This window comes from Toxorhynchites rutilus, chromosome 3 (genome assembly GCF_029784135.1).
Source record: "Toxorhynchites rutilus septentrionalis strain SRP chromosome 3, ASM2978413v1, whole genome shotgun sequence".
Taxonomy (NCBI): domain Eukaryota; kingdom Metazoa; phylum Arthropoda; class Insecta; order Diptera; family Culicidae; genus Toxorhynchites; species Toxorhynchites rutilus.
Window position 1 is genome coordinate 55687604 of NC_073746.1, and position 72089 is coordinate 55759692.

Sequence of the window (72089 nt, forward strand, 5' to 3'; positions counted from 1 at the left end):
TGCCAATTCCGGAAGCACCCTGTCGTCGTATGTTATTAGGAATCTTGGTCAGAGCAAGAAAGTGGAGACTGAGAAAAATCTTTTTTGTATTGCTCCTGCCTACTCGAGCAAAGTCCATAGAAGCTGGAAGCTGTGAGGGAACGGCTATACGAGCTACTATCCCAATGCGTTCCATCGGATGTTATATTCCGTCGATTAGTACATAATCTGAGCAAAAATTTTAAATTTTAAATCGAAATCTATATCATTTCAACTTGATTTTACCTATTCTTCCAATGTATTTCGATGCGCAATAAATGATTTGCTGCGGAAACTATAACTTTCATAACCATTTGTTGTTTTTGTTTTTGTTTTAATTACACAATTGTCTGACTGCTACGATGAAAGTTCGATATTCGAAATTCACCGCCCTTTAGGATTTGAGGTGAACGGGCAGAATGCAAAATATTCGAACTCGATCGAATTGTGAAATCCAATCAATCCAATCGCCGATTGTGAACCGGAATGAGAGTGAATATAAGACACTTGAGAAAAACTAACCAAAAGCCACAAAGAAAAATGTTCCATTTGCTGTACTTTCAATTTAGATGTTCGGTTGAAGCTTTTTTGAGAAAAATATCGCACACGTATTGTTGTCGAACCCACCGTGCAACAGCTTGACGCTTGACGGGTGAGTTGGTGAGTCCCGGGAGCCCTGCCTGGCAGCTGTCATCCAGCGAGAGTGAGACGGGATAGTAATATGGCATAATAACAAACAAACAAAACAAACGAAAAAGTAAGGATTGTGAAGTGAATAATAGAGCCGAAAAGAATTGATAGTGGATAATAAGGATATTTGAAGGATTAGAAGGATATTGGAATAGACGTGAGGAAAGCGATAAACAGTATGTATAGTAGTATGAAGTATGAAATGGATTCTATTATTGAATAATCGCAGATAGAAATTCGAGGATTAGATTGGAGGTTGGAGAAAATATTTCTCCAGGAAAGCGCAAGCTAAAATGTGACGAAAAATGTACAATGTAAACGAAAGTCAAATTATAAAGCCATAATATATTTCAGCTTTGAAGCTGCCGAAACAGTAACGGCTCCTAAGACGTGTTTGAATTTCCTAACCGGTCTGATTCTCACCAACACGTACAATTTATTACTAAATAAAATATCTCCACAATTCAAAATGAAGTCACGATCAGGGCTAGTTATTTTCGAAGCTAATAAATGTGATTGAATTTTATTCATACAGCTCTCACTTCCACTACAGTCATTTTCGGTGGATAAATTTCAGTGTATCGGGGTGAAGTGGAAACGAAATATTCTCTACGCATACAGTAACATTGATTCTTTTGTTCCGTTCCTTTCCTTTTTCGTTCTCTTACAAGTATAAAAGCAAAAGCTTTCACTGACGATTAAAACTGCTTGAACGGGTTATATTCATTTTCATTTCGCATGTTAGAGGATGCTTGCTGCTTTCAAACGTAAGTTTTATTTTACCAAAATGAATCGTCGCGGACCGTGTTCAAAATTCTTCAATCACTTGTAAATAACATGTTTCTCTGTTATTTGGAATACATGTTTGTTACAGAAAATATAATAAAATGAAAGACGGCTCAGATCGGACTATTCCTTTCTCGAGTTTTAGGGGGCAAGGAATATTTCTATGATTTCTACCCTCTCTAAGGGTGAAAGGAATAGTCCGATTTGAGCTGTCTTTATTTTATTATATTTCCTATATCAAACATGTATTCCATGTTACGAAGAAGCATGTTATTTACAATGGATTCATTTTTATGCGTTTTTTGCTTGATATTTTTTACGCTATTCGCTCAAAAGTACGCTATTTTTTTATGCGATTTGCTTGAAATTACGCGATTTTTTTACACGATTTGCTCGAAATTACGCGATTTTCGACTAGGTCTGCGCTTTCAGCGTGCCCACGCAGAATTGCGAGCGCACGCACAAACGCATACACAACGCCGGAAGCACGCGCACGCACATACCAAATGCGTGCACAAACACGCACACACACGCGCAAACATGCACAAACATGTGCACAAAAAACGCGAGCGCACACAAACATACAAATGGACGCACAGGTGCGCACAAACGCGCACACACAAGCACATACACGCGCACAAACGTGCACACGCACAGACGCACGTACGGAAAGAAACAAGCACGCACGTGCACACACGCACACAAATACGTGCACACGTATGCACACACACCCACACATGCCCACGCACAAAAAACGCGCACACCTGCACGCAAGCAAGAAAAAAAACACGCGCAAACGCACGTACACACGCGCACACAAACACGCACAAATGCGCGCAAACACGCCTACACATGCCCGCGCATAAAAAAGCGCACACTGCATGCAAGCAAAAAAAACACGCGCAAACGCACGCGCACCCACGCACACAAACACCCAAAAAACGCGCGAACATACACAAACACCCACACAAATACACGTGCACGCACACAAACAAGCACAAACACAAACATCGGGCTGTCGAATACTCGGCTATCCGGACTCGAAGCTGACCGGTATCCAGTATCCGACCAAACCACTATCCGTTTCATCACTAATTTCACGCTGACAACTAGCACCGGTAAATAATTACTCCTGCACCGTTTTCATTAGTTTCAGTGAATAAGTTTCGAATGCAACAAGGAAACATTCATTTCTATACAAACTGCCAGAATACATGGATGCTTCAAAATAATTTCCAAGTGACGATTTCTAACGTCGCTTTTGTTTGCAGAATGAAAGGAATCAACGTGAAATGAAAGGAATATGTACGAAAGAGACGAGATATTTTTCTTATTGTGCGTGAAAAGAGAATAGACATATTTTTAGCCTGCATGGTTCTGGTTCTGTTCTGAGAAGCGATAGACACATTATTGAGTGACGATGTGCTAATTGAAGTGAAATTGTCAGGCCCTGGTCACGATAGCATATCTGGCATCCTTGTGCTGGGTTGTTTACAAATAGAATGGAGTGGAATGAACCATCAAAAAACACGTGATTTAAAGCGATCAGTATGTCATAACACGTATGTCATGTCATAAATCGCTCCGCATCGCATCGCACCGCATCGCGTTTACTATGTCCTCGGCCTTAATGTAAAACACAGGCGAATGCGTACTTGAACAACCCTAATACTAGAAAAAACACACTTTTTTACTTTTAATTTTTCTATCACTGATTTTCAATCAGTGTTCCTAAAGCATCGTTTCTGAAGGGGTCATAGTTCTCCTGTTGTCAATTGAATTTCTGTAATTTTATTTGTAATTCGGATCGCTTGCAGTTTTTCTGCTGTAATCTCGCAAGATCATAATTTCCGAAAGCGAGCATTAAAGAAATCAGCGAGACAAACTATGGCCCTGCCATTTAACACTAAAGTTGTAACCAATCGGTTATTTCTGAACAAATGGTATGTAACCCATAGTGCATCTATATCATTGTAGTTTAACCTTGAAAAACAACTCATTGCGTTGCAGTTACAACTTTTGGCGACCTTACGTCAGCGGCCCGGTCGAGGGTGGTCGTGCCAGCAATCCGGACGGCTCCACGGTAAACGTCCCTTCGAAGGAAATAGTGACACCGCTACCTCCCCTGTCCGAACCCATTGCTGACCAACAGCCGGTGCAGTATGCGCGTTCGGGGGATCAAAACAATGTTACCACAGTGACCCGATTGTCGAACGGTTTGAGGGTTGCTTCGGAGAACAGATTTGGCCAGTTCTGTACGGTGGGAGTGGTGATCGATTCGGGCCCCCGCTATGAGCTGGCCTATCCAAGTGGCGTTTCGCACTTTCTGGAGAAACTAGCATTCCAATCGACCGAAGCGTTTAGCGAAAAAGATGTCATCTTCAAGGAGCTCGAGAAACACGGGGGAATATGCGACTGCCAGAGTTCGCGGGATACGTTTGTATACGCGGCAAGCGCGGACAGCCGTGGGCTCGAGTCCGTTACAAGAATTCTGGCTGATGTTGTTCTCCGGCCTAAGTAAGATTGTGAGATTTCGCTTTTAATGATCTTTCATTTGAACTGTTCCTATTATCGTTTAAGATTAGCCCTGGATGAGGTCGAGGCGGCACGCCAGGCAATCAAGTTTGAGTTAGAAACGTTGCAAATGCGACCAGAGCAGGAGCCCATCGTAATGGACATGATTCATGCTGCTGCGTTCCGAGACAACACCTTGGGACTTCCGAAGCTTTGTCCCGCGGAAAACACGGATAAGATTGACAGGAATATGTTGTTGACTTACTTGAAAAATCATCATACACCGGATCGGATGGTGCTAGCGGGTGTTGGAGTTCCGCACGATAAACTTGTCCAGCTGGCGGAGAAATTCTTCGTGGAAGGATCAGCGACTTGGGAGAGCGAGAAAATTGTGGCTAAGGAACCAAAAGGAGTGGACACATCGATTGCACAATATACCGGTGGACAACAGCTCGAGGAGTGTATTATTCCGGTGTATGCTGCCGTGGGACTTCCAGAGCTAGCTCATGTTGTAGTCGGAATAAGAGGGTGCTCCCATCAAGACAAAGATTTCATAGCGGCTTGTGTGTTAAATATTATGATGGGCGGTGGAGGTTCGTTCTCTGCCGGTGGTCCGGGGAAGGGAATGTACACTCGTCTATACACAAATGTCCTGAACCGTTACCACTGGATGTACAGCGCCACTGCTTATAACCATGCTTACGGAGACTCTGGTCTGTTTTGTATCCACGCCACGGCTCCACCAACACACGTGAAGAATCTGGTGGAGGTCATCACGAGGGAACTGTACACGATGCAAACCCGACCGGGAGATCAGGAATTGCGCAGAGCGAAAACACAACTGCAGTCAATGCTGTTGATGAATCTGGAGGCCCGTCCGGTCGTTTTTGAGGACATTGGAAGGCAGGTGTTGGCTACCGGTGAACGGAGGCGACCGGAGCATTTCATTCAGGAAATAGGTAATTAGCGATTCAGATGGTAATGTACTTGATATTAATTTCCGTTTTTGTTCGTGCAGAAAAAATTACCGCGGAGGACATCCAAAACGTGGCAAGGAAATTTCTATCGTCACCGCCAGCCCTGGCCGCTCGTGGTGAAATCAAGGGCATTTACGACGTTAAGGACATTCAAACAGCGCTGTCCAATGAAGGTCGGATGCCCGGTAATCGAAGGTTGTCGCTTTTTAGATAAGGTTGGTACTCTTCATAAAAAAAAACAATTCACGTATCTAGAAGACAATGCAAAGCACTGTACTATCCAAGTCAAACTTTTAACGCTAATTGTGAAAAATATCAACTTGATTGATTCAAAAAAAAAATATCGGCGTCAGTTTAGTTCCGAAATAAATAAGATATATTAGGATTAATAAAAACTAAAATGCGTTTAATTACCGATAATATATCACCATTTCTAGATAAAAGCTTATTCTAGATAAGAAGCTTATTCACGAGATTATAGAATTTGTTTGCAAATATCGATAGTTTAAAACGCTAATCACATTTTATATCATGAAAATTAAGGCATAATCGCATTAAAATTCAAAAAGAGTACCAAAATTTGGGCCTTCAAAGACCACTCTCATTGACAAATCCTCACCCAACAGTCGCATTACAATTTGCAGTTTATTCAGGTTGGTTCATTTGCTGCTCTCTTTACTCACTCAATGATGAAAATATTTTTAAAATTTGAACGAATATTTTCACATCATGTTATTTATTTACTTGAAACACGTATTTCTGACTTTTATTTAACCATTTGTCTATGCATTTCTACTATTGTTACTGAATCTTTTTATTATAGGTAATATAAAATTGTCTTCAAAAACAACGTGATCTTTATGTGATTTTTTCACCACCTTCATAAAAAAGAGTGGTAAGAGTTAATTTTCATTCATAATTTTAATTTTAAAAACATTCCGCCTAAAGATCAATTATTCTTTGACGCTCCCCTAAACTATTAAACGAATCTCAATCCCGTTTTGTAATCAGCATAGGAAATCAGAAGCACATAAATCATAATCTAATATCAAAAATGAAGTGCATCGAGCGATCCTGCTGCAGTATTTAAACTGCCAATCGCAAAATAAAACTTCCGGATGGATATCCAAACATCTAAGAACTACCTAGCGGAATCATTGGCTACAGGCCATAGCAAATGCTGAACACATTTGCATCAATATTAACTTCAGACAAACAACAATGCGTGAGCCCTAGCTTTATGCTGCCTGAGCAGAAGATGAATGAGATTGAGAGAAGAGCATAGTGTTTAGGCGAGCGAGACAATTTCCATGTCACTAAATCACTACTAAATGGATTTGCTTTTTCTTCTTCTTCTTCTTCTTGAATTATAGAGGCTTTAAAGTCTAAAAGTTCATTTGCCTCTAATGATTTTCCGAGCGGGAACCGGTTTATATACAGATTAGTGTGTTCAATCAGGGTGTCGACTAAAAACCCGAAAAAAATCCCTGATATTTCCTGATTTCCAGTAATTTTTAAGAAAAATTCCAGATGTAATCAAATTCCACTAGTACTTCAGCTGTAGTTCCTAAAGCATTTTAGCTTGAACATTGCAATTTAAGAACGTCTGTCGATATCTTCCAATAAATGAATGGTTTGTTTCGCGGACAGATACGGCTGCAAAATAAGCAAACTTAAAATCATATTTAAATAAGACCCAAAAAAAAATAAATTGTAAATAAAGTTAGTCTTAAATCTCGAACTCACGCGAAAGCATTGGATTTCTTTTTTTTACGGATATAAATTTTCAGTTTGTGATTTTCAATTGTGTTGAATGACGAATGATACAAGAACAGTTCAAAGTTAGCTTGAAGGACCTTTAAACACTAGTGCAGAATGAATCATTTTCATTTTATTTTAACTTACTCACTTACTTTTAACTATTAACTTACTCATTAATTAACTCATTTAACGTAAAAGCTTCTTTCTTCAAACTTCCCTTGTCTTCTAGAAAAAGAGAATGAGAATTTCGAACTCGTTGAATTAACTAGCTCAACATTTCTATTGATACTATCCTTCCAAAGTGAAGCAAACCATCATAAACTTGTCGCATAGTACAACCCTTTTTTTTACAAACGTTTTCTAAAAACATTCGATATCAATGGAAAAGCCATCTCAACGTTGGGGTTTCCACACGAGCGACAGAAGACCATTTTCGATTACGACAAAACCAAGGATATATCAAGGCTTGTAAAAAATGCAATGTGTAAAATATGCAATCTGAAGCTACCCAAATTCAAGAGTTTTTCTTCTACATTTTGAATGCCAGTTGATGCTCGCGTAATATGACCAATCCACGTTGGTACCGTCCATCGACACAAGAAGAACTTAGTTCAAATATATAATTCCAAGACCTTCTTCAAAAGCTCTCTGATGTTTGAGAACGTTCCAAGAACATTGACGTCATGTAACGATTTATCATCCTTATCTCTTCTCCATCCCAAAATCTTATATCCAGATCCATCTGCAGCCTCTTTGAAATCTTGTTCAAAGTTGTTGTCGTTTGTTGAAAACGAATAGTGCGTTCGGTAGCTTGAAGTGTCTGTTATAAACGTACGAAAACACGTTTTTGTCACTATAGTAGCTTGCGAGCAGCAGTGTTTGGTTTGGCTGGAACGTGGTTTGTAGCGCGCCGGAAATCATGTGTGACGAAAAACACGAACAACAACGCACCTGCCCATAACGCGCTGTCGGTGAAGCAATTTTTAGCCGATAAGGGCATTCGTACTCGCCAGATCTAGCCCCATGCGTCTTTTGACGTAGAACTACGTCTTTCATTAAGGGTGCCAAATCCGAAAACAGGTCGCGTTTTTATGAAATAAAGTTAACGTTAATAACTATTTTTACCGCGAACTGATTTTGGCGATTTACATATCAAACGAATCGGAAATTCCCCAAGATTTGTTTAATATGCTATACATTAGAATCTCCTGGTTTGTAAATGGTTAAAATACATGAAAACTTTAAGCGTTTTCATTTTCCCATACATTTGTTCTGTCCATTTGTGTGCTTTCCCGAACAGAACTGTCAATAACGAGCAACTTATCGACGAGCAGCGAAGGGGAAATCGTAGGATTTAAAGTCTCCGTGAACAAAGGAAAAGAAGAACAATGAAGAGGAATACTTGCCTATAGTATAAACAGTGGATCTCGCTGAGGCAAACTTTCATTCGGTATCGGACTGTTGAGCAATCCAGTTGCTTTGCTTTCGCTGCGCTTCGATCTAAGATTGGACCCCACCAGTGGTAATCCAACTTGGATATCGTCGTGTGGTTTTTTCAGTTCATTTTTGGCGTTATTCGTATCGTGTGTTTTTCTTTCCGCGTCATAAATTGGACGCTTCGCGTAGTATGTGATGAGCAAGAAGAAGAGGAAGGCTGGCTCGAGCACTGCAAAAAGCGAACGCATTGCCAGGGGCAATCAAATTTCGAGGCAAGCGTCATCTAGTGAGGAACGCGATGTTGGTGCAGTGAAAAGTGCTCGCACTGAACCGAGCCTTCGCGAGTGTGACACCGCATCGAACAATAGCGAAGTCGGCGACTTCGGCGCGTCGGACGAAAATATAAACGCCTTTACACAGGCAGCAACCAAAATCAACCCCGCTGGTGGTGAAGGCGGTCGCTCTTGACAAACTCATCAGCGAATTCGCATCGACGGGGTGTTACACCGGAGTACAAGCTGTGTGGCATAATTCAGTCTTTTTCCAAGAAGTTAACATTGTTTGTTTTTCATCATCATAAGGACTTCATTGGTGCCTTTGACATTGCATGAATGCATTAAACTGACGTTATGGCGAAGCAGGCATTAAGGTTGTGCACCAAAAATCATTTGGGGAATACCAAGCATCTTGAATGTCGTACTGGAATGTTATAAGTTATTTGGGTTTGCGTGCCAGGCCCAAAACTGCCTTCAACTAGGATTGCGTTAAACTTGATCATAATAAAGCAATACTACTGTTTCCGAGGTTGTTGATATTAACAAAAAGAGTTTATTTCACTTGTTTAGACACCAAGAAAGTAAATGTCGTTCGGGAATGTTATATGTGATTAGGTTTCGCTTGCCAGTAGAAAAACTTCCTTCACTAAGGGTGGCAGCTGCGCTTATCTCGAGCATGAGAAAGTAATGCAACTTTTTTCGAGGCCAGTAATATAAACAGAATCGTTTCTTTTGAGAATAACGCAAAATAATCAGAAGTGTTTATATTCCTAGTAGTTTCAAGCCACCAATATATGGCTCGGTATGCGTGCTATGGCGAACGCTTGTTTGGCGCTTGGTTTACGTTGTACGAACGATGCCTAGAGGTGCAATTCCACTGAAGCAATACTAAATAACATGTAGCATGATATTGATACTTGCATGTGTTGTCATTGTTGTTGTTTCCTCGCGGTGCCAACGATATTTTGATGTAGTTATGAGATGTGGAATAATGGTGCTGATGCAACATGTATATAATCGACTGTAGCCGAGTCTATGTCAATTGCGAAAAAGGCCACCGGAATAGCGTTCGATGTAAATTTTCAATGCATTGACATGAAATTAATTACGACATATGATCAGCTAGTGTATTGTTCTGCGAGGCCAAGAATGACATCAATCAATTTTCGTCAACTGATTCTACCGCCATATGAGCCTTGATAAAAATATATATTTTGGAAAAAAAAACTGATTCTACAATGAAATAACATTTCAGAGATTATTCTACTAAGCTACTAAGCAAAATTTCACAGCACTATAGAATAATATCCGAAGATATAAACAAGCGAGTAGTTCTACGTCAACAATGCGGTCGTATCTTGGACACAACCTCCCATATTTTTTTGACGTAGAACTACGTCTTTCAGGAAGGGTGCCAAATCAGAAAACAGGTCACGTTTTTATGAAATAAAGTTAACGTTGATAACTATTTTCACTGTGAACGAATTCACATGATTTGCATACCAATCGAATCGGACATTCTCTAAGAATTGTTTGCTATGCTATACATTACAATTCGCTAATCTCTGAACGGTTAAAATTCATGAAAACTGGAAGAACTTCCTTTTTCCCATACATATGTTCGACCGATTTGTGTGCTAACCCTACCCGTATGTCGAATGCTTATAACTCGAACATTTCTTAACAGATTGGAAAGATGTTTGCATCAAGTGATAGGAAATATTTCTGCGCGTCTATCACAAATAATAAAATATTATTTTTCATGAGATGAACAATTGAATAACTGTAAAATGTAACTGCCAAGTTTTGATTAGCCCGATTTACGGTTTCCCCAACACAGACTTCTAAATCGATATACCTGTGGAAATCCGCTTTGCAAATATACATGCAAGTTGGAGGTATGTTTGTTCCCACCGAGCTGTGTTTCCCTAACACGGACTTCAAAATCAATGTGCCTGGGGGAATCCGCTTCGTCAAAACATGCAAGTCGGGGGTATTTTTTCCCACTGAGCTATGTTTCCCTAACACGGACCTCAAAATTAATTTTCCTGGGGGAATCCGCTTTGCAAAAATATGCAAGTAGTGATGTCTAAATTTTGTCACATATTCGATTATCGATTAATCGTTGGGGCATTTTCCAATATTCGATTCATTCGAATAATTGTCTTTCAATATTCGATTAATAGAACGAATATTTACTTCTTGAAATAATCACGTATCACGTTGTCATTCTAGTTGCGTGGTCTATCGACGTCGATGTTAGATGGTTGGATAAAAAAATATATAGCCTAATTATTAGCCTAAAAATGCATTAACCTTGAGTAAGATTCCACCTTTAACTAATCGCGATTACAGTGACAATTATTCAATGTATTCATATTTTGATTTCAAATTATTCGATACAAGATTAATCAATTATAATTTCAGATATTCGATTATTTGAATTAATCGAACGATTAACCGACGTCTCTACATGCAAGTCGGGGGCAATTTTTGGTGTCGAGTACTTTTGTACTCGCTTTGTACTGAGAAGCCTGGGAAAATCGTCATTTCAGATACTAGAGGTGAATGAACTTTCGCGGTTCGAGAGCTACGTAAACATGAGATGTGCAATAATTTCAGAGGGAAATGTAAAATACAGTGATCGTTTGACAATTTTTCCGTCCAAATATTTTGGTAGTCCTAGGCATCATATCAAATGTAAAAGAACGTTCATCAAATTTATTTGTAACGAAGAACATAATATATTACGAAGTGGTAAATTCCACAATATAATTTCGTAGTTCTATGTCGAAAATATGCGGTCGTGTCCTAGATACAACCCCTTACAATTTTTCTATCCCCCAAGATCAAATCCGTGTTGAAAGGTACCCGATTTCAGTCCGTAGAAGAGGCGAATGAAAAGGCGATGCGGCTTTTGAACGCCATCACAAAAAAAGAGTTTCAGCACTGCTTCGAACAATGGAAAAACGTATGGAAAGGTGTGTAAGGAGCCAAGGGGAGTATATTGAAGAGGAGCATATCGTTGTACTGTAATTTTTAAAATATAACCCTTTTTCGTAACCAGTCTCGTTATTTAATAGCCATACCTCGTAAGTTCAAAGTTTTGAAAACGACAGAGTAAGGTTTTCAACTTTAATATCTCTTTAGCAACTGAATGGAGTGGTATAATAGTCACTTTATTTGAAAGATAAAATGTCAAAGAGCTATATGATTGTATCTTATTGGTCCAAAAAATCGTTTCAATAGCTTAAAAGTTGCTTTGAAAACAGGCTATTGAAATCATTACAATCTAGCTCATTGATGATGATTGCTTTTGTGGTCATCGGAATGTGTTCCCGAAGACGGACGCAAAATCAAGGCACCTGGTAAAACCGTCATCGCGAATACAGCCTGCATGGCTGTGATATCTTTTACTCGCTTACAAATGCGCTCGAGCAAAGGAAGATTCGCGCATTCGGTTCCTGTGATGCAATCGCTTCTATTCTGCTTCCACGTAAAGTGGTCATGAAAACTCGTGCTTTATTCTCACGAGAACAAAATAGAATCATGTATCAAACTTCATCTGTTGCTTTTGCAAAACCACGCATACGCAACGGTTCTTTTCTGGACCACCAACAAGTTCGAAACAGTTGAATTTCATGTTAATAACAATTTTATACTCATACTCATCCACTCACATACTAACAAGGGACACTTTCAGCAATCTTCAGAAATAATTATTCATTCATTCATTGAGAATTCATTCAAATGCATTTTCAAACAAATGATTACAGAGCCAGCGGTAGTCCTACGTCTACCTTGCGGTTATATCACAGATATAACCCACTTTTGGGTTTTTGGGCGTTTTTTTTTATTCGTTAGTTTTTAGGCGTTAATGGTAATTATTTGAAGAAAAATACACAATTGAATGAAAAAACTCCAGAAAATATTTTTTCCTCGACTTCATTCCGTTTTAATAGTCATTTAATTCAGCCTCCTCAAAACAGAATTATTTATTTTTTGGTCTGTGAGTCCGATGCGCGATATAGGAGGGTTAAGTGATTCTCAAATGTTTCCCAAAAGAAAATATCAGCGACGCAGTAAGTTACCTTTAAATCGACATCGAGGCACCAATATTTTTTCTAATTATTTGTGACGCTTCCCTGGTTTGTCCAATTATCTACATGTCGAATTAAAGGTGACTTACTGTAATTCGATTTTTATCATAGGTCCCAACCAGGGATGCCAGGTGATTTTTTAAAATGTCTTCACATGGTACGGAAAAATGCCTTCAAATGTCTTCACATTCATATCGGATGAAATTAAAATTTATAACTTACAAAGCAAAGTTTCATAGCTAATTCAATGTTTATTTAAATTGGTATTGTTATACAGCGCATTTCATTAAACTTACTTTCAGGTTTTGAAGTTTATTTCAATAAATGTGAACATAGAATATATTGCGCAACTGCGAACTAAATTTTATGAGTTTAGAAATGATAATTGGCTTGTTAAATCATTGATTGAGGTAATATAGACCCAGTTCTTCCACAAAAATGGAGCTGTGATAACTCAATTTGTTTATTTTAGCTTTGAAGTTTTTGTTGTAACTCAAACCATATCTATAAACTAATTATTGAAACGGTATTTAACCGGAAAACCTTCGATTTGTGAAGTGGTCGTTTGAAAGAAGGTTAATCTATTGTATAGTATAGGCCCAAAATAATGAAAAAAATACAATGTCCCAATCATTGGAATACTCGAGCGCAAATGAATTTGAAGTAAAAGTCGCTTTGTTGTTTAATTCATTCTATATGCATGTGGTTTTTCTGCTTGAAAAGGTTTGAAAAAAGCAAGTTAATAACCCCGAGACAAAAGTTTCCGTTGATTACTAAGAACAAAAGTGAACAAGTGACAATGATAAAAAAGCAAACAAAAGACAAAAGCCCTACTTCTTTTGACAATATTTTCGGCCAATAGTTTGAATTTCATGGAAATAATATCACTCAATAACCCACATACGCTATCATACTGAAATGTCTTCACATATTTCATATTGTCTTCAAAATGTCTTCACAAATCAAATGAGGTGCTCAGAATGCAAGGGGTGTAAGTGAGTTGATCGATTTCTCTTCATCAACTTTTTATTTAGTTAAAAACTCAACTGCAAAAACGTTCCAATTCAAGTTTGCTATAGAATACGATAGATGAGGCTCTGGCCTATCTTCCACATTGTCAAATACAGCTGGGAATGTATTTGCAGCTAAGTTATGACCAAAAGAGAGAGTTGATGAAGAGAAATCGATTAAATCACTTACACCCCTTTCATTCTAAGCCCCTCAAATGTCTTCGCTTTCACTTGACGATTGAAAGTGCCCTATTCATTATCATTTGAACGGGCTTTATGTTGCTTTCAGTTTCACTACTTTCACTGTCTTTCAATAAAAATGCAATTGAAAGAGGCTTATGTGGGCATGTTAGTTTTAGAACCAGCGCCGACAACTGATAACGCCAGCTACTGCACATTCTTTCACATCGTCATTTTCATTAGCTTCAGTGAATACGGTTCGAGCTCCAACGAAATTTTCATTCGAAATAAGACACTTTCATTCGATATTAAAACTTTTCATTTTTTTTGACGATTTGATAATTTCGCTTCGGTGTAAAGAATGGAAGCAATGGACGTGATGCGAACGAAACTGTATGAAGGTGAAGTGATATTCTCTTTATTGAGCATGCAGAGAGAGTTGCACTATTTTCAGTCTGCACAAGTTTGCAGTAAATTGAAAGGCGATAGGCTCATTATTGAGTGACGATGTGTCAATTGAAGTGAAATTGTATGGCTCTGCCCACCATTGCTCAAAAGTTATAGATTCTCTACCACAATCTCCCAACATCACTCCCATTAAGAAATGAGGGAAATTAGAAACCATCAAATTTCTAGCTATAAGGGTCCTAAAAACACTTGATGGATGAATGGTTGAATATTCCTCCCGAAGATGTACGAATTCGTGTTTGAGTCACTGTACATTAGCATTTTATTCATTTTTGACTTATATAAAATAGAGAAATGTTGTTCAATACAAATAATTATAGTCCCTACAACTAGCATTCTCAATATCTTATCTTTAATTCTATATATTATTTTGTCATAGTACACTATCCTAATAAAATTCTGTGAAATGCTATACGATACAAGCTTAATTCTTCCGAAAGCTCTGCAATATGGGATAGATATTCTCCAAGCTTTCTGTGATTTCCTGCTCGGATTTAGCCCCGGTGAAGACGATTTTTCCATTGACAAATATGAGCAGCACGACCCGTGGTTTAACCATCCTATAAATCAACCCGGGAAACAGCTCTGGTTCGTACGAACTAAACTGTCCGTGTATCTGATTAAGGTTCTCCAGCCGGATAGGAAACCGTAGGTCCACGGTGGCTACCAGGTTTTGCACTTTAAACTCGACGAACCGTACATTATAGCCAACCTTCTGAATGATGCGAGCGAACTTTCGTGCAGCTAAGTTTGCGTCATGTACATTTTTGGCTCCGGTACAGACGATTTTGCCAGAGCGGAACACCAAGGCCGTGCACCGGGGATCCCGTATCCTCATTACGACTCCGTGGAAGCGAGACGGGTTGTATTCGGTGTTCCGCGTTCGAAAGTTGATCGTCTGAAGGTTCAAATCGCACCCCAAACTAACGGTGGCTACACAATTTCTACAAAAAAAAAAAACGGATTATATTTTTGAATTTATTGAGGTAAAAATACAAATAAAACTACCAACTTGACTTGTAGTGAATTGATTGCCTCTTGGGGCCCAGTTGGCATGGGCATTTGCATCGTAATTCCGCATTGTGGCGGTATCTGCAATATGAAGAAATTTTGTTTGCATACATCAAAACCGATGCTCTCGACTCACTTTTGATATTTGCGGTGAACTACTTGAATGTGCGGGTTTTTGGAATGCGCCATTGAGGATCGTTTTGACAGTAGAATCCTGATTTGATTTGTCCATGCTGGATAATTTGAGTTTCCTAATCCGCAGATTTTTATTTAGATACAACGGAACGAACAATTCATGTCCAATGCACTTAACATTTTAATAAATTCATGAAGTGCTTGTATAATGAGAACTTGTGTCGAAGAGAACTGTCAAAATCATCTGGAGTTTTGAAAGCTGATGGATTGAACCTGCAGGAAAATGATGTTTTTAATATTTTTAGCACAACTCAGGGCTATGGCAAAGCGCTTGTATAAATGTATAATGTATACACTGAGAGAAAAATTTAGTATATATGACCAATTTTTTGGTAAATATTACCAATTCGCTAGTCATTTTCTACCCTACTAATCATTGGTACATCCTACGAAAAAAAATTGGTAGACAAAATGTCAAACAAAACTATGGTTTGTAAGGCCAGTGTTGGCTCAATTTTGGCTTCAGTAACGGCTGATTTGTTGGCCCTCCATTGGTTCATTAATATATATAAGTAATATAATTTTTATTTCAAATATTTTTATTCTTATAAATATTTTTATTCTATTCTTATTTTTATAAAATATTGAAAAGCTTTTCGTGCAGGCTTTTAGCGAGCGAGTTGGGTATCACAGTACTTAAAAGTGTGCTTTTTCGGACACTTACGAAATTTTGCTCGATCGCAAATTGCATCAACTCGTTCTCATCTTCGAAGATTATTTGACGCCGTAATTCGTACGTACTCAAACGGGACTTCGAAACAGTAACCCTTGGTAATGCATCTCGTACGCTCTTCGCTTTCTTTAATGGGGCTCACGCTGGTCACGGGGGTTTCTTATTCGAATTGCGAATTGCGTAACACAGTGCCAAATATTTTAAAAATAATTGAGCATTTACCTATTTTTACTGGAAATCCCAATGGAAGCTGCATAGTGAAAAAATCTCTCAGTTTAGCCACATGCGGATTGATCATTGTGGATCAAAATTGGTGGTACTTGTTCTTCAAATTTAATAAGAAATTCTCCACTTAGCATAACATACCGAGCCGGAGGTCAGCAGCGCCTGCTCGTCGTTTTAATCTTGTGACAGCGGAACATCAAATCTGCCGGAAGAAAACCCTTGTTATCAATAATATTCCTAACATCTTTCACATATCTAACTACGAGTTTTATCTAAAATAGCATAGGTTCGTAGCGCTGTCGACCGGTTTCGAAACCGGCACCAAATCGTATTGCCACTATTGACCGCCTTTACCAATGGATCTTTACCTTTGTCTACTTCCTTCCTTTGGCGGATTGCTTGATTCCCGATCGAGTGCTCCAACCGCGCTTCTAATGATTGCCTCCACGCTGACAATATGACCAGAATTAAAGATGTTACTGCTTGATGTGACGCACCAAGTTCGAGCTGAGGCAGCATGTACCGATCCAGCAACGAAGCGCCATGAAGCAAATTTACCACGCAAACTGACTCTTCCCATCATCCTCAGACGCGGATTTTCTGTTGTTGAGCTCCGTGAAGTCGTGATTTGCGGAGGAAATTGTGTAGCAAATAGGACACATATCGCTCCGATCCTTCGATGGAAGGATTAGTGGGCTGCTGTCGATGGTAGTGATGGTAATGGTTTTCGCTGGGTTCCGTCGCCAAGTACTGCTGTAGAATTAATGTTGTCGTGACGCTGTGTTTGAAATTGTGTAACTTTCGTCGTAGCATCCGTTGTCCGAATCGGTGCTGGTAGTCTTTCTAGCTTTTGATTGCTCAGTGTGAAACGGCTATTGTTGGTTTCCTCGCTGCTGACGGTAGGATTGGCCCAACTGATATCCATCGTTTCCTGGAACAACGAATCCATCGAGAGGCGGTCCATTGCTGCTTTTGGTTGCGGTCTGCGGATAATAGAATATGGGGAAAAATCAAACGATAATCGGATCAGCAATCAATTGTGCACGGCGACATCCGCCGTTTTTGGCCTCTGATGTTTAGTTCATCTAAACGTTTACGGCTGCACGAAACTTTTGCTATGGATTCTACAATTTTAGGCTGAAAAAGGAAAATATTTAGGGTAAAATGAATCATAATAAAAACCTAATGTTTACCTCCAAATCGCTTCGCTTCCATTAGAGAAATGGCGGTTGCGCGCACACACAGTTGTTAGAAATGAAAATACTCAATGTTACACATGCTATGAAGTAAAATGTACGAATTATTGGTAGGGATGTACATTGCATCTGACATGAGTTTTACAAAGTTTTGGTAATATTTACAAAAATTTTTACAAATGTTTCGACTACTAAAGATTTGGTAGCTGCATTTACTAAAGTTTTGCTCCAGTGTAGAGACGCCTTGGGCTATGGCAAGGACATATATATTGGCGATCTAACGAGAAATTACAGACAGACGGAGCTGCGGTGAAAGTGATGCTGGTTTACGTTTCGCAGTGTCAAACCAATAGTAAATTTGTGAATGTTAGTAGTTATTTCCATATATTACAATGTTTGAATCATTAAAAATTATCGTGAATTTGATGAGATGGTAAGAAATTTTATTCTGAACATTTCCATATATAACACATTACTGTTTTTTCTCTTTCAGTTGTGTAAACTGTCAGTATTGCGACTGACTGATCCCAAGAAGCAAGTTCGGAAGCATACTCAAGAGCAAGCTAGAAAACAAACAGTTCCTGCATGCAAAAATTACACTGAAATGTCTGAAAGTGAAATTTTCTTCCGTCAAAATTGGACCCGTTTTGTACACCTCTCGGGAAATCGAATAGAAAGAATTTGCAGCGATCATTTCTGCTATGTGGATTTTAATAAATGTGAGTAAATAATTCGATTTTGGATTAAAACATGCACCGCAACAAATTTGTATTCAACAGGTACACGACTGAAATTGAAAAATCATGTTGTTCCTTCTGTGAAGTTTACGTCTAGTAACCACGAAGTGAAACTTGGGAGAGTATGCTGTGTAGCCGGTTGTCATACTAAAAGACGAAGGTGTTTGAAAACATTTCCAGTTAATAAATTAGTGTTAACAAGCTGGAAGCTCGCGCTTGGGATAGCAGTCTCTTCAAGTACGGTGGGCTGGATGATTTGCCATCATCACTTCATGAAAACTGACTTTCGAAAAAGTATCTTTTTCACATTTCATAAGTATCAAATAAGACATTCATGATAGTGCATTTCTTACAGCAAATACAGTTTCATCTAAGACGATTGAACCATTGATACGGATCCAAAAAGATATCTCGCAGGAGAGAGACCCGAACAATTACGAGACAACAATTACAACAAATATGTAAAACAGATATTAAGATCAACACAGATGTACGTTACAACAATTCTATACTCAACTTTGAATGAAACCCGTGGTTCAGCTAATGTTCAGAATCAAAGGATCAAAGTGGAATCATCATTTTTTAATTACCAATCACAGCTGATCGAAGTGGATGTTCGGAATGTCTTCTCTCAGACCTTCTTTTGACGAAAAAAGAAGTTAATACATGAATCGGATTACCGTCACTAACTTTATTAGAGGAGATTTGTTTTGTTCAGGGAGCACTTTCCTAATGTAACAGTAGTACTTGATTGCATAGAGGTGCCGGTAGCCTCTCTAAATTGTTTAAACTGCAGTATTTCATCTTATTCTAGTTACATATGTCGACAAACGGTCAAGTTTTTAGGGGGAGTACACCTGTTGGTTGAATATCCTTCGTAAGCAAGGCATATTTCGTAAAAAAACTTTCGGCGAATTTATTTTTAACAGCGAAAAATAGAAAGAGTGTTCCGCGAAATGCATTAAACTTTATATACCGCCATTTAGACGAAGTGGGAGGCTATCTCCATTAGAAGAAAGCAGAAACGAAGCCCGTATACACGTTGAGCGAGTCATCTAGCGTATCAAACTATTTGGTATTCTGCGTGATACTATCACCACTAATATTCTGGCATTTATCGATAATGTATATCGTTTGTGGTATTGTGAACCTCACCCCACCTGTACTGAAAGATGATACATTTTAAAATAAATGTTGTGAGCTTCGATTTCACGAAGATTACGAAAATTAGTGCATTCATTCCGTCAACTCCAAGGGAGAGCGACACATCAACATCTCCATTACAACCAACCATCGATTTGCCATCGAGCCACATCTTATTTATGGAAATCTTCGTGATTCTTCTTTCCATCTATTCTGTGGGCACTAATTTCCAGCAACAAAATGAAGGGTATAATTTAAAAGGGGCGGGGGTATTAACGGAATGGTTCACAGTTTCAATGGACTGAATTACTACTTGCACAGTTTCATGTTTATTTGTTCAAGATAATAACTTTTTAACTATTTTATCAAACTACAAGCTTTTTAAGTTTTTAACCACATTTTCAACAAACGTTTGATCGAAGGGAACACCAATTACAAGAAAATTTTGATATTCCCCAAGCCTGTATCACATCTGTGTAGCATAATTATTCAAACATCCGATAACTGAAAATATTTAATTGTTGCTTAAGTTGCTGTGATGTTTATGTATTCATTATACGTACCGTTCCATATGTAGCAAGCATGCAATAATATGTTTGGATTTATTTGTTCCTGCTTTGAAGTGCTTCCTTCTTTTTGGGGGAGGGGGTTGTTTCCGGGGTTCGATGACTGGCTTCAATGGATAGCATATTGTTCCCATTACTCCTCCAACCGATACAAATTATGCTTGCAAACACGACATGTCCTCTCTTATAGACCGGACCGATTCCTCTACGTAATCCAATATATATTAGAGGCGAATGAACTGCAAAGTTTAAAGCCTCTTAAAAATAAAGAATCGAATCGAACATATACACAATTGTGATGTTAATGTCCTTGTCTTGATCTGCGAATTTGAAAGCGAAAAAAATTCGTTTGATCTCTGTTATAAGATATGTGATATAAATTTTGCTTTTTCTTACCTGGTGATTTACTCCCCATTCCAAAAAACTTTTTCCGAAAAAAAAGGAGGCCGAAAGATTTATAAACACTCTGTTAAACGGTAATTGAAGGATTTGGTCAATGTTTGCATCATTTTCATAGTTTAAAAATTAAACACAGATGGCGCATCGAGCTTTGCGTTAGATCGCCAATATGCCATATATGCCACTTTGGTTTGTCCTGAGATAAAATATTTGACACTTTTTGACAGATAAAGTGTGGTTTGATATTTGTACAAACACTATTTTGTTCACCACTCTTCAATTATGGAAAAAAATTGACTGAAATATTTGAGGTAACCTAACCATGAATATTTGCTTGTCGTGTTTTTCTGTCAAAAAGGGCCAAATATTTAACTTCGACCGAACAGTGTATGAGCACCGTTACTGTGAAGGCATTTAACTTTGAGAAGACATTATAGAGTACAGTAAGTTACCTTTTATTCGACATCTAGCAAATTGGACAGACCAGTGATGTGACGCGAATTATTGGACATTTTCGCCTCTAATTGGAAATTTTTGTAAACATCGAGTTTGGGAACCAAATTATGGCCAAGATTGAATGTCGCCACAAACTTCCCAGGTAACCATTAGCATTAACTTTAACCTCTATTGTAGTACTAATTCAGCATCTCTAATGCCAAATGACGGTATATATTTTTGATGCTTATAGGCCTTATATCAACATTATTAATGCATATAAACATTAATGAAAATAAGCAACAATGAAAGTCCTATATGCGCATTTAATGCAACCAGCATTATATGTATTAGGATAAAACATATGAAAATGAAAGCCCTATATATGCGTTTAGTGCTATCATATAATGCTTATAAGCATTAGGATAAAACATTCATGCTTTCAGCATTTGATATCCGGATGCACGCGTTTGTCTCAAAATAAACATAACATGGATATTTTAGACCAAAAATATGCTTCCAAGCCGGCCAGCAAAACCCGCTCATACATGATCTTTTTGAGCAGGTACATGAGCGGTTGTTTTAATATGACTATTTTCAACTCATTCATCTATATCAACAGTGGTCCAGATAGCAGAGGCACAATAGAGAAACACACATGTGGCAGAAGTACCCCTGTTCGAATCTCATTTTAATATAATAATTATTTCTCATTCCAAACAGTGTGCCGTAGATCTAAATAAAGAAGAATACTGTTATAACCTCAATAACAACTTGCAATAATCTGCAATAAATCTGTGTGTGTGGGCCCATGAAATATATATGATTTTTTTTGTTTTCTGTCGATTAATTTCAATGACTTTTTCCTAGAAAAAACGGAAGAAAAACATCTTGACGCTTTTATGAAATCATGTTTTAGCGCGAATGATTCTTATTTAAGCCTGCCATAACAAGTGATGTTTTCAGATAGCCATAAGTAAGATTTAGTAATGCTTATTTAAAGCTGTAACTTAAGCATTAAAAGAGCCCTATATTTCGCCTTTTTGGGATTATATCCACCCAATATTGGTTTATAGCGCTTGATAAGCATTCATTCATTATTCTTTATGTGGATACAGTGCTGATTTAAGACCATTTCTAAGTGCTTACTGGTTACCTGGGTTAGATGATAAGAAAATATATAAATATGTAACACTGATCTAGACATCTTTGTATAAAAAAATTCTTATTATTTGTAAGAAGAGAACAATCAACAATAGGATGAATTGTTCATTAAATTTGTAGTCTAAATTATATCAAATATATAAATATATATTTTCTTCTGTAGGAGCATTGTACCACTGCGACCATTAGTTTGATCTAATGTAGTGAAATTAGTGAAATGTACTGAATGTAGTGAAATAATATATGGTCGTATATGGTCGTAATGTCAGTTTTGAGGGCGATCTATCATTTAGTTTATTTACATCATCATTTAAACCAAGTAAATTTTTTTGACCGGTGATTTTTGATATGGATAATTCTATATTGCGTTAAATTTTGTGTTGCAAACAAAAATTTCTTGTGCCGGAACGTTAAAAATATTGCATGAATGGTATAAGGCATTCAAAGGCGGCTGAGAAGAGATGAACGATTTGCCACGTGAAGCACGAGCATCAACTTTTTCAACTGACGAAAACATCGACAAAATATAAATAATGGTGCTCGGAAATCGTCATCTAAGTTTGAGAGAACTAGCCCGTGAGGAGACCGTTTGTCATAATTTGGTTGATGTTTTGGGCATCAAAAAGTCGCATTGAGCAAAGGCCCAATTTTCTCCAATATTTTCATCGCAATCAAGTGGCTTTGAATGACCAAATTCTGATTCCATGTTCATCCCACGTAAAATTACTAGTGACGAGACATGAGTGGGACTTTTTCCTATTTCCGAAACGCAAATTACCGCTTCTTGGGAACTGTTTTGACAGCACTGAAGACATGAAAACGTATTCGCTGCGTGAACTGAAGGCAATTCTTGAATACTATAAGAATAATTTCGATGATGATTGTTCGTTGATAAAAGGGTATGGCTTCAGAAGGGGCCTGTTTTGAAGGCAATAATACAAATTTAGAGTTGGGGCGGTGATTGTTTTTGGCATTTATCAGAAGATTTTCGAAAAGATCAACTTACGATTTATGGATGTTCGAAAGCTATTAACACATCGAGTCGCATGTAGGTCCCTGGTCCCTCACATAGAATTTTCTACTTAGTCCGAAGGAACGACAGTAATAATTCTGAAGAATGATTTGAAAAAATGTCTCTGTCCACAAGAAACATTACAAGCTCTGAAGAGATTAAACAAATGGTGTTTCTAATTTCTATTATTTTATATTTTGTTGTTCAAATAATTAAACTAAACATGTTTATTCAAAATTTAAAAAGTAACAAGTAAATTACTAAACTACAAAAAATATGAAAAAATGAAAATCGATTTCTTCGAATTTCTGTTACAAGCATTTCTTGAACCTACCCAAATAAATTCTCAGTGTGAGCTTGCATTTTTTTCTCACACAATTTAGTACACAGCGAGTAAGATTTTTGTTTCAGCGAAAAATCACACGTCAACGCCGAAGCGATATGGGGAGGACGTGAAGTGGTTTTTCTTCTCTGCTAGGTAGTAGAAGATCGGCAGCATTTTATTTCCCATCCAATCATCCAGAAAATTCTCGCTTGGGAAAGTTGCAATTTCCACAGCCATGCTGCATCAGTTCTAGTTTCGTTTTTCGGAGGGCTACTTGGATTGTGGCATAGTGGAATCAGTTCTCTCGGTGTTTCCATATCAGTTACAGCGCGTCCGAGGATTGGCGTTTGTGGACATTCCGGATAGTTTGGACGGTTTACTTGGTTTTGCTCGTCCCGGAAGTAGCAACACAAGCGAAATGACCGAAGGGAAGGCCAGCAGAAGAAATGGCTCGTTGGACGAGCTGGTGCAATATGTTACGCTGCACAATCCCATTCCCGTGTTGCTGAGTGGAAGTGTACTGCCGATGATAGTGTTAATCGTCCTGTGGGTCTATCTGTGGATTTTCGTGTATGGATTTGAGGAGTACTTTGAGGCGGCAATGCTGGTTATTGTGGGGATTGCATTCGTTCAGATATTCGTTTGTCTGTGCTGCTTCTGGAGTGTGCATGTTCAGACGTTTCTTAACTGCAGGAAGGTGAGTATTCTTAGCTGGTTCTATTGAGTATCAGCCACGTTGCACTGTAATTTTGGAGTATTCTTTCTCACCTTTCTCGGCTGTTTACATTTGCGTGGATTCTTCAAATCTTTTCATTCTATTGAAAATGAAGCATGATATTTGTATATTAATAATTGGGGTCCATGAGATCGCTATGAGCATGGGAACAAAAAAAAACTTTCGAATATGAATGTTTGCTTGAATATTGAATGTCAAATAACATTAACATTTGCAACCATGGATGCAACCCAAGCTTTGTCAACTCTATTAGAGAAGAAGTTCTTGATTTAACACTTTGCAGTTCTAAACTATCAGATATGATAAATGACTGGCATGTGTCGGATAGAGAATCTGTATCTCTGATTATAAACATATATTTAATTAAAATGCTGGTGATCTTTTGATCGAACAATTCAGATATCCGAGAAAAACAAATTAGGATAATTATCATTCCAAACCTCAGGTGAAAATTTTTATATATGTGGAAAGCATTTCTTCCACTGAATAGCTTGAAGAAGTTTCATCTGAATTTGCCAATATTGAATTCATCTCTGAAGAAAACTGTCCACTGAAGCGGAAAACTTCAATTCAAGCATCTCAGTGGAACAAAAAAACTTGAAAAGTTTAGAAAAATGTCTAGAAAACTCTTCAACGGAGCCAAAATTACTTCTGATTGGACAGATTACGAAAACTGTCTAACAATATAACGAATAAATCCGTAAATCTAATAGAAGGGATTTGAAGTTCACCTGTGAACAGGTAAAAAGTTGCTGTAGCAAGACCTCATAAAGCTCTTTTTAAGGAACATTCCAATGTACTTGGTAGTCTGAAAAAAGAAAACGGTTAATGTACAACCGATTTCCTGGAAACACTTAGTATCATGATGGATACGCACTTGTCAAGCTCAATCCTATTGGCTTCTGGACACGCACAGGCTTTCAATACAGCTCAATCTTGTTCAATCAGAGACGAGAATGGCTAGGGCGGTCTTTAGGAAGTCATGGGTTGAATGGGCAGTGAATTCCTTAAAGCCCTTTAAATCTCCAAGACCAGATGGAATTTATCCGGTGCTGTTACAAAAAAAAGTAAGGATATCACTGTCCCTATTTCGACAGATGTTTAGGGCTAGCATGGTACTAGGCTACATTCCTAGTAAATGGCGAGAAGTACGGGTTATATTTATTCTCAAAGCTGGTAAACGTGACAGGACGACTCCCAGAGCATATAGACCAATTAATCTAACATCTGGAGAAGATCATTGATCCCCATATCAAATCATCATATTTGAACAATTGAACAAATTACAATTTGCCTATCAAGCAAACAAATCGTCTGAAATTGCGCTTCACACGATAATTTCAAAAATACAGAATTCTTGACGCTAAACAAATTACATTTACAGCTTTTATTGATATTGAGGGAGTATTTGACAATGCATCCCACAATTCTATAAAGTTATGAAAAAATGTGGTTTTGACATTTGCATCTCCAACTGGATACATGCTACGCTAACCAACCGACTAATAACAACTAAACTAGGAGGATCTACCCTAACAACGAATCCAATTAGAGGCTGCCCTCAAGGAGGAGTTTTGTCTCTATTGTGGTCCCTGGTTGTCGACGATCTTCCTAATAAACTAGCAAATTCAGGATACGAAGACATTGGTTTTGCTGATGACATAAGCATTTCAGTGAGAGGGTAAATGTGAGTATACCATTACCGATAGAATGCAAACATCCCTTAACTACACTCTCAAATGACGCAAATTGGGAGGACTTTGTGTTAATCCTTCTAAAACATTCATAATTCCATTTACCACGAAAAAGTATAAGATTCCATCTATTAGATTGGGAGGTGTACAATTGGAGCTTTTAAAACGCGCTAAATATTTAGGTATCATTCTTGACCTAAAGCTAAATTGGAACGACCAACTGGAGTATGCATTATCTAAAGCCCAGACTACGCTCTTTTATATCTTCTACCCTTGCATCAATATATGCAATTTGAAGCGTTTCAGCACACTTTAGGCTGAAAGGTGTAAAACATTTTCTAGAAGAAGATCTCACAGAGCATTTACAAGCCCTGAAAGATTTTCAACTAAATACTATAGTAAGCATGGATGAAGACTGAATGGAAACAAAGACTAACTTTAATGTTCCCCTCAGAGTGATTGAATTCAATGTTGAGAAGGTGGTAAAACTCGTCCAGGATCACTCACTTTTCCAAGCAGGAATACAAGCTATTCTAAAATGTAAAAATATGTGAGGGGCTAGAAAATACAGGAATACCAATATCTGTATCTTCCCATACAGCCAAGCAGCTCATAATGCATTAAAAACATGTCAGTCAAAGCTAGTCACTACGGTATAGTAGATAATGAAAAAGTCAAAGCAAGATTTGGGTCTTCAACTAAATTCGTCGGGCCTGAGCCGTTTTGTGGAGGTAAGGTAAAGTACTTCATAAAGGAAGTCATAGCTTCGTGGAAGGATATGCAAAGTCCTAGTGCGACTATCATTTGTGCCCTGAGTGATGGAACGAACTGACAGTGCAATAAATAGCAAACTGGAGTGCACTACAAAAGATCAAACTAATGGTCGCAGTGTTTCAAGGCTTCTACAGAAAAAGAAAGAAGATTAAAAAATACAATTAAGATTTTCAGGAGTAATTAGTAGTTTGTACGTTTAAATCGAAGACGAATAAATAAATAGAGAATTATTCTTGTTTTCAGGCCAAAGATCCCGAACACGCCTCCCTAGCAAAAGTAGTCCCTACTGAGAACAATGGTTCCTCCAAACTGGTGAAGGTCTGTCGCACGGTGCTCGACGAAAAAAGCGACAAATCGGAGCCCATCTATTGGTTCCTCTTCCAGAAAACAAAGTACGTTTGGGATCCGGAAAAGAAACAGTTCCGCAGTGTGGAATTCCCTATCCATCGGACCTACGTGGAGTATTTCGATTCGAAGGGCCATCAGGAGGATGCCGATGTGCAATTGTCGGAGAAAACCTACGGCAACAATAACATGGAGATGGTCGTTCCGGAGTTCCTTGAACTGTTCATCGAAAGGGCGACGGCGCCATTCTTTGTGTTTCAAATTTTCTCCGTTCTGCTGTGGTGTTTGGATGAATATATGTACTATTCGCTGTTTACACTGGGGATGCTTATCTCGTTCGAATGCATTCTGGTGCAGCAGCAGCTCAGGAACATGTCCGAGATCCGAAAAATGGGAAACAAGCCGTACATGATCAATGTGTTCCGCAACAGGAAGTGGAGACCGATCAAATCGAATTTGCTCGTGCCCGGTGATCTGGTTTCGATTACACGTTCCCAGGAGGAGAATATTGTGCCGTGCGATTTGCTGCTCATCCGGGGAACTTGCATCGTTGATGAGAGCATGTTGACAGGTACGGAATAATCCGTTATTCTCCTATAAATTAATGTAGAACCGAAATCATTGTTGCTTTTCAGGTGAATCCGTTCCCCAGATGAAGGAATCTCTCGAGAATACAGACGATCACAAGAAAGAGTTGGACATCGAAGCGGACGGCAAACTGTATGTGCTTTTTGGTGGAACCAAAGTGGTTCAACATTCCTCGCCAAGCAAGGGAGCAATGCGATCCCCGGACAGTGGGTGTATCGGTTACGTCCTCCGCACCGGATTTAACACATCCCAGGGGAAGCTGCTGCGAACGATTTTGTTCGGGGTGAAAAGGGTCACCGAGAATAATCTGGAAACGTTTGCATTTATTCTGTTCCTGATGGTGTTTGCGATTGCGGCTGCGGTTTACGTGTGGATTAAGGGCTCGGAAGATCCAGAGCGAAACCGATACAAATTGTTCCTGGAGTGTACGCTTATTTTAACCTCAATCATTCCACCGGATCTACCGATCGAGCTCTCGCTGGCCGTGAACACCTCTCTGCTGCAGCTGTCGAAACTGTTTGTGTTTTGTACGGAACCTTTTAGGATACCCTTCGCTGGGAAGGTGCAAATTTGCTGTTTTGATAAGACTGGAACCCTAACTAGTGATAATTTGGTTGTGGAAGGAGTAGCAGGGTTGAGGAAAGATACAAGTATTACCGCTATCGGCGAGATTCCGGAGTCCACAGCTCATGTTCTAGGATCGTGTCATTCACTGGTTCAACTGGATGATGGATTGGTGGGTGATCCGCTCGAGAAGGCAACATTAACGGCGATCGATTGGAACTTGACGAAGGGTGATTCGGTGGTACCGAAGCGAGGAAAGTTCAAGCCATTGCGAATTTATCAGCGTTTTCATTTTTCGTCCTCATTAAAACGGATGTCTGTCCTTGCTGGTCACCTGGTTCCATTTAGCAACGAGACCTGCTATATCGGAACCGTGAAAGGAGCCCCCGAGGTGATAATGAAAATGCTGAAAACAATCCCCGAGAATTATGAGGAAACATATTTGGAATACTCTCGTCGTGGAGCTCGTGTACTTGCTCTTGGCTATAAATCTTTCGGAACGATGGATAATGCCGCAGTTCGTGAGTTGAAGCGCGTGGACGTAGAGAAAGATCTAGATTTTGCCGGTTTTATCATTATCTCCTGTCCTCTGAAGCCGGATTCTAAGTATGCTATTAAGGAAATCATACAAGCTTCGCACAAGGTAATGATGATTACCGGAGACAATCCGTTGACAGCGTGTCACGTGGCCAAGGAACTTCGCTTTACGAAACGCACGATTGTTGTTTTGACACACGACGAGTTGAATGATTCCTGGCGTTGGGACTCAATCAACGGCGAGATAAGGATTCCGTTCAGCGAAAAAATGCCCGTTAAAGATATCTACAAACAGCACGATTTTTGCATAACAGGCGAGGGTCTTCAGTACTTGGATGGCGGGCATCACGCTTACCTGTTACAGCTGGTGCCATACGTTACCGTGTTCGCTAGATTCGCTCCGAAGCAAAAAGAGTTCATTATTACAACTCTGAAGCAGCTTGGATTCTACACGTTGATGTGTGGAGACGGAACCAATGATGTCGGTGCGCTGAAGCACGCGAATGTTGGAGTTTCGTTACTGAGTCACCAACCAACCAGAGCGGAGAAGCGACAGCTACGAACCGTGGCTGCCGATGGAGAAGGGGAGAAAAAACGAGACAAGACGGAAGAACGAAAGGCGTTGACTCCCAGGGAGAGGGCGATTTTGAAGCATCGTGAAAACCTGAACTCCAACCAAGAGCGGTTGCAGAAGGTACTGAAGGAAATAGACGAAGACCAAGTGCAGATTGTGAAACTTGGAGATGCGAGTATTGCGGCGCCCTTCACCAGTCGGTCATCTTCGATCAATTGTGGTAAGTTATTATTATTAGTTGTGCATAATAATTATCATTACATAAGTCGGTAGTCGGACATTCGGAGTATTGTTTTTTTTTAATGATTATCGATATTATTTTGTGTTCAAATTTCTTCATTTGTACTGGTCCAGCCAAATTTACGAACGCATATATTGATTTTCGACACGAGAGACGAAAGAGCAATTCGTCTAACGAACAGTAGTCGGACAAGAGTCGAGAAATGGTGCGAAAAATGGTCGTCTCAAGTCCAGATTTTTGAACTAACTTTCAACTCACTTTCTCTATATCTGTGATACCAGTTTTCGATGGTACAGGCCAAATAATAGAATTATTTACATATGATTTGATGCCGATGAATGCCGTATTCAATCGCAACCACCTTTTTTAGTGAGCGGCCATCGAAATTCGTTGGCTCTTTGATGGAAAGAAGTCACGAACGGAAATGGAAAACCAATGCTAAACCACGCAATTCCAAAGATTGGCTTTGAGCAACGCCATTTGAATAAAAATAATAGGATATATAGTCATTATCAGATACAATTTTAGTTCACGATTTTTCAAACACTTGCAAAGACGCGTGTTACTATCACAAAGAATACATATTCAATACTAGAAAGCAGTCTTCAGAATGCAACTCGGTGCTGATGCGCAACAAGATTTTTGTACGCAGATGAGCTCCCACTCCTTGTACACACATGCGCTCTGGCGAATGAGCACGCTCCGAAACACAGGTGAAATGTTTGGTTGTCACCGCCGTTCTTACGCCCAGCTTTACGCTGAAATTTGCGCCGTATTTCTATACTGCGCGCTTGAATCTGGATTGCTCTCTCTGTTGAGGTATTTTTCTTCACACAAGCGTATACGGTTCAAATGGTGGCGCGCTGTTGTTTTTATGCTTTGCTTAGAACGAACGAAGACAAAGCGGGCGCTAGAACTTGATGTGTATGTGTATGTGTGTGTGTGTGTGTGTGTGTGTATAGAATGAGACGCGTATCACCCAAGTGAGAAGGAATGTTTAGTATCTGAGTTCTGCGCCGGGTATATTTTGCGCTGTCGTGCTTATGAATTTTGTGCTCTTCATACCATGAGAGAAACGAGTTTTCTTTGAGCGCGCGCTGATGAAAATTAAACTTAAGCGCAGCGCTGCGTTTGTTTTCTGAAGGCTGCTAGAAAGTTACTTTACGTTCACAGCTTTTGTTCAGTCTCTGAAGAGAAGAGAAAAATTGCACAAATCAACAACCAGAGCGAAGCAGAATAGGATCACGATAGATACAATACGGTAGCGCGACTTATGAGAAAAGCCTTTCAGCCATCTTGGATTTTGTATGTAAACAATCTGCAATATTTTGCAATATCTTTTTTTTGCTCTTTGTGTGTGGTATTGTTTTGGTGGGAATAAGAGCATTGGAAAGTTGAAAGGTAAGTTTTTAACGGTTAAAGTTAGGTTTGTAATATACTCTATCTTATATGTTTCAGCTCAAGAGAATAAATCGACTTTTGGTGTCGGTCGGTGATGGAGGTATTTTTCCCGCGTTTTGCAGTTAGAGATTTCGGTTAATTATTCGATTGTAAGGTTTCTGGAATTTCAAGTTTTCCTATATTTAATATTCTTTGTTTCTGTGTTCTTGGTTAACAAAAACTTAATGCCTGTTTTTGATGGGGCATAAAAAGATGATATAAAAGGATTTGTAGGAACTTCCTGCGACTTGTTTTATCGTCGATATTGTTCAGCTCATATATTATAGAAAAAACAGGAAGTGGGTTATATCTATGGTATAACCGCAAGGGTGACGTAGGACTATCGTTGATTTAGAGATCATTTGTTTGAAGTTGAATCTAAATCCATCCTGAATGAATGAATAAATAAATATTTGGGTGACTTCAAAAACGAGAGTGTTACTTTGAAGACTCAAGGTTTTATGCATCCAATATTGGATACAAAAGAAGAATAATCTTCAGAAGCTTTCCTGTTAACTGCAATTGATTGACAAATCACAAAACCAAATGTATGTGGTCGCAGTATTATATGGATAGAAAACATTAAAATAAACTCGCTTGAATGTAATTTTCAATTCCAAGGGGAACTGGCAGATTATTTTTCAGCAACGATCATTTCTTTCCAGGTTTCCTCTCGATAACCAGCAAACGAAAAGAGTTGCGCGCGTGTATGTGTGTGTGTGTGGCGGCTGCTTCTATGTCTTCCCGAGGAACCGTATTTCGATGCTGATCACCTGGTCACCTTCTCTTCTCCTTCTGATCGATCGGCTTTTCTGCGCTCCCTCACAGTTAAAACAAACTGATTGCATTTCAGGTCAGGTCAAGCCAGGTAATGAATACCTCGATCCCTCGCCGTTCAGCTCGTTCAGTAACGATGTTGTCTTGTCGATGTCCTCAGGCGTCGTGCACAAATTACGTAACGCAAAAATCCGGATTTTGAACCTCCCCCCCCCCTTTCGTAACGCAATTTCCTATCTCTAATAAACAGAAAGTAACGCAACATCTAACCCCTCCCCCCTTATCGCGTTACGTAATTTGTGCACGACGCCTCACGAAAAATTAATGGGTTTCACCACCAGAATATCATTTCAGTATGCTTTTCGTGCGTGATTGAATCGAGAGAAGGTGTGGTTTACGATGGCAATTTGGAAGGCAAACTAGAGGAGAATGAACTCTCTGAGTATGAAAATTTCGGCGACTGAGCAATAATCGATTGAAAATTATATAATTTTGGCGATACGAAACATTTTCCGTTTTTCATGTTATGCATCCATTATTGGATAGGAAAATATCCTACTGATGGGAAAGAATAATCTTCAGAAGCTTTCCAGCTAATTACACTTGATTGAAAAATTACGAAATCAAATGTATTTGGTCGCTGTGTTCGCCATATAATTAGAAAACATTAAAATAAACTCTTTCGCATGGATGTATTCTTCAATTCCCAGGGAACTGGCAGATTATTTTTCAGCAACGATTAGATCTTTCCGGAATTTTCTCGATGCTGTATGGCATCCAAACGAAAATTCTCATTTCAGTTTGGCCTGCAAAAAACTTTTCTGAACTCTAATCCATCAAATTTGGAGCCCTGAAAAGGGCCGTTGATTATATGCTAAGCTAATATAGCACCCTCTCCTTGGATTCGACGGGCCAGCTGAATGTCCTTGGGCATGATGTGACGCGTTTTACGTTGATAGCACACAAATTTGTATCTTCGAATAAGCCTTCTGCAGCGTCATAACCGCGGAACTTTGGAAGCGCAAGTCGGTTTTGAAGTCCTGAGCAATTCCACGAACCAAAAGCTGCAAAGGTAGCTTGCGGATCAGCAATTCGGCCGACTTCCGATAGCGATGAATTTCACGCAAAGTTCCCGGTCGATAGCGATGTGGCTTCTCCACCTATCCTGCTACTGGTACGCTTATCCGAGCTGCTTTCGTGGTGCCTTACCACCGAAGGACTAACGAGCTGTCTGCGAAAGACTAACGAGCTCGAGTCCTCACGGTGCGAGAGTAGAGTAAGAAATGAACGAAAGCAAAGGAAGCGAAGATACCAGTTTGTGTGCTATCCATGCAAAACGCGTCACATCATGCCCAAGGACATCCAGCTGGCCCATCGTATCCGAGGAGAGCGTGCTATATTAGCTTAGCATATAATCAACGGCCCTTTTCAGGGCTCCAAATTTGATGGATTAGAGTACAGAAAAGTTTTTTACAGGCCGAACTGAAAGGAGCATTTAGCGAAAATCGTGGTTTCGATAATAATTCGTTACCGATAGGTGCCATGGATATGGATTTCTTAATGAAGAATATGAAATACATGACATGATGTAGTGAATATATCCGAAGAAATCACTTTGGTGAAACTGCATTATAAAATTATTTGTGTACGAATGCCGCAATCGATAGTCGACTCTAATTTGCGCTGGGTAATTTCCTCGGAGGACTCGATTCCTCCTTTGAACATTAATAATCTCTTTCTGGCAAAACGATGTGGTATGAATCACATTATTTGAATGATAGAATGAAGAAGTTTTCTGCCAATTTCCTTCAACCTCCAAACGTATCTTTCTCCCGTTTGTCGTTTTCGCGTTCGCTAATCCTTTCTCACAACACCCATTTCTCGTTTGAGAAATTGTTGAGTAAACATTGTTTGCCAGTGCACGTAGAATTCCTAAAGATTCATTGCACCTCTAATAAATTGCCGAAAGACGTGGTCTTACGTTGATCGCACTTGATTGAAAAAATCCAAAACGAAATGTATTTGGTCGCAGCATTATATGAGTAGAAAGCAAATAATCGCTCGAAAATGACTTGATTTTCGCGATGTGAAACATTTTCCGTTTTTCATGTTATGCATCCAATATTGGATACGAAAATTTCCACTGATGGGGAAAAAAATATTCAGAAGCTTTCCTGTTAATTGCGATTGATTGAAAAATAACAAAACCAAATGTATTTGGTTGCAGTGTTATATGGATAGAAAACATTAAAATAAACTCTTTCGCATGAATGTATTTTTCAATTCCCAGGGGAACTGGCAGATTATTTTTCAGCAACGATGATAGCAACGAGAATTCCGCGCGTGTATGTGTGTGTGTGTGTGTGTGGCGGCTGCTCCGATGTTTCAAGCGGAACCGTGGCATCACTCTCCTCCTGATGGATTCCCTTTTGGCCTTAGGTGCACAAACAGGCTCTTGGTGACACCGTTCATCAGCGTTTTCATGATAAACGAAATTAGCTTCACAACAACAGCGACAACATGCTCCAATCGCTGTTCAATCATAACTGAGTGGGTTTACGAGCGGCGCTCGCTTATATACCGATTGGTGATTTCAATAGCCTGTTTTGAAAGCAATTTTAAGACTATTGAAACAAGTTTTTGGATCAAAAAGTAACAAGTATATGACGCGTAGACATTTTATCTTTCGAATGAAGTGTTTATCATACCATTTCGTTCAGTTGTTTAAGAGCTATTAACGCTCAAAATCTCGGTCTCCAGCGTAACGCTTTCGTTCTCGAAACTTTGGTTTTACACCCCGGTATAGAAATGAAAGACGTAGTCCTACGTCAAAAAACCGAAGTTGTAACTGTAAAAATAACCTTAAGCCACCGATTAATTTATAATTTACAGTTTACAATTCTTCCGCAAGTGCATTTATTTCACAAGTGTGTATATGCGTGACCATTATATTTAGTGAACAACTATACGAATGTCAAACATTTGTACTTTACTTTTGCACGTATGTATCTAACGACGAGCATATCGACGAATAATCCGTTCAATCCGGTGACAAAAGAACTAAAATCAAATAAGAATAGTTCGAAAATGATATTATGCATTATATTTAATAAATATTCCACGCCACTGACATTATTTATACATTTCATTGAACAATATTCTAAAATAGGAAAAAAAAGTCACTTGTCCAAAAAAGTTACTCCTGTACGCGCGTCGGTGTCTCAGACCGAAGGTGGTGAAAAAGTGATATACGCCCCCTTCGTACCAACTTATACGATACGCTAAACGATGATGAACAACGAATGACGAAGCTAGAGAGAATCGTAATGTCGTAGTGTTGATGTTTTCTGAGAAATTAACGAATTATTGATTCCTTGGTCTCTCAGATCTATGCGCGAGTATAGGAGTGTTAACCGTCATGGTGTTTCGTCGGTATTTCATTCAACATTCAAAGAACAGGTAATTTTGAACAGAAAAAATGTTATGTTGGTACAAAAATAATATTGTGCGAATATATCGAATATTTAAAAATGACCCCACGATTAATCGACAATTGAATAAACGAAAAATTTAGACATCTCTATTTGCAGTCAAATCCCTTTCCACAGTCCTCTGTATATTTATACCGTTTCCCCTCGCGCACTTATTGACGACACGGTCACACCTTTATTCCACACATCTTGAATAGGATTGGGCGATCTTTTTAAAAAGATCGATCTTGTCGAATCGAATATTCAAACGATGTAGGGATCGATCCACTGATTAAATCGGTAGCAAAGAATCGATCTTCGCCGAATCGATCCTTGAAAAATTAGCTTTTTTTCGATCTATCATCGATAAAAAATCGATGTATGCCGAAAAACAAATCTACAAAAAAAATCTAAAATATATAAAAAATACAGCATTTTCAAGCCACAAATTTCTAGTTTAGGGATATCGTGTGTACATATTTTTAGTTTGATGTGTATATGCGATGTAGACAAAAGACATTGCAAGAAAAAATAAAGCGTTTTTGGTTTGATTTCGATGTTTCTATAGATTTTAGAAATATATTCTCAATAACAATCCAATCAATCTGGTTATTTCACTTCCATTTGATTCATAGAAAGTTGCAGTAGAACTTTTTACTACAGAGGCATTCTCTATCGAATGAAAAATTATTCTTTAATTTTAATGAAATTAAATGAAATAATGAACGCATGGTCAAAACTGCCCACTGAAAATTTTAAACTATTTTATACAAGGTCCATTTGTTGCTTTGACGATGCATTATTAGCGTAAGCGTAAGAACACACTGGACGGCTCTCCCGCGCGGATTTTGCAATGACAGACGGCCGCGGAGCCTCGATAATGGAATGTGTATGATATAAAACACACAAGGCGGGGCGGGTGTGTACGGTTCCAAAATTAGTGTTGTACGGTTCCCCATTCGCTGCGGTGGCTCGATGGAGATGATGCGCCGCAACGGTTTTGTGAGAGTATTAGTGTTTATGCGCTTTTGAAAGGTGAAAATAAAGCAAGGCAATAATAAATGTACTCTCAGGTGAGCCAATACGTGAAATCCACTCTGCGGTCATGTAGCTGCGGATAATCGTATTCCATCCAAATTGTCGAGAAATGCAATATTTCAGACGTTTGTGATCAACTTTCTTTCAGTACAGTACATTTTTAAACTATTTGAATATATTATAACTACATAATCATTAACTTAAGTCTAATTAGCTAAAACTACAGAACAATATAGAAAAAATATAATTTATTCCTTCGTTGCCTCGTCGGTATTATCCTTGTCTGGAGCAGTGCCTGTGGTGGGTTGTAAGAACTACATCGCCAGTTGATGTAACAACGTGAACGAAGACTTAAAAAAATGGTAAATTTGCAAAATAATAACTCAATAATAACCTCTCTGATTTTGGATATATTATGTAAAAAACCTCAGCTTTCCCAAAAATATAGCCCCCTTTATCTTAAACCGACAAAACTATGAAAAACTCAATCAATATTTCAAATAATGTCAAATAAATTCAAATTCTTTTGTTTTATTAATCCGTTTATTTTTACAAGCTCAGTTACATAGGTTTAAAGGAGTCAAACTCTTAACTATACTTTTACTAGAATATATCAATATGTTTCCTTAATTCTATGGTTAATAAAATATGAAATCGATTACTCGCGGTCGACTCGAGTTTAGACGGGTGATACATTTTCATTAAAAAAAGGATGCGTTGTAAGGAGATTATAACAATGTTCACACTCATACTCACATCCACATTCTCATTCACACTTACACATCACACTCAATTCTTGAAACTATCCTTACATCTGATGTATTTACAATTTAACTTATTCTAATGTTAGTAGGAAGGGAACCGATAGCTCGCGAAGGACGAAGAGGAGGGGAAAAGGATGTAAGAACAATCACACTCGAAGATTGATAGCTTTGAGGAAAACATATATTTGGGAGATGTAATCAAGGTCTAACCGAGCCAACCGGCATCTCTCACCGTGTCGGTGCCTTCCTCGGGCCCGAAGGGAGTTTACTAAATTCGATCTGGCGACAAGATACAACTCGAACGACCAAACAACGTGTTCGATGTCGTGGTAACCATAGCCACAAACGCAGAGATTGCTGTCGGCAAGATTGAAACGAAAGAGTAGCGCGTCTAACGAACAGTGATTGGACATGAGTCGGGAGAAGGTGCGAATAAAGTCCCGACTCAAGCCCAGAGCCCAGAGCCCAGAAAGAGAGATAATTGAGTGGAGCCACTGGCCCAATTCATCTTCGTTCTATTTGCGTTGTCAGTTAGCGATGGTATTTTTACGGACTAAAGTGAAAAAAATCATTGAAGGCGATTTGACCTTAATAAATGTCGCCTTTAATCGCACTCAGGTGATGACATAACAGCGTCTGGATAAAGCACTCAAAATTTCTCGTATTCTCAAGGAAGTACGGCGAGTTCTTTTCCGGCCTCACTGAATGGATAACTTCGACAGAGCTAAGACTATCCATTACAATGTAATAGTGTTCCACAGGTCGTGAGGCGACGCTGTCCAGCGCCCAGTGAATCGCTGCCAATTCAGCAATATACACTGAGCAAGGATTCTGAAGACTGGAAGGTGCTGAAAATTTTGTTCAACACTCCAAATCCTGTGCAGTCATTAGTAGAGGAACCATCAGTTAAGTACATATCATCACAATTGATACGTCCATACTCTCATTGAAGATCGTAGGAACAATCCCCGATCGATAATAATCTGGAATTCCATGGATTTTCTCCTTCATGAACAGATCAAAATGTACAGATGAATTGATGTAGTCAGGAAAACAAACACGATTGGCAATATACGAAGAAGGAATAACCTACATGGAGATGAATTCATGACATGAATTCATGAATCCAGAATGAAATTCAAATTCTTCGCAAACCGGTTGTAGAATGTAATGATGAGGCGGTTAGAAGCTCACCGGATCCCGAACAACCCGACGACGGTGATGCAATTGCGACTATCGAAGCACACGTTAACGAAACCATCAGTTCTGAAAGCGAGTTTGAAGATGCGGACGAGGAAATCGCGTTCCTAATGCAACTAGTTAGACCGGCTGAAACGCATCTTGAGTTGAGACTCGGCGACGAGCCGATGACTAGATTAGACCGCGTGCTCTGGCTGGCGGCTATGCGAATGGAAATTGCGGCACTGGAAATCAACCAGACGTGGTCGCTTGATGATTTACCGGAAGGAGGGAAGGCAATCAAAAATAAATGGGTCTGATGGGAAGATTGAGCGGTACAAGGCCCATTTAGTTATCAAGGGGCGTTCACAGCGTCCGATCATTGACTACGACGAAGTTTATTCACCGTTGGTCCGTTACTCGACCATAAGATTCCTGATGACGTTGGCGACGACATTTTATCTGGAGGTGGACCAAATGGATGCGGTCACAGCTTTTCTGCTGGGTATATCGACTTCAAAAGGCGCTGAACGGTTTGAAGCAATACAGCCGTGTTTGGAATCAACAGCTGGATGAGACGATACATGGCGATATATGAATTCGGGCTGGAACAATCGAAAGTGGACCCCTGCCTATATTACAAAATTGATAGAGGCAGGATGTTGTTCGTCACTATCAATGTGGATGACTTTCTGATCTTCACAAACAACGCAAAGTTGAAGGAGCAATTAAAGAAGTTCCTGTGCATCTAGGTCCAGTCAATTCCAGTTAAAGGATGCGGGTCAACCGAAGTTTTGTCTGTGACTTAGGATCAGTACAAATCGAGAGCGTGGGGAGTTATCTCTAGACCTACAAAGCTACATTTGGAACGTGTTGGGCGGGTTCCACATGACGAGCTGTCATCCTGTGTCTATGCCGTTTGAAGCCAGCGAGAGGTTGGAGAAATCCATGTCATCACAGAATGCGGAAGAAGCAGAGTCGATAAAGAACGTTCCCTACAAGGAAGCTGTTGATCGGTTATAGTACATCGCTCAGACAACGCGTCTGGATATTTGTTACGCAGTCAATGTTGTTGGCCAGTTTAGTAGCAATCCAGGACAAATGAATTGGGAGGCAGTGAAGAGGATTTTGCGATACCTAAAGGGCTCAACAGGCAATCGACTTCGGTATAGCAAGCAAGGCGACAAGGAGATTCGAGGTTACACGAGTGCAGATTGGGGAGGAGATGTATACATACAGCGATCGACAACGCAAACGCAAAGAAGCAACTGACGGTAGCCTTATATTGTGAGGCAGAATACATGGCGTTGTCCAAGACGATTCAAGAGGCGCTATGGTGGCGTGAAACTACTATCTACGAATACTACGAATCAATTTTTCGGCGAGATGACCATCCCGATCTTGTGAGACAATCAATCTGCCATTTACTTTGCCAAGAATGGATCGGTCAACCTAAACACAAAACATGTGGACATACGCCATTATTTTGTTCACGAAGCAATCGACAATGGTTTCGTTGGAGTAAATTATGTTAACACTAAAAGTCAAGCTGATGGGTTCACCAAACCACTTGTTCAAGCAGGAATCATGAACCAGGAGTGGTTTCTAGGAATCGAGGATTAAGGTGGAGTTTTACCGATCAAGTAATCCACGATCTGTATGGCAACCATCGTTTGTAGGTGTTAATAAAATTTTCATTCTACACCCAAAGTTAATTTTTAGCACATTTTCTGGCATCCCGATTTATTACATTAAATGAGCTAAAAGATAACATAAATGTTCTACTCCCCAATACATGTATATCATTTGTATAATATACAGGGTTTTCCATTTCGGGCTTCCGAAAGTATACAGCCTTGCGCTGACAACCGTTTGAAATAGCTATCAACCAAAGCGCCATATCGTTAGTTGAATGTCTGCCATTTTACAATATGGATCGTTTTAGCATCGCACAACGTGTTAATTTTGTTAAATTATACTATAAAAATGATGAAAAACCGGCAAATGTTTTTCGAGCATTACGGACGGATTTTGGTCGTCATGGACGGCCTACAGAGCACACAATCGCTAATGTAGTGCGTAAATTCGAACAAACTGGATCCGTAGTGGATATTGTGAAACCTGTGCATTATCGTAATGTGCGTTCGGCCGAAAATATTGGTGCTGTTGCTGGCAGTGTGAAGGATGACCCGAATGTTTCGATTCCATGGCGTGCTCAGCAATTGGGCTTGTCAAACACATCATTGTGGCGAATTTTGCATTTGGACTTGCACCTACATCCATATAAAGTCCAACTGGTACAAAAATTAGAGCGTGGTGACCATGGAATGCGTCGGGCATACATCGATTGGGTGAACGAACAACAGCAGCAAAATGCTGAATTTTCGCATCAAATTTTCTTCAGCGATGAGGCACATTTCGAGCTCGGTGGCTATGTGAACACCCAAAATTTCCGTATATGGGGCTCAGAAAATCCACACGTGATTGTTGAGAGGCCATTGCATCCGCCAAAAGTCACTGTTTGGTGCGCATTATGGTCTGGTGGAGTCATCGGGCCGTATTTCTTTGAAAATGAGGACGGCGAGACGGTAACTGTGAATGGTGAGCGCTATGACCGCATGTTAACCTTTTTTTTTTGCCACAAATTGAAGATATGGATACGGATGACATGTGGTTTCAGCAGGACGGCGCCACGTGCCACACAACACGACCGACCATGGCCATATTGTGAACGAAATTTGAGGGACGCATAATTTTGCGATTTGGTGATGCCAATTGGCCGTCCAAATCATGCGATTTGAACCCGCTAGACTTTTTTTGTGGGGTTATGCGAAAGACCGTGTCTATTCCAACTCTCTGCAAACTCTTGAACATTTGAAAGACAACATTCGTGAAGTTATGACCGAGATACCGCCCCATATGTGCCGAAAAGTCATCGAAAATTACCTGTTCCGGATCAAGGTGTGCGAGGAAGCCCTAGGTGGACATTTGAATGATGTTGTATTTCACACATAATGGCATAAACCAAACTTTAATTTGAAATAAAAGTTTCATCGAAATTCGAATTCTAAGTGTGTTTTATTTCAATTTACTTTTGGAATTTAAAGTTGGAAAACCCTGTATATGCTAGAGCCAATATGAGGGAGCGAAACAGGAGATACATTTAAATTAAAGCTTTTCGTATAGTTTGCCAAATACACGGCCCAGACAGAGAAAGATATATTATCGTCCATGTTCTTCTTTGTCGGCTTAGAAAACACCTTCCAACTTCATTTTATGATGAGGTATAATATTATCACGCTCCTTTATAATAGCGCTGGCAGCTATGTGGATAGCGTGGTCGTGTAAAGTAACTTCGCATTCCAGCCGGCCTTGGTTCGATCCCCATTGACGTCGTATGGCCTTTTCTTTGCACAATCCCAAATGAAAAGAGAAAAGAAAACAGAAAGAGATGTCTGCTCGCATATATACAAACCATTTTTAAGCTTCAAAATAGCTCATTTTTTGTTCATTTGACTCTCATGACCAGGAAATGGCATCTTTTCTGCCGACGCTAGTTTGGGTGTACTACTAATGTCCAAACCTATAAGACGTAGTTTCACTTTACTATAGTTTTATTCAATTGAAGAAGTGACCACTTCTGGAGCCGCACTTCGAAACCGAAGTGTGGTCCACTTCCAAACAGCTAGAGCAACAATTGAGTTGTTGGCTGATTGCTTTCCAAGTAGTTGGACACAGTAGTTTCTCCAGCCGAGAATTTGGCGCAAAAGATTAACCTTCGGAGGTTGGGTCTCCGAAGTTGGGCACGACTTGATCTCCTCTACAGTTGTGACGCAAAAGCTTGCAACCGAGATGTAGAATAGTAATAAACATAAAATACGTCGTTTCGCCCCTTGTCTGAAAGTAGAGAGAACTACAGACGGCGAGATCGAGCGAGTTCTGAGCGCAGGGCAGAATAGTGGCGAATGTTAACGTGAGTGGAAGTATAAATTAGTATTTTTAAAGTGCCGTAACCAAAAACTAATAAACAACCGGAAACCGGAAAAGATTGTCATCTGAGGAGAGCTCTACAATTTGGCGCAGTCGGTACGATTGTATGGTGAGTATTTTAGTACCGAAATCAGCTAAGGAAATGTAATTGATTGAGAATGGCCGTTTTTTTTCTCTGCATATAATTGATAAGTTGTGTGGTTCATGTGACTCGTATGTTTGATGTGAGGGTGCTCAAAATAAAAAATACAATTTTGTGTGAACGCTGCAGCTGAAATTATAAAATTATGGATGAAATTATGAGAAAAAGATGCGAGAACGGCTGAAGACCATGGCACACAAAGATAAAAAATTAAAAGGCAGGAAAATAAGAGGAAAATATACGAGAACGGCTGACGACCATGGCATAAAAACGAGAGGCAAAAAAATAAGAGGAAAAGATGCGAAATCGGTTGATGACCGAGGCACAAAAAAAAGTGAGAGCGAAAATACGGAGGGCCGGCTGACGACCGTAGCGCAAATAGAAGTAAGTGAAAAAATAGGTGCCCATGAAAATGGTCATCTCGAATTTTAAAAAGTTACCTCATAATAAATGTTTACCACCTCGAAAAAACACCCTATGCAGAATATGAGCTCAATCGGATTGAAGGGAGAGTGGCGCAAAGCGGTCAAAGTTTGAGTTTTTTGAAATCGAGGTTTTCGAAGAAAATTTTTTAAGGCCAAATGTCTTAAAATTGCATGAAACGTCGAGACTAGTGTAACCTCAAAAAATTTTTTTTTGTCAAAAATCGACACTCTGGGACTTTTTTTCGGACTACGAGACGAAACATATTGTTTTGGGTTCCAATAACCAACTAACTATTTTTATCTGGATCGGAACTTGCTGCCAAATGTTGATTTGCACGATAATATACCCTATGCAAAACATTAGCTCTTTGGACTTCGTTTATTTGTATCGCAGACGTTAAAACTTGAGTTTTTTGAAAACCGGAAAATCAATTTCAAAACCCCAATTTCTGGTGATTTTTGCGAAAAAACTCAAATTTGAACGTCTGCGACACTGATAAACGAAATTTGAACGAGCTAATGTTTTGCATAGGGTATATTAGCGTGCAAATCAACTTTTAGCAGCAAGTTCCGAGTGGAAAATCGAGATAACTATTTTTATTGGTACCCAAAACCATATGTTTCGTCTCGTAATCCGAAAAAAACCCAGTCCCAGAGTGTCGATTTTTGACAAAAAAATTTTTCGAGATGACACTAGATCTCGACGTTTCATGCAATTTTTTTTGGAATAAAAAAATTTTTTTTCGAAAAATTCGATTTCCTTTGCCTTCCCTCTTGGGTGATTTTTCGATTTTCAAAAAACTTAAACTTTGACCGCTTTGCGCCACCCTCCCTTAAATCCGATTGAGCTGATATTCTGCATAGGGTGTTTTTTCGAGGTGGTGAACATTTTGTATTGGGTAACTTTTTGAAATTTAAGGGTCGATTTTTTCCCATACATTCATTGGCATTAGGGTGCATAAGAGTACCATGCAGGAGGATAGAATGGAAGTTGCACGATCAGCTGAAAATTGACGTAAAACATGAGGGACAGTGATTGTTGTATGTGTAAACGAAGAGCCCATCTAACGAGTAAACCCGAACGCTCTGCATGACGAAGCTTCGGAGCATTTCGTTTGTGGAATAGGTGGAGGAACATCGGCAATAACAATTGACGAAATTCGGAAAGAAACGGATCTTGATGATGCACTTAAGGAAGTAGTTAAGTCAATAATTACGCAGTAGAGATGGGCAAATCAGCTCATCATGGTGAGCGGCTCAGAGCCGTTCAGCTCATACAAGTGAGCTGTTCATTTGGAACAGCTCTTGAGCTCAGTTGAATTTTGCAGTTGTCCACACAATTGCATATGAAACATAATCACCATGGGACATTGCATAGTGTGCATTTTCTTAATAGACGGAAAGCAAAAAATAAACGAATTTAATTTGTAATTGTACAAAAACTAGAACTGATATGAATTCTAATAATATAATATACAACAAATACTGAATGCTGAAATCCAACATAGAAGATGCATCCTGAGCATCTGAACTTAAACAACAGAAAAACCAGCAGTAGCCAAATAAAATGCCTCCAGGAACATTGGCCGAGTCAAGGTTTTTTGAAAAAACCATCGAGATTTTTTTTTTGCATCCGAGGATATAAAAATAAATCCACTAATAGGTGCAACGAGAAATAATTATTCACGATCACAAAGGTAACAAAAGGGCCAGTATCAATCATCAACATTTATGCCGGTTGGTTTTCTGAATTGTTTTGATTCAGCACGCGGAAATAAATGTATGTGTTTCCACAGTAATGTTTAAATAACAATGTAATATATAAAATTTATTTACAAGCATATAATAATGTTTATTATTTTGTTCGGCCATATAAGAAAAATTTAATGATGTAACGAACGATTGAATATCTTCAAAACAAAAACCTTTTTTCCTATCTGGCATCTCTGCTAAAGCTAAAGTACGAACAGGGATACACGAAAACAAACTGACGTCATGCCATGAAGCGCGGGAGACGAAAAATCCTTTCGCGTCTCGCAATTCACTCTCTGCAGCTTTTGCGCTCCACAGCTATGCAGCTCAACAGCTCAACAGCTCAGCAGCTCAACAGCTCAGCAGCTCATCAGCTCAACAGCTCATCAACTCAACAGCTCAACAGCTCAACAGCTCATCAGCTCAGCAGCTCATCAGCTCAACAGCTCAACAGCTCAACAGCTCATCAGCTCCAGCTCCGTAATGAGCTGATGAGCTGCGTTTTTTTTATTGCGAGCCGATCCGAATCCGCTCACTATGATGAAGCGATTCGAATGAACAGCTCATGAGCGGATGGCACATCTCTAATTCGCAGGTGTGGCCATCAAGCTTGTTCGCCTATCAAGCTTTCGCAAAGGAATTGGGAGTAATGGATGGCGTTGTTGTGTGCACTGATCGCATCATTCTTCCTTCAAGATTGCGACAAAAAGCATTAGATATCGCGTATCGAGGACACCCTGGAGTAGTTTCAATGAAATGAAATCTCAGGGAGAACTTGTGGTGACCTCAGATGGACCGTAATGTTGAGCATACAGTGCAAGTGTGCTGGATGTGCTTCAGTGGCTTTACAAGGACCTCCAGAACCTATGCAGTGCAAAGAAATATCAAATCGGGCATGGCAAGATTTGGTTCTCGATTTTTTTACAGCTAAAAAATGTGCGACCTTCTTGGTAATTGCTGACTACTATAGTCGATTTTTGTCCGTTACTGAAATGAAATCAACAACTGTGAGTAAGACGATAGAGGTTCTGGAGAATTTGTTCAAGCAGCACACGTACCCGGAAAAAATTCGTTCTGACAATGGGCCCCCATGAATTAAGGAAAAATGTATATATACTAGTAACAATATAGTAAGGAGTTCGGCTCCTTTAAACCTATGTAACTGAGCCTGTAAAAATAAACGATTTAAATAAAAAAAAAATGGGCCCCCATTTGCTAGTGTAGAGTTTGCGAACTACTGTGTTAGCAAAAATATTCGACTAGTGCACAGTATCCCATATTGGCCTCAGATGAATAACCTTATTGAACGACACAATCAGTGAATCCTGCGGACTTTGAAAATTGCTCGTACCATGAAAGAGGATTGGCGGAAGGCGGTAAACGAATATGTGTATTCGTACAATACTACATCGCACTCTGTCACTGGAAAGTCGCCAATGGTGTTGCTTACAAGTCGGCTTGTAAAATATCTGATGCCGTCACTACGTACCCAACCCTACTGGAATCGCAATGAAGAACAACGGGATAAGGATATAATAAGAAAAATGAGAGGTAAACTATAAGCGGATAAACGTCGGCATGCAAAGGTGTCAGATATAGCTGTTGGAGATACCGTTATGATCAGGAATTATGAGATGGGGAAATTGGAGCCAACCTTTCGACCGGAAAAGTATTCAGTGATTAAGAAAAGCGGAAGCGACGTAATTGTACTGAGCGAAGACGGCATGCGGTACAGACGCCCTGTGTCTCACCTGAGAAAGTATCCAACTACAGGTGAACAAAATGCCAGCACGATATGATGATTAATTTCCTTAAAGGATTTTTTTAACTGCTGTTAGTTATTTTTATAAAAATGGTTTTTTTTTATGGTACAGGTTAGGGATGTAGATTAGTAAAATTGTCGAAAAGTAGAGAGAACTACAGACAGCTTCTATTTTCTATGAAAGGAAAAAAAGTCGAAAAGACATAGAAACATAAATTACTTAATCGTGCTACAACATCCTTTTTTCCTCCTTCTAGTGTGCCACATCATCAAGCAGGGTCGCTGTACGCTCGTAACTACGCTGCAAATGTTCAAAATCCTGGCCCTGAACGCACTAATCTCCGCTTACTGCCAATCGGTGCTGTACATCGACGGGGTAAAAAACAGTGACACACAGCTAACGCTGCATGGTCTCCTCACGGCGGTATGTTTCCTGTTCATCACACGATCCAAGCCACTGAAGGTGCTCTCCAAGCAGGCACCACTACCAAACATTTTCAATTTATACTCGGTGACGACGATTTTGGCTCAGTTTGCGGTGCACTTCTCCGCACTAATATACCTGGTGAACGAGGCAAAGTTACGGTCGCCTCCGAGGTAATTAATGAAACTTCTGTTGGTAAGAGATATGTTACACACATTTGTGCTTCCATTCCAGTGAAGGTAAAATCAAGCTCAATTTGGATATGGAACCGGACGAAAAGGAAGAATTCGTTCCAAACATTGTCAACAGCACGGTGTATATAATCAGTGTGGCGATGCAGATCGCCACCGTTGCGGTGAACTACAAGGGACATCCGTTCATGGAAAGTATGCGTGAAAACAAGCTGCTATCGTATGCCATCTTAACGTCCAGTACGATCGTGCTCTGTTTGGCACTTGGAATTGTGCCCGATTTGCTCACAACCTTTGAGGTGATAGACTTCGAATCTGATGTGAGTATTCTCCTCCTCAGTTTACTTCCAATTTTCAGCAAATGAATTTAATTCTACCTCTCGTTTCAGTTCCGCAAAATTCTCGTCGGCGTATTAATAGCGGACATGGTCCTCGCCTATCTGGTGGACCGCATATGTTCCTTCCTATTCGGTGAAATGAGGAAGAAAACGGATATCGTTACCTAGACAGTGTTATACACTGCGTACAATTAAAGAAAATGCAGGATTTGAAGGGATTGCACGAGTGCAAAGTTGTTTTATTGTTTAGGCAATAGTATAATTATAAACAGCAAGGAGCTCGCGGACGAGGTGAGAGGAAAGATCGTGACCGTGTGATAGCGTAATTTTAAATTCGACTTATTGTCCTTTCGAGAAGCAATGGCTTTTTTACCGAAACGGGCGTAGAAAAATGTTTCCTTGTCACAGTGCGTGTTAGTGAGAACGCCGTTGGTGTTTCAAATAGCGACAAACGAAGGCAGCAAATGTACGGATAGTAGTAGAATCTTCGCAAACTGGAATATTACGAGTTTCAAGTTTGTTCTGTAGTCTAGGATAGGAAACGATTATGTCGATAATCAGATGAGCTATAGTTAGTAAGATATTGATTGAGGTAAAAACGAACAGACTAAAAGAAGTATGTCTGTGGGCTCGTTTATTTGGCTTATACACTTTATATAACTGTCCTACGGTATTTTAGTTTAGGTAATGTTGTAAGGCTCGTCGTATGGAAGGAATTCTTTGAAATATAGAATATATTCGAAACTGGAAATTCCTTACTACGTTTATTATTTTTTAAATTTTATTCGTTTTTTTCCTAGCACACCATTTGACTGTTTTTAAAAAGTTCAAGTGTAACTCTTGTATTCCGTTTTTACATTGTAGTTATTCATACGCTCAAATTGGGCCGGAGAGGTTTTATGAGTTTTTGTTATATTGAGTGTACCGGTAAGATTCTTAGGTTTTACAACAGATGGCGTAACTTGATTTTTATTCCAGTGAATCACATTTCCAGACATTCGTTAGAAAGCTATTGTCAGTGTGCGTTTTTTTCAGTATATGTCAAAAAGTTGAAGCGTAAACAACATAGTTTTTTGCCACTTCGAATAAGTCGAATTTCGAACCAACGAGTGTTTTTGCGGGGAGTGTTACTTCATGACTTCAATATGAAGAAAAAAGCTGCGGAAAGTCATCGCATTTTGGTGGAAGTTTATGGTGACTATGCTCCAACTTAGTGAACGTGTCAGACGTGGTTCGCACGGTTTAAAAGTGGTAATTTTGACTTGGAAGACGAAGAGAATTCCGGACCGCCAAAAAAGTTTGAAGATGAAGAATTGGAGGCATTACTCGATCAAGATCCATCAAAAATGCATCAAGAACTTGCAGATACACTTAGAGTAGATCAGCAAACCATATCCGATCGTTTAAAAGCAATGTGAATGATCCGAAAGATAATACAATGGGTGCCTTATGAATTGAAGCCACGAGACGTCGAACGCCGTTTTTTTCACGTGCGAACACTGCTCCAACGGCATAGAAGAAAGGGTTTCTTGAATCTAATCGAACCGACGACAATTGATGCGTTTGAGCCGTGCGCTGAAGAAAAAGTGGCCACAATACGAGCAAAGACATGATAAAGTTATTTTGCAGCATGACAATGCTCACATGTCGCATGTCGCGAAACCGGTCAAAATATACTTGGAAACGCTGAAATGGGAGATCCTATCCCACCCGCCGTATTCTCCAGATATTGCTCCGATTACTACGATCGATGCAACATGGTCTGACTGACCAGCACTTCTCCAATTTTGATGAAGTCTATGTACCACGAACTACCATTTTAAACATTGGTTGCAATCCTATACTGATAATCTCCGACACTATAACTATAAACTTTTGAACTATGGAAAAAAAATTCAATAGTAATCCTACACTATAACCATAAACTTTTGAACTTTGGAAAATTTTAATTGAGTTGTAGAAGATTTATCTTGATTGAAGCACCGTCCGTATTCTGTAGCATTTTACAAAAGTCACGTTTCTTCCGATATCACAGTTTATCTAAAATTAGATCGGTTCTGTTTCTCGAGATCTTCATCAGGTAACTCCTTCGAGATTTTTAAATCGTAACCCATGGAATACTATAGATCGATCTTCGGAATTGAATCTTTTGGACTAGAACTTCTCAAACTAAAGGATAGAGCTTTCTCCACAGTTTTTGTGGCACTTTCACTGTAAAATAATCCCTAACAATCTATCTATATCTATAAAAATGGATTTCTGTCTGTCTGATTCTTATGGACTCGAAAATTATTGAACCGATCGACATGAAAACTGACATGTAGAAGTTTTTGGGGCCGGGAAAGGTTCTTATGATAGTTTGAGACCCCTCCCCCCTCTCTAAGGGGGAGTTTCCATACAAATGAAACACAAATTTCTGCATAACTCGAGAATTAATCAAGCAAATGAAACCAAATTTGGCATGCGGAGGTTTTAGGGTGCAATAAATGTTTTTACGGTGGTTAGACACTCCACCCCCCTCTCTAAGGGGGGCTGCCATAGAAATGAAACACAAATTTCTGCATAACTCGAGAACTGATCAAGAAAATTGAACCAAATTTTGCATAGGGAGGTTTTAGGGAGCAATAAATGTTTTATGGTGATTTGACACTCCTTTCCTCTCTCTAAAGAGGGGGTGGGAGGTTGCAGAACAACTCGAGAACTAATCAAACAAATGGAATCAAACTTAGCATATAGAAGTTTTAGGGATCGATAAACGTTTCTATGGTAGTTCGACACTCCTCCCCTCTCTCTAAAGGGGGCTCCCATATAAATGAAACACAAATTTCTGCATAACTTCTCTGGAATGGAGAGAGGGTTCCATAAAAATAATACACATATTCCATGACAATTGAAAATTCTCGGAAAACTCTGAAGTAAAATGGGAAAATTCGAAAAATTCAATTCGCATGTTAGTCCATTTGATGTTTGCGGAAGTTGATCTTCGTTCGAAAGAGGAAATGGATTTTAATGTGATAAAACGCACTCCTATATTGTCTTCTAACTATATAAATAAAAATGGATCGCCGAGTGTGTTGAGAAGAGCAAAACTCGAGAAACTAATTGTGCGATTTAGGGCTGTTTTCATTCTATCATATTTTCTACATCAAACATTTATTCCATGTTACGGAGAAACATGTTATTTGCAAGTGGATGAAAAATCTTGCACGATATTATAATGACGAGTTTTGGTAGAAGTACTGAAATTTTATAGTAAAACATAATTTTAAAGGGTAGATTAGAAGAAGAATCAATGAACAGTTTTGCGATTGGACCCATGAACTTTTGAAGGGTCGATTAGAAGACCAATCAATGAACAGTTCTGCGATTGGACCCATGTACGTGCGTTCAGTAAGAAAACATGAATGTTTCAAGGTATTGTTAACGAAAAATTAATTTTGGGCGGGACGAAGTTTGCCGGGTCAGCTAGTACACTCTGTCCAATTTCTATAAGACCAGGTGATGATCTTGCAGAAGAAACTATCAGAACAATGGACAACGAAAGGCAGATATTTGTCGCAGTTTTTTCGTGGAGCTGATCGAAAAATTTAAAAAAAAACCGACATGAACCGACAGTGGGGCATGGCATGTTATGACAAAGAAGGTTTACAAAAGACTACATTCTGCTATATACCATAACGGAAAATTCTTTAATACATAGGTATGCAATGTACGTCTTCACTGAAGAAAAAAGGTTCGATTTGATGGTCCTGATGGCTTCAACGGGTACTGGCGTGATTTACGGAAGAAGGAACAGTATTTTTCAACCTGGAATTTTGGTGAAGGATCGTGCAAGGTTTAGGCGGGATTCTGGGCAACCGGAAAGCTCAAGATAACTTTCACATCATTTAAGGATTACATAATTTCTCTGAAATCCTCTCTACTATCGTTTTTGTGTGGATATCGTCACAAAAAAAATTACATTTCAGCAAAACAATGCTACTATTTATACCAGCAAGAAAACTAAGCGATGAATAAGGTCCAAAAACCTATTTTTTTGGGCTGGCTGGCTCGTTCTCCAGACTTGAATCCTGTTGAAAATCAATGTATGCAGAATCTACACGGAGGGAAAACGGCACACCACGATTGAAGAGCTCAAGGTCGCAATTTCTGTAACATGGAAAAATATCGAGAAATCCTGAATGAATTTGGTAAATAGTATTCCAACGCGAATTTTCCAGGTTATTAGCAGAAATGGAAAGGTTGCCAATTATTGACATGTAAATCAGCCGATCGTTTAGAACTTTTCATTCATAATACTTATGAATTTTGAAATGGTCTTATAGAAACTTGACAGCTGAAATTATCATATTTAAGCACAATAAATAAACGAACAACTCTTCTGAACGAAATTGACGTTAAATATACTTTATTCTAAGCATTCAACAATGTATGGATGTATCTTGTTAAAATTTTAACTGTTTGTGCGACCTTGAGCTCTTCAATCGTGGTGTGCCGTTTTCCCTCCGTGTAGATTCTGCATACATTGATTTTCAACAGGATTCAAGTCTGGAGAACGAGCAGGCCAGACCAAAAAAATAGGTTTTTGGACCTTATTCATCGCTAGTTTTCTTGCTGGTATAAATAGTAGCATTGTTTTGCTGAAATGTGATTTTTTTTGTGACAATATCCACACAAAAACGGTAGGAGAGAGGATTTCAGAGCAATTATGTAATCCTTAAATGATGTGAATGTTATCTTGAGCTTTCCGGTTGCCCAGAATCCCGCCTAAACCTTGCACGATCCTTCGCCAAAATTCCAGGTTGAAAAATACTGTTCCTTCTTCCGTAAATCACGCCAGTACCCGTTGAAGCCATCAGGACCATCAAATCGAACCTTTTTTCTTCAGTGAAGACGTACATTGCATACCTATGTATTAAAGAATTTTCCGTTATGGTATATAGCAGAATGTAGTCTTTTGTAAACCTTCTTTGTCATAACATGCCATGCCCCACTGTCGGTTCATGTCGGTTTTTTTTTAAATTTTTCGATCAGCTCCACGAAAAAACTGCGACAAATATCTGCCTTTCGCTGTCCATTGTTCTGATAGTTTCTTCTGCAAGATCATCACCTGGTATTATAGAAGTTGGACAGAGTGTACTAGCTGATCCGGCAAACTTCGTCCCGCCCAAAATTAATTTTTCGTTAACAATACCTTGAAACATTCATGTTTTCTTACTGAACGCACGTTCATGGGTCCAATTGCAGAACTGTTCATTGATTGGTCTTCTAATCGACCCTTTAAAATTATGTTTTACTATAAAATTTCAGTACTTCTACCAAAACTCGTCATTATAATATCATGCAAGATTTTTCATCCACTTGCAAATAACATGTTTCTCCGTAACATGGAATAAATGTTTGATGTAGAAAATATGATAGAATGAAGACAGCTCTAAATCGCACAATTACTTTCTCGAGTTTTGCTCTTCTCAACACATTCGGCGATCCATTTTTATTTATATAGTTAGAAGACAATATAGGAGTGCGTTTTATCACATTAAAATCCATTTCCTCTTTTGAACGAAGATCAACTTCCGCAAACATCAAATGGACTAACATGCGAATTGAATTTTTCGAATTTTCCCATTTTACTTCAGAGTTTTCCGAGAATTTTCAATTGTCATGGAATATGTGTATTATTTTTATGGAACCCTCTCTCCATTCCAGAGAAGTTATGCAGAAATTTGTGTTTCATTTATATGGGAGCCCCCTTTAGAGAGAGGGGAGGAGTGTCGAACTACCATAGAAACGTTTATCGATCCCTAAAACTTCTATATGCTAAGTTTGATTCCATTTGTTTGATTAGTTCTCGAGTTGTTCTGCAACCTCCCACCCCCTCTTTAGAGAGAGGAAAGGAGTGTCAAATCACCATAAAAACATTTATTGCTCCCTAAAACCTCCCTATGCAAAATTTGGTTCAATTTTTTTGATCAGTTCTCGAGTTATACAGAAATTTGTGTTTCATTTCTATGGCAGCCCCCCTTAGAGAGGGGGGTGGAGTGTCTAACCACCGTAAAAACATTTATTGCACCCTAAAACCTCCGCATGCCAAATTTGGTTTCATTTGCTTGATTAATTCTCGAGTTATGCAGAAATTTGTGTTTCATTTGTATGGAAAACTCAAACTATCATAAGAACCTTTCCCGGCCCCAAAAACTTCTACATGTCCGTTTTCATGTTTTCAATCATTTTCGAGTACATAAGAATCAGACAGACAGAAATCCATTTTTATAGATATAGATAGATTGTTAGGGATTATTTTACAGTGAAAGTGCCACAAAAACTGCGGAGAAAGCTCTATCCTTTAGTTTGAGAAGTTCTAGTCCAAAAGATTCAATCTCGAAGATCGATCTATAGTATTCAATGGGTTACGATTTAAAAATCTCGAAGGAGTTACCTGATGAAGATCTTGAGAAACAGAACCGATCTAATTTTAGATAAACTGTGATATCGGAAGAAACGTGACTTTTGTAAAATGCTACAGAATACGGACGGTGCTTCAATCAAGCTAAATCTTCTACAACTCAATTAAAATTTTCCAAAGTTCAAAAGTTTATGGTTATAGTGTAGGATTACTATTGAATTTTTGTTTCCAAAGTTCAAAAGTTTATAGTTATAGTGTCGGAGACTATCAGTATAGGATTGCAACCAATGTTTAAAATGGTAGTTCGTGGTACATAAAGGGTGTGTCACATCAAATTGCATCACGGAAAAAACGCTGTAGAAATTTAATTTTTAGGAATTATATCTTAAGCTTTCGCTTATAATCAGATAAGAGTGTATAGATCACGTTGGCCATGCTTCACTGTCAATTTATCGTAAATTTGGAAAAATGTCGTCGAACGAAAAAGAGCGTCGTGAATTAATCCTGCGCACTCATTTCGAGAATCCGGAGTTGTCACATCGGGACATCGGTAAGATGCTGGGAATCGTCCAATCCACGGTCAGCAGAGTACTAAAACGATACTTCGAGAACCTAACCATCGACCGGAAGGTGAAGAACGGCAAAAATGGATGCTCCGTCAGTGAAAAAGATCACAAGCGCGTAGTTAAGCAGTTTAGACGTGATCCGAGAAGTTCGGTCCGGGATGTCGCCAATAAGCTGAATTTGTCAAGTTCATTCGTCCAGCGGACCAAGCAGCGGGAGGGCCTGCGTACATATAAGGTTCAGAAGGCTCCTAACCGCGACGAAAGGCAAAACATGGTGGGGAAGACGCGAGTCCGGAAGCTGTACACCGAAATGCTGACGTAGCCGCATTGCCTGGTAATGGACGACGATACCTACGTCAAAGCGGACTTTCGTCAGCTGCCGGGCCTGTTGTTCTTCTCCGCAGAGGACAAATTCAGCGTTCCGGAGGAGATTCGCAAGCAGAAACTATCCAAGTTTACCCAAAAGTACATGGTGTGGCAAGCGATCTGCTCTTGCGGAAAACGGAGCGCCCCCTTCGTGATGACCGGCACGGTAACTGGGCAGGTTTACCTTAAGGAGTGCCTACAGAAGCGCTTACTACCACTATTGAAGCAGCACGAGGGCCCGACCATCTTCTGGCCGAATCTCGCTTCGTGCCACTATTCAAAGGACGTGTTGGAGTGGTACGAAGCCAACGGGGTCACCTTCGTGCCAAAGGAAATGAACCCGCCCAACGCGCCGGAACTTCGCCCAATAAAGAAATATTGGGCGATTATGAAGCAGGCCCTCCGGAAGAACCCAAAGGTTGTCAAATCGGAGGCGGACTTCAAGAGAGAATGTATTTCTGTTAAAAAAAAACTACAACCTGACGTTGTATAGAACCTTATGGACGGGGTAAAGAGGAAGGTGCGAGCATACGGGCTTGGGCTCGAAGTATGAATAAAAAGAAAATGCCAAAAGTTGTTTAATAGTTTTTATTTTACTGTCTAAAATTTTCAAAAGGATCGGTCTACTGGGCGAATTTCTACAGCGTTTTTTCCGTGATGCAATTTGATGTGACACACCCTTTAGATAACTTTTTACGGAAATTTGGTAGGATTTGTAGATTTGGATTCCCTTCACACGATTTCTATGCTCATGTAAGTATTGTTGAAGATATAATATATTGATGTTATTCTGATAAAATTCTCGAACGCTCATATTATTACTTAAATTCTATCAACACGTGCCATCTCCTATGCATCCTCATCGTTGGTAAGATGGTTATCGCTGAAATAATATTATTATCGGTTGGCCTCAATACTCTCATTTTCTCAATTAGGTTATAATTGAATTCGTTTAATAGACTTTTCCCGTGTAGCGGAAAACGCTCCACATTGTGAAAAAAATCGCTAACAAGCTTTTTGTTCGACGATATATAATACTATTGGAAATGATAATGAATCGTAAAGTAGTATTGAATCATGAATGGCTGAAATATATATTGTGACACATTCGGATCGGAAATATACAAAATGACAATTAAAAATCCAACCAAAAGACTGATAATTGCACTCAATTATACGATTCTCTATGTATCCCCATGGAAGAAGACGCCATACAGTCACATACAGCTTTTAAAGTATTCATCGGGTTCGATCCACTTCCGCCGTGGCCTCATTTCAATGCACATGGACTGATTTTGGAGCCTGAGAAAGGAAACAGCTCCACCTACAACTACTGCTGCTCCTACAACCCCCTCGAATTGCTGCTCGCACACGGCTAGCTCCGGCCAGGATGCACTGATGGCACCAAAGTAGGACATTCGCTGATGTGCTAAGAGTGCACCGTTATGTAAGCGTACATTCACCTTTAGTCGAGCTGGAGCGAACGATGCTACTGCATATTCAGGATGTTTGAGGAGTAGAATGTGGATGGAAGGCGTTTTTTTTGGTGTTGTTGTTCTATCATTTACACAGAGCACTAATGCATGGTAAATGTATCCACCATGCGAGGTTTAGTATAATCTAAAAGAAAAGAAAAGAAAATGTTGCTCGAATTTAAGTTCGAGTTTCAGCAGCAATATATTACACGTGCATGTTTTGCATATTTGAGTTCTGTCATACACTCTGATGATTCTATATTAAATACGGTTGGATGAAAGATATACCAATTAGTTCAAAGTACGATGACATCTTGGTGAAATTTCCTCGGGCGTGAAAAGTAGCAATGGCTTGGAAGAAAGATAAACTTAAAAATTCTCATGACATGGATGACGAGACACGCTTTCGGTACTTGATTTTAGTTAGAGTTCATTTCATTTACCTAGATAATGATGATAGTCTAAATCAGGGTTTCTCAAAGTGGTTTCGCAGGGGGCGACAGGATCCTGTATAAGTTGTGTTACGTGAACCAGCTCGTTATAAGAATGACTAATATTTTAGTGGAAAATATTAAAATATGAAACTTGCACTAATAATTATTAATTATACTTAATGTTTTCTGAATGTTATGTCTATTTATTGATCAGATAATGATATCAAGTTTACTAACTGACCAACCACAAAGTTTCTGGGGGTCGATGGTATCATTTCATTCTGGAAAAAGGATCGCTTGCCCAAAATAGTTTGAGAGTTCCTGGTCTAAAAAATCTTACATTAGGGTGCCAATGAAAATGGTCATCTCGAATTTCAAAAAGTTACCCCATGAAAAATGTTCACCACCCCGCAAAAACACCCTATGCAAAATATCAGCTCAATCGGACTTAAGGGAGAGTAGCAAATCGAAAAATCACCCAAGAGGGAGTAGAGGAAATCGGGGTTTAAAAAAAAGTTTAATATTTCTGTAGGTTTCTGAAGTAAGAAAAAGACAAACAGTTTTCTTTATTTATTGTACCGCTAACCGATTCATGTACTACACAGAATTTTTTTCACCTTACATCAAACATGAGAAAGCAGGTCACCTAGCATACCAATGTCAGAAATAGATGACTTTCATTCACCGATTCAAATGTAATATAAATAGGTAGGTGAAGTGAGATAAATACTTTTGACATCGAGCTACAATTAATATTGAAACGTTTTTTAAAGACATCAGTAAATTCTGTATAAAACCCTGAAAATATGTGATCTGTAATCTCAGATTCTTGGTTTAAAAAAAATATCTAAAAACCTGTTGAAATACAGATTATTCTGTAGATATGGGACAGAAGTTTTAGTTAGGGGGCCAAGAAATATAAATTTGTTTTTGCGAACAAGTTTGCCGCTAAGCTGATGATCTGGTAAAGATAACTGCAGCTTTATCCGAAAGACTCCGATTAGATTTTCATCAAAACCAACCAGTGCTTGCCGATTGCATATTTCACTGAATAACTCATTTTCGTTTGTTCAAATATGCAGAAAAAATATGCTTGCAGAAATGATTTCTCTCAGTGGCATTCGCTTGTTGTTACGAATGTGACATATGGTTCACACAAACGAAAACAAGAGAACTCTGCTTCGGTTAGCACTTCATGTATGCGAACCAAAACGTCATGATCGCTTTCGGTGCTGGAAGTTTCTATTATCCATTGCCTCCCAATCGCTACATATCGAACCCCTCATGCTTCTCGAAGCAGTGGAATCATATGCACTACGCACGAGGCGAATGATTCATACTCTGTTACACCACAACTTAACCCGACTTATAGTGCCATTGATGGTGCGCTGGACATCACTAGCAAAAATCAGTATTACTCGCGTTTGTATGTCGCAAACAAAATTGACTTCCGCGTTTCAGGCAATAGAACCACCGATAACAGTATCCCACTTGCAACACACTTTGCACTCATGTAGAGTAACACGGGGTGAGTTGGTCATACGGGGTGATTTGGACCATCCCTTTATCCCAAAAAGTACGGCTCAATTTGTATTTTTTATAATGTCATCTCCTTTTATTGTTGAACCGTATATACTTAACATAAAAAAAACTTTGGTTAAATTTAACAGATAGAGGGAAAGAGTAGAATGAACACATCAAGTACATTGATTGTCAGAAAATGTGAGTCTTTCGATCGTGGTTTTAAGGTTTTTTCCGCTGATTAAACAAACTTTTCGTGTATTGTGCAGTAAAGTTTTGTTCGCCTTCAAAATAGGAACATTTTGATGCAGCGAAACTGTAAATTTGATAATAATAAAGGAAATTAATCGCATTTTAATTTTTGCATGTTGTGTGGGGTGATTTGGACACGTTTCTGTGGGGTGAATTGGTCCTACAGGTTTGAGGCTTTTTTTGGTCTAATTGATTCCAGATGTCGCAGAATTACAAAAAAAAAAAAGGATGGAAAGACAACGTTGGAAGAGGACGGAGCTTGAAAGAGCAACGCAGGTCATCAAGAACGGATTTTTTGTGACCAAGCGGCGAAGGTGTTTGAAAATACTCGAACAACAGTGAAAAGATCCATGCAGAATTCAAGTCGGTCTCAATCCAATTTTTCTGGTTTGGCTGTATACAATACAATCGTGTTAGGTTCCGCTTGAATATGTAATCAACAGGCTTCGTTTATTCACTTGGTGCAACAAAAATGAAAACTCGATCGTTCGATTTTTATTTCGCTTTATTCGCGATAACAATATTTTCAGTTATCTGCAAATAGTTTTAATTTATTCTTAGTTTTCATTATACCAGGATTGGTTAAGTCACTTACTAGAATTAAACCAACCTTTCGATGAACCTTTCGAAGGGATAGCAAGCAAATTGCGTTTCTTAGCGTCGCGAGTATCATTCAGAAGTGTTTTTGTCCGATTCGTGATCGGAGGCTGCCCTCTAAATGTGATAGGTTTAACAAAAAAGTTTGCGGAACTAATGAAAGTATCGGGAATTCTGGAATAAAACAAAATAGAGTTAAATTTCACGCAAATTTATTTTATCTCCTTCAAAATATGATCCATCTGAAGCAACACACATGTGTCAACGCTTGACCCATGCATCCCTGCTAGGCCGACGAAGGGATAACCTTCAGTTCCCTCGTCGCATTCTCTTTGATCTCCTCGAGTGATAATTTCAACTTGGAGAATAAAAAAAAGTCGCACGGGGCCATATCAGGTGAATACGGGACTTACTCGATGCTATTTACTTAAATTTTGGTCGAATAATCCAGTAGTATCATCATCATCATGCAAACCTGACATCTGACCTGACAGATGTGCGTCTTAAGGTCATACCAACATAAGAAAAGAAAAATAACCCGTACCCGCATTTACGGTACGTTTAAATAAAAAAATCCTGGTACTTTCTGATCATAGTGTATATCGAAATCGACAGAAATGAACGAAATGAACGAATAACTTGATTTGGTTATGTAATATTATCTATCAAAACAAAGCCCCCATTAATCCAATTGTATGATTAGCATAATATTACGAAATATTGAATCACAGATACCACACAAAAGTATCCAGCAGCGCTCAGTTTTCCAACTCGCTACGCCACACAATTTGCGGCAAGAATGACGACATTTTCAATTCAAAAATAGATGCAAAATGCAGTATATCACACCACCCAAAAAAAAAAAATCTATGCGCCGCGGTGCTCTACAAGTGCAGTGTCTCAGCGGTTGCATCCAACGGTTGCAATGATGATGACAGAACTTTAGCGTAATAATATCACCATCTGCTCAGACTTGCTGGAGCCTCGGTTATAGATGTCGCCTTTCTTCGCCAGAGTGCTTCGAGGAGGAGACACTTCCTCCTTTTTGGCGGTGGCGCGTACTTGCTCGGATTGAGTCCCTTATGCATATGCAAGCGGACGAAAACTGAATTTCATTCATACAGCAGCAGATAGTGGATGCTGCCGGTTGTGTCGATGTTTGTTTTTTGTGTCACAGCGGACAAGACGAACTTATACCCCCTCATTCGCAAAGTCAATCGCCTCTTTCCGCTGTATCTATGCCGCGTCGATATGCAACACTGGGGATGGTAATGTTTCTGAATCTTGAGAAATGACCCCCAATTTTGAAGCAATCATTCAATATTGGGACGACTTCCAACGTTGTTTACGGAGCTGTGATTATCGAAACGATTTCTTCGTTACATTTACTCGTTTTTCAAACATTTTTGAATAAGTTGATAAAATGACAAGACTTGTTCGCATTGATATGCATTCTGAAACGACTCTTGGTCGATTAACATCCAAAGATAATTATATCAAAACCATTAAGAGCTTTCTAAAAAAACGATTTTTTCTACCATAAAATGTACGAAGAGATTCTCGAACTGAACTGGTTTTCGTAAAAAAGCTGCAAAATTTGCAGTTGTTGTCCAGATGTAAGTTTATCTAATTCTAAAAAAACAACTGACATAGTAGAAATCATAAAGTTTTTTGAAGGTTCTATCTCTACTAAACTGTTATTTTAATACTCAAAAAAATCCAGTTACCTCTATGATTATAGAGAGCCTATTAAAAAGATTTTTCTATTCGTGATCAGTAGTTCATATAATGCTGGTCTAAATATATTTAAAAAAAAATTTAAAAAAATATAAAAAAATAATCTATATATTATATATATATAATATATATCGCATGTTTCGCAACGATATATATAATCTATATACAGGTCGGACTCAACTATTATAATCTATATACAGGTCGCAACAACTATATAATCTATATACAGGTCGGACTCGATTATCCGGAATTTTAGATTCGATTATCCGGGGTATTTTATTTTTGATTTTCGGAAATTTTGAATAATTTGTATAATAATTCTATATTGAATAGCTAATATGGGTATCACACGAAAGGGCTTGACTAGTAGAATGCAGTTATTCATGAAAAATACAAATCCAGGTGGCAGCCACTACAAAATGGCGGATCACATATTTTCTCAGAACCCCATCAATATGGGTATCAAATGAAAAGGCTTGACTAGTAGAACACAGTTATTCATGAAAAATGCCCAAAAATGTATCAAAAGAAAGTTCTCGACTAGTAGAACATAGCAGATAATGGAAAATCCAATTTCAAGATGGCCGCAGTTCCCGGAACAACTAATTACTTTTTGAATGGTTTCATTCAGCTTGACCTGTTTCTATGTATGTTTGAATGTTTGTTGGGTTGTCCCACATTAATAGAAAATTGACCCCATTCCTGTTGAATGATTGATTTGAAATTTGGAACATACATTTAATTCTACTGTCATTATAAAACTGCGTATTCCATGATCTTGAAAAATTCAATTTGGCCGCCGCAAAAAAATGGCTGAATGGCTTGATTTGGAGAATACACTACACTATGAACAACATAAATTCGAATAGGTCGCCGCCATAAAATGCAATCCCCTCAATATTGGTATCAAATGAAATGTTTTGACTAATAGAATACAGTACAGGTCAGACTCGATTATATACAGACTCGATTCTAAGTGATTCGATTATATACAATTTTGGACTCGATTATATTCAGTTTGGAAAAAAATATTTTTTTTATATTTCAAATATGACTTATTTCAAGAAGAAATGTAGCCTTTCAACATAAAGGTGAAGTTTAAGTGGCTATTACATGTACAGTGGGGTAAAAGTCGTGATTTTTGAAGATTTTGCTTGAATTTTCACCAGGAATTGTTTATATCGATATTGCAGCAAAATTAAGAAAGATAGAAGTTGTGTGTCAAAGAACAAGTTGTGGAGCGGTTAAAGAACTTCATTTTAATTGATAGAAACAACCTAGTTTAATATAAATTTTTAGGATTAAATTAATAATAACACATTAAAAATTATTAACTTTTGAGTGTTTCACTTCCTAAATATTTTTAAAATTCATTTATATAGTTGTTCCACTACTATATCCTGTACTAAGTTTTCTCATCTTTCAAATGAAAGCATCAGAATCGTACTCCGTAGCGTACTTTTTAATGTAGAGCCAGTATGAAGCAACAGAGTCCGAAACAAAAAAAAGAAGTTCTGTAACTCTGTCATTGTTGAAATTCGAACATATGCGTAGGAGGATTTTTTCCATCAAATATGATCGTCTATCACCTCCTGAGAGAATGTAGATAAATTATTTTTTTCATGTGAGAAAGGAGTTTTCTGACTTTAAGGGGATGAATCTAAAATCAAATTTGTCTTTTATTTTCAAAAAACGAAAAATACATGCAAAAAAAACAAATAAAGAAAAAAATAATTGTTTAGACTCGATTATCCGGAGGATTCGGAGTGAAGAAAAAAATCAATACTCCGGATAATCGAGTCCGACCTGTATATATAAATAAAAATGTAAAATCTGTTGGTAAGCGGAAAACCCGAAGAAGGGATGGTCCGATTTTAGCATCCTGTATTTTGTTATATTCGTCTCTTCCCGTAGATTAATATAGTGGAGCGAAAAATCGGAAAATTTTCGGAAAATCCTGAAGGAAGGTCGGAAAATTCGGAAAATTGAATTCCCACATGTTCAAAAATTACATCATAATAAGCGTTGTTAGTCCATTCGATATTTGCGCTATAAAAATTGATCTTTGTTCGTAAGTGGAAATGGATTTTCAGGCGAAATAACGCATTTACATATCTTATATCTATAAATAAAAATGGAAGGCCAAATGTGTTGGTAAGCGCAAAACCCGAGGAAGGAATGGTTCAATTTGAGTCATCTATGTTTCGTTGTATTCGTCTCTTCACGTAGATCAATATAGCGGAGAGAAAAATCGGAAAATTGAATTCCCATATGTTCTACAATTAGCTAAGCGTTGTTAGTCCACTTGATGTTGGCGCTAACGAAATTGATTTTTGTTCGAAAGCGGAAAAGGATTTTCAAAAACTGGAAAGCCAAATGTGTTGGTGTGCCCTAAACCCGAGGAAGGAATGGTCCGATTTGAGCTGTCTTTATTTTGTGATATTCTCTGTATCAAACATGTATTCCATGCAACGGAGAAACATGTTATTTCCAAATACTTGAAGAATCTTGAACGAGAATTGTGTCTGAAAATAATTTTATATTATAAGGAAGAATTTTTGTCGAAGTACTAGACAATTTATAGTAAAAGGAAATTGTAAAGGGTCAAAGGGTTATCAATCAATGAAGAGTTCAATGATTGGACTCACTAACGTTCACTTAGTAAGAAAACGTAGATGTTTCAAAGTATTCAAATCAAAAAATCTATTTTGGGTGGGACGAAGTTCGTCGGGTCAGCTAGTACAAATGTAAAAATCTATTACGTTACTAGAATGAGTCACTTCTATAAAAAGTGAGGAATATGTCAACTTTAGAACTGCTGAAAATTAATTTTAACAATCCTGCAAATAATGATTTCCAAAGAAAATATAAAAATCAGCGAGTTTCGTGTATTTTACCATAAATATAATATAAAATCCTTTCATGAATCAATCTGATTCTCCCAAACCTCTAAACAGTTTCAACAAAGACACGAATAGAAACCCGGTGCCATTAATTATTTTATAATCATCCTGATTTTCATCCCATTCCATAACCATTTCCCTCCACCAAAATGCGCTGCACCCAAAAATGTCCTGTTGGCAGGTTGGTAAGCCACAAAATGGAAAGTGGTGAACTATTTCCAATAGCTTCGATTTCAGGATTGTGAACGCGTCCCCCCCCAATAACGGTTTATCCGCTGGCAGCTCCTGAGGTTCAGAGGCGGGATATAAATAAAATATTGGTTTTTTCCACTTGCATGCAAGGGCTATTCTTAGACTTTTGGTTGGAAGCCTCGCGCGGCAATAAACTTGTTGGAGTTATACAACCTGCGATGCGGGAGATGCGCGGTAATGCGCGGTTCGAGGGTTGGGAAACTATCAGGCCATTTCCTTTACCCCACCCGAACACCGGAATCGGGGAAACTCAAACGTTAAAGCCGAAAGCGGTAAGGTATGGGCAGGATTATGATAAGCAGAACAGGTCAACTAGTGTTTTTCCATTCATTTATGGCGGCTTGATTGCGGAATGAGGCGATTATTTTATTTATAGGTCAGGCAAATGCGCTGGCAGGGATGAAAGTTTAAATTACAATCACTCCAATCGGTGACCGGAATAAATCGCCACAGTAAACAACTGCAACAGAAACAACCGCTTAGAAAAAGTGTAGTAGGCTAGAAATATTTGGCGCGGGAAAAACATCATGTGCCTCACATTTCTATTATAAATTTATTCTCTTGTTCTCGTTTTTCGAAATTTATTCTGAGGACAATGTAATGGGGACGAAGTCCCCATTTGGCGAGGATAAGGAATCGAGGCGGCCCATGCCGCCAAGATGACGCAATCCGAGTCCACCGCCGACCCGCCGTCGGAAGCGGCGGTGTCTCGCACGCAAACCTGGGATCCACTGATTGCCCGGTTAGTTTGAAACATAGGATACGATCCTTTAGCAATGTCCGACCGAGCTCTAGCGAGCGTCGGACGGTATACGTCTGCCCGGGGCGTTACGTTTGCCTGGGGCGATACGTTTGCCCGGTTAATTCTTGTTTTGAAATACAATACCGCGCCACAATATTTATAGCCTACTACACATTTTATAAGCGGTGGTTTCTGTTGCAGTCGTTTTCTGTGGCGATTTATTCCGGGAACCCTCCAATCATGTAATATAAATAGAAAATAGGGAAGTTCGTTGTATTGACGCAGAACGATTATAGGGAGGAATGGATTCCTTGGAAGGGTAATCTAATCATGTAAACGATAACACGTTGTTCGATTGAGCTTCACGGAAAACCCGTTTGTTTTTCTTTTCCAGTGAGTCAAACATATGTATGAACTGCCGGCTTTTACCATGTTATTACACTATAAAATAACAGCACCGCTGGGCGCTACATTAGTTCACCGAACAAGGAGTGTTGTGGATATTGTGGCGGGCTTTTGCGGCTTTTCGGTATTCGAGGGGTGGAGTAAAATGGTTTTGTCGGCAATTAATGACTTATTTCGCTGGAAGTACCATCAATGTGGGATGTATAGGAAAAACCTTTCGCTTGTTTTTTTTTGTTTATACGATTCCGTGAAAAACCCACGGGGTTTTCCTAGCGACAATAAACAATGTCAAATTCCGGTGCTTTTCAGCTATGTGTGACATTCAGTAACGAGTTGAAGAGATGGAGATTGAACAAAAAATGTCGACTGTATTTTTGTGTATTGGTGTCGTTTAGTGATATCATGATAACATGTGATAATATGACGGATGCTATTAACACCAATTAATAGTTTCACGACATTTCCGCGTTATGAATTGTACAATTGCTGAAAGAGACCTGGACGCTTCTTGGAGTGCTCTTCTTCTTCTTCTTCAATGGCACTAACGTTCCTAGAGGAACTTCGCCGTCTCAACGTAGTATTACTTGCGTCATTTTTATTAGTACTTAGTCGAGATTTCTATGCCAAATAACACGCCTTGAATGCATTCTGAGTGGCAAGCTCTAGAATACGCGTGATCACAGTGCAAGTCGGAGGAAATTTATTTGACGAAAAATTCCCCCGACCAGAACGGGAATCGAACCCGAACACCCGGCATGTTAGTTATGACGCTAACCACTCGGCCACGGGAGCACCCTCTTGGAGTGCTCCCTGATTGTAAAGATACATTGGGTCCTCAGAGGTGTGACACCCATGATCATGAGAAGTATATTTTATTGGAAAAAAATCATGCTTTTGAATGAAGGATACCGGTTATTACTTATGGTATTATCTAACATAACAGATCACTATGGAAGAGTTCATGTTATAGAATGTTATAGAATTTTATGTTCATTATTTCGTCATGCTACATCTTTCATTTCGGTACTGGGGTGTAGATACAAAGTCTCTAGAACTAGGAGGTTACATTCGGACTATAATGTTTTGAACGCTAATATCTCTCTACCGGATGAACGAAGTGATCAGAAAATAACATTATTCGAACGATAAATGATCTACGAGAGATGTTTTCCAGTTGTTGCCCATAAAAATTTGTTGAAATATCTCAAAACTGTTTCGAAAGCAAACTATTCAGATATCAATTTATCCATTTATTGAGAATTGATCTAGATGCAATTTCAAACAAATAATTAGTATGCCAATGAAAGTCCTACGTTAACCTTGCGTTTATATCCCAGATATAACCCACGATGGAAGAGGGAATGTTGGAGTGCATTGGTCATTTTCATCAGAAATTAAAAGAACGGTCGAAATCGCCCAAAGAAGAAGTCGAAATTAAATATTTGAAATAATTGAAGCTTGACACATGTTATTTGACAGCGAACCGAAGAGTCGATTTGACAAATTGACAACTTTTGCTAGAGATACCAGGACTTCGTAGCCACTGGAATTAATTCTAATGATGTCATTAATAAGATTGCAATGGATGTTTTCATCATGAAGTGGGGTTTCCATAAATCAGTTCCAAATTTTACAGTGAATTTGATAATTTTTCTAAGCGTGTACGTTTCTGTGGCATCTTGTGGAAAGGTTTATCAGAGTTGAAATTGGTCAAAAATTTGCGGTCAACGTTGGGGCAGATATGTTTAGAAGCACTTGTACAATATCAGTGCCGGAATTAGTTCCCAAAGATATTTATTCGATAAGATTTATTTAAGTTACATTTCGAAATCCAAAAATAAACCATATTTTATTTACTTTCTTATTTTATTACTGTTTGCCAGTTCAGTTCAGATTTTGTGATTTTTTGTTCGTCCTATCTAATATTATAATAAATACGTTTCATGTTTAGATAACCCTAGTGACCCGCCCCGGGTGTCACCCGGTCACGCTACGCCACTGCTTTCCTGTCCTATTTCCCTAGCTCCTCACGGCTTGCCACTCCCAATTTGTGAAAGGACTTGATCGTGGGGGAATTTTATTCCAAGAAATAACTTTTTGGTTTTGTTGGATTTGTCTAGAACACGTCTGGTCTTTTTGCGGTCGCTCCAGTAAGTCCCGAATCGATCCAACAGGAACTCTTTCTACCCACCAAATCTTCTTCGTTCGGGTTCCTTTTACCGCCTTCAGTCGTGCCAACCTGTGCGATGTTTTTAATGTGTTGTGTAATGTTGACTGTGCTGTTTACAAACCTTGATTCGTGTTGTGTATTACTATGTGCCGTTCTTTTACCCCAAGATATTTAGTTTTAAATTTTTATTAGGTTTTTATTTATTGAAATTATAAAGATATAGTTTTTTATTTTATGCGAAGAACCTTATCTAGCTGTTTATAAAATTTCCTATGGATGTGTGTTTTCTCTTTTTTTAACAATATTTTTTTTTAAATACCGTGGGTGAAGTGGAGTCCAAACCATCAATGAAAACTGAACAGGTGTCACAATCATCGTGAAAATAAACCATCCGCTATTTAGTTAGAAGCTGTATCCAAACGGTCACACAAATGTGGGTCAGAAGCATCTTAGCGATGAGTTTAAATTACGAAAAAAGAGTAACAGTTCCAAAAATGTCACATACTGTTCATTCTCAGTAAAAAAAAATACCTTCTTAATAAAATGTGAGTTGTTTCATTCGATACTGACATCATTGGAGTGTTGTCGAAAGATTGTGAAAGGCGCTTCATGAAGTCTCAGCCGATTCACTCTAGTTATTGAACATTTCTAAAATTGATCAATCGAGACTTCTTTCACAGTGCCAAAATCCTAAAATTATGACAAAGGGGAATAAGTTTCATATATCTTTTTGTTTTACCGATAGTTTTCTACCATAATATGGTTTAATCACTAAGACGCCATGCCAAGTTGTCTTAGGAGTTGGCAGCACAATTTCAGGTAGCAGTGAAACGTTGTGAGTGTAAAGACATGGGTCATTTAAGATACTTTGCATACTTGAAGTAGTCAAAAAAAATTAGACTACTTTTTGGAAAAGGCCAAAAACTTTTATTTGATTTTTTACAAAAAATATAACTGAAAAACTTTGATACTTACAAAATTCTGTTCGAAGGATGAAATGTGAGAAACAATTCAGATTTTCATAAAAAATACAAAAGTTTTCTTAAAAAAATCACCAAAAAAAAAATTAAAAATTAAAACTCATTTTTCTCAAAAACGTTTATTTTTAAATAGAAAAAATATATGAAGTAGTTCATACATCGGAAGATGGTCACTTTTGCAGCGAAAATGGCTTTCTAACAACAATTTTTTCATGTTTTCTTTAAAAAAAAAAAACAAGTAATGCTAATTTTGTTTAAGGGGGTATTCTAGTGTAGAGAAACTTATTTCGGACGTTTTTTTTTTTAATATGTATTATAGTGACTTCCAACTCATTTGGCTGGTTCGTCACTTTTACTTCCATTTTTGGAAGAATGTCGGGAGTGAGAATTGAACTCGTGACTCGTGAGAGGCATGGATGTTACCACTACGCCAGATCGCCTCCACTTCGGACGTTTTTTCGAGCTCCGTAAAAATAAAACAAAGAATATTTTTACTATCCCTTATATCATTATTTGTTCATCTATCTTTTAACAATAACACAAAAATTAAACGGAGAAAAAATATTCATAACTAGAATAGTTACAAGCTGATCAAGTGAGTGAGTTAAAAAAAAGTAGTTCCATGGCGTACACGATTCGAGCCCTTCTGGTTATCTGAAACTAAAAAATCGAACAGATTCTGGATCAGTAATAATGCCGCTATCGCATGAACCTCGGACAAGTCAAAAACATCTTTTTGACAAAATGGCGACCATTTGAAAAACAAAATGCGGTTTAAAACGTTTTTTCTTACGTTTACCGATTTTTTAAAAATGGTGAAATTTTAAAAATCTGATTTGTTTAGGGGTTGATGCGATAGAGAGATGCATGCAGATTGTATTCATATAAGTTCGACATGAATCGGTTCAGTAGAACTTGAGATATCGTGTACGCCAGTTTGAAAAAAACTAGTTTCGAGATACCGCATCACTAAAATGGCTCTAGCTCGGTAAATAATAGAATTATGTCCTCTATATGTCCTCTCTAGAGTATGTTCTTGAGTGCCCTAACTACAGAAATACGAAGGAAAAAAATTTAGATTTTTTCAAATTTCTAGACTAGAATACTACCTTAAAGTAATGATACCGAAATTGAAAGTAGGTATAAATTGTAGGTGCTATTGATATGTTTTTTCCTGAATTCCAAAATTTTCGAGAATTTTCGAGAGAAATGAATTTTAATTTTCAAAATATTTTCTTTTTCAACCATTTTTTTCTCTAAAATTTGTTTGGAATTTTTCAAATAAAACCTAAACAATTTTCTACATTTATTTTTTAATCAACATTTTGTAGATGTTATCGTTTTTAAATAAAGATGCATTGCTAATGCAATTTTAGTTTAGCTCTGAAATAATTTCTGAAGGTGAAAGTAGAACAAAGCTATACCGATTATTTGAATCAACAAGATAAAAACACTTTAAACGAACTCAGACGACGACTCGACTAATTCTTCAGCGAGCGCGGCCGAACATCTGTACTCGTCTACTCGTCTGTTTTTAGTGGAGCTCGGCTTCTGGAATATGAAAACAAACGAGACGAGCGCTCGTCTTCTCGTCTCATTCTCTGGAATAGGGCCCATAGTCACATTAGATTTTAACAACCGAGATGATACTACAAGTCGGACTCGATTTTATATAATTCGATTATATACAATTTAAGACTCGATCATATACAGTTTATAATATTTCTATGTTTCAAATATTTATGAATTATTTCAAGAGAACATGTAATATTTAACCGTTTAGGTGAAAGTTATTTGGCTATTATAGGTACAGTGGTTTTTGAAGATTCTAATTAAAGGCTAAGCATGGGCTGTTTAAATTGATATTGCAGCGAAATTATAGGAGGAGTTAGGTGTTATAGAGCGGTTAGAGAGCTTCAATTTGGTTTATAGAAATAATCTAGTTTATTATGTATTTTTGGGATAAAATTATTGATAACATCTCAAAAACCACTATCTTTTAAGTTTTCCACTTTTCAAATGTTATTTAAATTCATTAATTTAGGTGTTTTGCAACCTTTCAAATGAAAGCAACAGAATAGTCCTATTTAGCGTACTTTTTGAAGTAGAGCCAGCTTAAGGCAAACAAAGTCTGGAACAAAAAAAGTTTAATTACTCTGTCATTGTTGAAATTTGACCATATGCGTAGAAGGGTTTCCTCCATTCAATATGATTCTCTATCACTTTCTCGAAGATTCCGGATATATGCATTTTTTTTCTATGAGAAAGGTGTTTTCAGGCTTTGGAGGGGTATATACTATACCACCGGAATTGGCACCGCTATTCTTGGTGACATTTGCGGTGGTTTATTTGGCAAGATCGTTTGCAACAATAAGAAATATTGCAGTCTTTTATTCAGTTTCCCCGGTGAATCAGCGCAATATGCTACATACTATGAACGTAGGAATACGTAGGAATGGGATGTCCTGATGTATTTTTCATATTGCAGCATTTATCTTAACTTTTTTTTGTCAAGTGAGGCATAATATGATCGTTGTGTTTTTAACGCTTAACGCTTAAAGGTGGAAACAGAATGCCGCGCTATGCGACGCGTCGCGAAAATTGTGCTTTGACACTTCATTTTAAATATGAGTGTTTCCATTTAGTCGAACACAATAATGCGTTGCGTCATTAGCATCGTTGTACTAAACGCTAACATTTGTTCTAAACTGCTTGCGCCGAATTCGCGATGACAGTGGCATGGTGTCGACGTCTGGTGGCAACTTCAAATTAGGGCCATAATTTGGGTCCCGAACTCGTTAGTGTAATCTCTATCAGATTAGAAGACACGAAGCCGGTTTTTAAATTCTAAAATTTGAATGAAAATTTTCACATCATGTTATTTGATTACATGAAACACGTGTTTCTGACTTTCATTCAACCATATGGCTAAACTATTCCAACATTTATGCTGAATTTTTTCATCATTATATAGAGTTCTCTTCATAAAGAATTTTCGTATGAGACTTTTTCAGCACCTGCAAACAAAAATGTTTTTAATTTCAGTTTGATATGGAAAAGCTCCACTAAACTAGTAAACGAAGCTCGATATGTCGGATATGTCAATGTGTTGTTTCTAAAAACATTCAACTGATCCGTGGACACAACAAGATTTTCATACGACTTTTATTTTGTTTTTGTTTACATGACAAGTGGTGACGCGAATGCTAGATTGTGACTGCAAATCAACAGACTGCGTCGGGCGAATGTTTTAGTACAAAACGCAAGCAATGACAGCTGATGAGAAGCAACGCACAACGCGGCATTCTGTTTCCACCTTAACGCTTGATCTGTTGATTTGCAGTCACAATCTAGCATTCGCGTCATCACTTTTAATGTAAACAAAAACAAAATAAAATTCGTATGAAAATCTTGTTCTTGTAGTGTCCACGGATCAGTTGAATGTTTTTAAAAACAACACATTGCCATATCCGCGCTGGCGGCATTGAACTTCGTTCACTAGTTTAGGGGAGCGTGAAAGAATAGCTGATTTTCAGTCGGAATGAACACCGTTTTCAAAATTAAAATTATGAATGTAAATTAGCTTTTCCATATCAAACTAGTATTCCATTTAAATGAAAAACATTTTTGTTTGCAGGTGGTGAAAAAGTCTCATACGAAAATTGTTTATGGAGACAATTCTATTTTATGATGAAAAAATTCAGCAACAATGTTAGAATTGTTTAGCCATATGGTTGAATGAAAGTCAGAAACACTTGTTTCAAGTAATCAAATAACATGATGTGAAAATTTTCATTCAAATTTTAGAATTTAAAAACCGGCTTCGTGTCTTCTAATCTGATAGAGATTACACTAACGAGTTTGGGACCCAAATTGTGGCCCTAATTTGAAGTTGCCACCAGACGTCGACACCATGCCACTGCCATCGATAATTCGGCGCATGCAGTTTAGAAGAAATGCTAGCGTTTAGTACAACGATGCTAATGACGCAACGCATTATTGTGTTTGACTAAATGGAAACACACATATTTAAAATGAAGTGTCAAAGCACAATTGTCGCAATGCGACGCATAGCGCGGCATTGTGGTCCCACCTTAACGCTTAATGCTTAACGCTTAACGCTTAAAGGCGGGACCAGAATGCTAATTCATTTTAAATATGTGTGTTTCCATTTAGTCGAACACAATAATTCGCTGCGTCATTAGCATCGTTGTACTAAACGCTAACATTTGTTCTAAACT

At 38.5% G+C, this 72089-nt stretch overlaps 3 protein-coding genes across 4 annotated transcripts; 2 read left to right on the plus strand and 1 right to left on the minus strand.

Annotated features, from left to right (window-relative positions):
- The first annotated feature begins 3248 nt into the window (after positions 1 to 3248).
- LOC129776442 (mitochondrial-processing peptidase subunit alpha) lies at positions 3249 to 5386 on the plus strand. Its single transcript, XM_055782097.1, has 4 exons — positions 3249 to 3437; positions 3505 to 4011; positions 4075 to 4967; positions 5027 to 5386. Exons 1-4 carry the CDS (start codon positions 3382 to 3384, stop codon positions 5197 to 5199), a joined length of 1629 nt encoding a protein of 542 aa, XP_055638072.1. The 5' UTR covers positions 3249 to 3381; the 3' UTR covers positions 5200 to 5386.
- A 9045-nt stretch (positions 5387 to 14431) lies between these two features.
- Positions 14432 to 15597, minus strand: LOC129776831 (TBP-related factor). Of its 2 annotated transcripts, none has more exons than XM_055782713.1 (3): positions 15387 to 15554; positions 15229 to 15308; positions 14432 to 15160 (listed from the first exon to the last, which is right to left on the minus strand). In XM_055782713.1, exons 1-3 carry the CDS (start codon positions 15414 to 15416, stop codon positions 14641 to 14643), a joined length of 630 nt encoding a protein of 209 aa, XP_055638688.1. In that variant the 5' UTR covers positions 15417 to 15554; the 3' UTR covers positions 14432 to 14640. The 2 variants fall into 2 exon arrangements, with proteins under 2 accessions (XP_055638688.1, XP_055638687.1); XM_055782712.1 differs by having other exon boundaries at positions 14434 to 15160; positions 15364 to 15597.
- Positions 15598 to 23374: 7777 nt separating this feature from the next.
- LOC129775832 (endoplasmic reticulum transmembrane helix translocase) lies at positions 23375 to 47793 on the plus strand. The gene is made up of 6 exons (XM_055780970.1): positions 23375 to 23994; positions 26745 to 27417; positions 27482 to 29329; positions 46347 to 46686; positions 46748 to 47024; positions 47094 to 47793. Exons 1-6 carry the CDS (start codon positions 23716 to 23718, stop codon positions 47208 to 47210), a joined length of 3534 nt encoding a protein of 1177 aa, XP_055636945.1. The 5' UTR covers positions 23375 to 23715; the 3' UTR covers positions 47211 to 47793.
- The last annotated feature ends 24296 nt before the right edge of the window (positions 47794 to 72089 follow it).

What these genes read in the sequence shown, in the direction of transcription:
- LOC129776442 (XM_055782097.1), top strand. Translation starts at nt 3,382, where the DNA reads ATGGCCCTGCCATTTAACACTAAAGTTGTAACCAATCGGTTATTTCTG. An exon ending in GATGTTGTTCTCCGGCCTAA is followed by an intron (nt 4,012 to 4,074) that starts GTAAGATTGTGA and finishes TTATCGTTTAAG; the next exon opens with ATTAGCCCTGGATGAGGTCG. An exon ending in GCATTTCATTCAGGAAATAG is followed by an intron (nt 4,968 to 5,026) that starts GTAATTAGCGAT and finishes TTGTTCGTGCAG; the next exon opens with AAAAAATTACCGCGGAGGAC.
- LOC129776831 (XM_055782712.1), bottom strand. Translation starts at nt 15,459, where the DNA reads ATGGACAAATCAAATCAGGATTCTACTGTCAAAACGATCCTCAATGGC. An exon ending in GTTCACCGCAAATATCAAAA is followed by an intron (nt 15,309 to 15,363) that starts GTGAGTCGAGAG and finishes TTCATATTGCAG; the next exon opens with ATACCGCCACAATGCGGAAT. An exon ending in ATCAATTCACTACAAGTCAA is followed by an intron (nt 15,161 to 15,228) that starts GTTGGTAGTTTT and finishes TTTTTTTTGTAG; the next exon opens with AAATTGTGTAGCCACCGTTA.
- LOC129775832 (XM_055780970.1), top strand. Translation starts at nt 23,716, where the DNA reads ATGACCGAAGGGAAGGCCAGCAGAAGAAATGGCTCGTTGGACGAGCTG. An exon ending in TGATGAGAGCATGTTGACAG is followed by an intron (nt 27,418 to 27,481) that starts GTACGGAATAAT and finishes GTTGCTTTTCAG; the next exon opens with GTGAATCCGTTCCCCAGATG. An exon ending in AAGTTACGGTCGCCTCCGAG is followed by an intron (nt 46,687 to 46,747) that starts GTAATTAATGAA and finishes CTTCCATTCCAG; the next exon opens with TGAAGGTAAAATCAAGCTCA.